Source organism: Girardinichthys multiradiatus, chromosome 14 (genome assembly GCF_021462225.1).
Source record: "Girardinichthys multiradiatus isolate DD_20200921_A chromosome 14, DD_fGirMul_XY1, whole genome shotgun sequence".
Lineage (NCBI taxonomy): Eukaryota > Metazoa > Chordata > Actinopteri > Cyprinodontiformes > Goodeidae > Girardinichthys > Girardinichthys multiradiatus.
In genome coordinates, this window is record NC_061807.1 from 20765843 (window position 1) to 20830506 (window position 64664).

General features: G+C 39.4%; 1 protein-coding gene across 1 annotated transcript; it reads left to right on the forward strand.

Annotated features, from left to right (window-relative positions):
• The first annotated feature begins 1568 nt into the window (after nucleotides 1-1568).
• LOC124880310 (B-cell scaffold protein with ankyrin repeats-like) lies at nucleotides 1569-20836 on the forward strand. Its single transcript, XM_047385356.1, has 15 exons — nucleotides 1569-1581; nucleotides 1778-2215; nucleotides 3836-3972; nucleotides 4068-4206; nucleotides 4296-4441; nucleotides 5626-5740; nucleotides 8356-8552; nucleotides 13525-13579; nucleotides 14328-14510; nucleotides 15959-16021; nucleotides 17669-17829; nucleotides 19102-19159; nucleotides 19275-19304; nucleotides 19555-19634; nucleotides 19768-20836. Exons 1-15 carry the CDS (start codon nucleotides 1569-1571, stop codon nucleotides 19783-19785), a joined length of 1833 nt encoding a protein of 610 aa, XP_047241312.1. The 3' UTR covers nucleotides 19786-20836.
• Nucleotides 20837-64664: the final 43828 nt, after the last annotated feature.

Sequence of the window (64664 nt, forward strand, 5' to 3'; positions counted from 1 at the left end):
TTCCCTCTCTGCATATGCTCCCGCCCTTTCTGTCTTCACAATAATATAACAAGCAGAGCTGTGGCCTGTGAAAAGTTTTTTTTTTTTTTTTTTTGCTGCTGCTGGTGGATTTTATTACATTATTTAAATTAGGTGAGGTCAGAAAAAATATTTTACAACAAAAGTTCCTTTTTTAAAAAGTAAAACGATTGAACACACTACAGTTCTTTTCATTCAACTGTACCACTCCATCAGTTGGTTATGATTATGTGGTTGTTACCTTCTTATTACTTGGGAATATATGACTCCACATTTATAGCTTTAACAAATATGCTGACAGTAAAATTGAACTTTTCATGCTTTAAAACTGCAGGTTTGCCTTTTTATTCATATGCACACTTATTCAACTGAAGTATCCCTAACCATTAACCTTTTGCCACATTTTCTTTCATGTGACAACAAGGGTTAATTTATTTTGTTTGGATTTTATATGATAGACCAACACAAAGATGTGTAAAGTGGAAACTAAGATGATGCATCATAAAAGTTTGATGGCGATTTATATTCAGCCCTCATTAGTCAATATTTTTGGAGATCCACCTTTGGCTGCAGTTATAGCTGCAGATTTTTTTTTGAGTGCGTCCAACAGAACAGACCAACAGATGGGCATTTTTGCCCATTCTTCTTAGCAAAATAGCTAAAGCTCAGTTGGACTGGAAGAAAAGCATCTGCGAACTTTAGTTTTTAAGTCTCGCCACAGATTTTCAATTGTATGTATACTTGGACTTTGACTGGGATGTTCTAACACATGAATAATTTTTTATTTAAGCCCCTCCATTGTAGCCCTGGCTGTGTGTTTGGATTCATTGACTAGCTAGAAGGTGAACATCCGCCTCATTCTTAAGTCTTCTGCAGCCTGTAACCAGTTTTCTTTCAAGATTGCATAGTTTTTAGCTCCATACATCTTTCTATCAACTCTGACCATGAACACCATCTTTTCCACACTATGATCCTGCCACCACCATGTTTCACAGTCATAGCTCCATAACTCTCTCCCTGACGTGTCTGCTGTGGTCCTGTGTCTTCAAGTTGCTGTTTGCTCTCTAATATTATCCAGCAAACCTCCTTCACAGAACATTATTACAAATAATTTCGAAACTGGGCTGTTTTCTAGTTAGGTGTCTTCTGAAGGCATTTGGTTGCAATTGGTTTTATTTAGGGATTTCAGAGAAACAATGGAGCTGAATATTAATGTACGCCTAACTTTTTCCAATTTGTACATGGAAAACCATGTATCATTTTCCTTGACTTCACATTCATTTGCTACTTTGTGCTGGTCTATCACATACATTTTTTTATGTACCTATGTTAAGCTAACAAATCAATGTGAAAGGATATAAAGTGTTAAAACCTGTCCTGACTGTGAACAGGGCAGGGATCAGAATCCATGTTGTTTAAAAAAAAAAAAAAACCATCTGATTCCTTTTAACATAGCAGGAAACACCTTATCTGAACTGCTCCGGACAATAGCCCTTCTGTTTTTATGTTACTGTGAGGTGAGACCTGCCAACAGGAGCAGCACTGTAGATATGAGCCGCACAGGTAAGGGACCTTTCAAATGAACAGTTTATCATCTAATTACACCACGTAATAATTAATGAAGATGATTAATGCTTTAATATGTCGGTAGCCTCAAAGCATATTTGCCTAAGTCATATTATTATTTAGGCAATTATGCTATAAGGCTAATGATGTGAGTCTTGATAGTTTACATCATGAGTTAGTACAGAATAATTAGGGTTGTGTGGCTTATATGAAGGGAAACTATCATGCATTCCCTCAGAAAAACTGCTCATAATCTATGAGACGGAGGCAAAGCAGTGGGCAACCTATCTTCAGTCAGCCTTCCTTGAGCAAATCCCAGAGGATGGGATCTGCTGCTATGATGTTACCACAGTGTCCAGCCAAAAGGATGACTTCCTCAGGCTGTCCGGCTACGCCTGCAAGCTGTTGATCCTTTCCAAGGGAATGCTGGAGGGTCTTAACCAGATGAGGCGCTTCTTCCTTTCCAGGGTGCTGAGTCCAGCAGCCTGTGTAGTGTTGCTGCTGTGTGGGGTGGAGAGTATAACCCCGCTGCTGGACCTAGTGCCCATTAATGGTGATGAGTGCCTGCAGATCTCCTGTGAGCAAGAGGCTCCTGAGTATGTGTGCAATGTGATGGATATTATACAAAAAGGTAGGGCTCCAAAATCAGTCAATGCAATGATCACATTTTCTCTCATTTGGTGGTAAGCACAGCTTGAGGTTTTCAGATTAAGAGCAGAGGGAAGGTTTAATATCTCAAGTAAGTGAAGACTGCATTTTAGAATCCAGACAAGTAAGATTACATCAGACATTTTCTGCTTCAAATCAAATCTCACATTAAATCAGTTCAGGTTTACCTTTACATAACATTTAAAACTACTAGGGCTCATCAAGCATGTGCAAAATAAACATAGTAACAAGAACAAATGAAAGAATGGGCAAACACATTACAAACTATCACCTTGTAACACAAGTTCCTGAACTAAAGTTGTGATAGAAAAATGAAAAATGCAGATAAAACCTAATAAAATCTCCATCTGTGTTTCGAGAGAGATGATAGATTTCATTAACAAAGGAAGGATGAAATGTATAGTTTTCAAATGGCTGTTATCATGGTTATAGATGTTTAAAGTAAAGGCGAAGATGTTTTGAAACATGTTTTTTATTTAAATTTCAGGAATCTAATAACTGTGTTCTGTCAAATGATCCATAAAAAATATGCCATTTAGGCTTAGAAACGTTATTTACAAGAAAAAAGGAAATAAAAATGCCCTTTACCTTACAGTTTATTTCAGTTTTAGATTATAGGTTCAGGTTGCATTGGGATCCATTTCTGAGATGGACTAAAAGTGTAATAACATCTCTTGGTGTTTTAATTGGTTGTAAACCAAATAACATCAAACATAAATTAATGAGAAAGTGGTGCTTGTTGATCATCTATTTTTCGTATGGGGGTGAACACTGTCAATTGAAGCCACAATGAAACATTTGTCAAAATCTTTTATTTTTTATACTAAAAAAACAATATTTTAAAAGCTTTTTCATGAAAATGAGGCAATGTTGTGGTTGTAAGACTGTATCTGTTCCTTGTTCCCATCTGCTCCATATGTCCCTCCATCCTCATTCTTCCAAAGTGCACAATTTGTTTAAATACAGAGGAGTGAGCTTGTGTTTAAACAGGAGTGTTAGGAGGAACATTCAATGCAAATTTGGCCTTCACTGATTACTCATTGCGAGATATGCAAATTCAATAGCACTCCAGATCACTCCAATGCAGTGATACAGCGCAGTGTTTCAGGAGAGGCGCCCACGAACAGTTATATTTTAACTCAGTAGTTCTGCCTTTGACACAAATGGATGTTAATTTTTAATTATTACATGTAAATGACAAGGATGTTTTTTATGGTCTATGTCTAAAAACTAGTTAAGTAAAACATAATAAAAATGGGCACAATATAAAAATAGGAACTGAAACTCACTGATCAATTGTTCAGGTTTTATTGAATAAACATGGGGTCAAAATGTTACTGTTCATAAGAAAAGCTCAAAAATTGATCACTGAATTCCATTCTTCCTATATATTTTAGTACTTGTGACAACACGTTTGATTGCTGATATATGGTTGTTCCTGGACTAAAATATCTGATGATAACAACTGACACAGTATTATCCATGAGGGAGAAAAGCCTATATGACAGAAATGATCCAAACTGACTGCAGGTATCAAAATACAGTTTGCAGATGCGTAACATTCTCCACCCATCCTTCACAGGTGCATCAGCAATAGCAGCAAATGTGAACCCCATGGCACATAGACCATCTGGATTTGAGCTTAGGGGTGTGCAGTCATCTGGAACTAACAGGGTCAAATCCAGCATCGTTATCATTCCCTCAAGGGTTCCCTGTGGGGTGAGAGACACTTCTCTGGCAACACACCCGTTTATTCAGAAAAGAGCCATAACACCAACTAACACAGCTATCCTCCATACTAACTTGTCTGGCAGAGTTCCTCGGAGGTGTTTGTACTCCTGAAAAACAATTTGGCTGCCGGCGACTGTGAGGTTGAGTTCAAGGCCGAGAAGCAGATAGTGAGAGTGAAGCCTGTGTGCTGGAGTGAACAGATCCTGTGTGTCAGCACACCAGGTAGACAACTACGCATGACTAATGTATGACTGAGCAAATACTTTTCTGTCGTTTTCTGCCTGTTTATTTCTCCGTGATGTTTTCTGCAGCTGACTTTCCTGCAGGAAATGTGAGGGTGACTGTCTACAGTGGTGGAAAATCACTGAGCAGCTCTAAATTGCAGTATTACACAAGAATTGAAGAACTCGCCAGTCTTCTGTCAAGTGTGGCAGACCCTGTAGAGTTCATGTTTCAGGTAAAGCCTTCAGTGGCCTTTTATTTAATGAAAACATACATAAGATGTACACGTCTCATATCAGCCCATTGCTTAGACAATGGGATGATATGAGAGTCTTAAAGCAAAACCTTCAGTAAAATTAATCTCTGCCATGTATTGTTTTTGATATATAGAGTTAAGATTCACCCTGAGATGCTGAAAGCTTTGGACATAGTTGGGCTTTTTTTTCACAAAACGCTTGTGACCATGCCCCTTAAGGCATTTTGTGGGGAATGCTGTGACAATATAGACTACTTGGGTGGTTTTTGGGCAATCGCGTCCTTGTATATCCAAGGCCAGAGCTCTGTCCACAATCCTTGCACAGGTCTATGCTTAATCAAGACTTAAAATGTGATTTTTCTTTTTGTTTTGTTTCCACAAAAGTTAATTTATTAGGTTTTTACTAACAGTTTCCTGATCGTCCGTGATAAAAAGATCCACATTTAAGGGAATTGAGAGCTGGGAATAAAATACACTTTGGAAATTTGTGTAGTTTATAGTAGTTATGGAAAATAAAGTAATTCTTGTTTGCATTGAGTAAATAACTCCAAAAAATATTCAAATACCTGTAGTAAATAATTAGCTTGGTTATGCAGAAGGTGTCTTGAATGCAGCTTTCATATCCTCTGCTACTTTTGCAAGACACTTTTACAAACTTTATAAGTTAATCTTGCAGGGGAAGCTATTCCATCACTGACTTGTAGCTGATTTATTTCCATTGGGAATGTACAAATAACAAAAACAAACACATAAACAAAAGAAAAAAACAAAACCGAATTGAATCAAAATATGTCCAATATTTAGATGAAGTGCTAGTATCTTTCTGGTCTCTTGAAATAAAGGGAGAGGAGGTTTCAGCCGTCTTTCAGTGATGAACACGTAATTTGATTAGGTCAGTTTTGCTGAAACAGCAAACTTAAGCAATGACAGAGAAAGAATTTACAGACAAAAGTTAGGCCGGAGATTGATTCTGGTATGGTGAAATTAAACGTGGCATTTTTATTGTGTCTCTAAATTGATTTCCAATATCACTACCACTGTTTTCTGAGTTGGTGCATCTAATTCAAGATTTATTATGGGAGTTTTACCATCTGCCGTTTGTAGAAAAGTTTCTTTTCGCTTTCATAACATAATGGACATTGTAAACTTTGTCTGCATTGTAGGCTCTTCAGGTTTGCTCTGTGGATAAGCTGGATCAGAAGTTGTCCTCCATGCTGCTGGAGCTCATGCCCACAGGAGGCTTTCAGGGCCTGCAAATTGAAAACACACATGAAAGAGGTACAGCAACACCGCTGGTTAGTAGGTTTAATGTGAGAAAAGCCACACACAAGTAGGACTGAGTATAAATTTCATTCCGACTTTGAACATGAAATGAATCTGCACGACAGTTTGACAGTTCAGTTTCTTTGGATTTAACCATGGATTTAACCAGGGAATTATCATTTAGAGCCTCCTATTAGTGCTTATTATCTTACAGGTGAGAAGAAGTTATTAATGCAGTCACTTATTCTTTAGACAGCCATCACATGTGGATTACATAACAATATAAGGATTTATCTGAGAAGAAGTGGGTCAGGGAACATGAATCAATATTTTTCCACATCCGGTAGTGTGCTAAAATTTAAAACTACCTCTATTTATTATCTTGGACTTTGCTTAGTTTTTTATTTTATGACCAATTAATTTGGGTTTTAGCTGTCGTATTGAACACTACTATTGGAAATACAAGCTACAGTAAGAAGTACATTCTACTGTTTACAATACAAACTACTGTTAGCAATACAAGCTATTGTTAGCAATGTAGGCTACTTTTAGCAATAGAAGTTACTGCTTGCAAATGGGCTAGTATTTGTAATACAGTCTACTATTACCAATAGGCGCCACAAATAAATAGCATTACAAGCTTCTGTTAGCAGGATGGGCAACAGTTACTAGCAATATAGGCCACAGTTTGTAGTACAACCTACTACAATGTATTTCCTCCCATTCTACAGATGTTAACACTAAATGAGCATGTTCTCTGACAGCATGTGGTTTGATAGAAAAAGTCCAAAGTGCAAACAATGGGTTTATTCCTTTAACTCTAACAGTTGCACACAGCTGTATTGGACATTGACACCAGGGTATCCTGAGTTTCCAATTTTGAATTCTTCAGCTGGCATTTACTTTGATTCTTATATTTGAGTCCAAATAAAACGCCAATATTGTACAGTGTTTCCTTATAAATGAGGTGAATGAAGTGATGACAAAGGAGGAAATTTAGGGCCTACAAAAAAACCTTAATAACCAACTTAAAGTCCTTAAGGAGATGATTGGAGATCTCAAGAGAAACAGAAATAGGTCAAACACTATTTCCATCATGGGAGAAGAAGTGGATGTGTAGAGGAGTATAAATACCTCGGTGTTCACCTGGACAACAGACTAGAGTGGGGACGCAACAGTGAAGCCATCTACAAGAAGGGGAAAGAGCAGACTGTACTTTCTGAGGAAGCTTTGGTCCTTTTGTGTTTGCAGCAAGATGCTGCATTTCTACTAGAAATTGGTTGTGGAGAGTGTGATCTCTTCTGCCATCATCTGCTGGGGTAGCATCATCAAAGCCAGGGACTTAAAAAAGCTCAATATGTTAATAAAGAAGGTTGTTCTGGACACTCCTCTGGAACCTCTGGAGATCATTGTGCAAAGAAGGATTCTTTGTAACATGAAGAACATTACAGACAGCCCTGACATCCTCTTCATGAGACTGCAGTACAACAACAGACTGTCTGCAGTCTTCTGCACGTCTGCTGTAAGACAGACTGCTACAAAAGTTTATTTTTGCCCAAAGCCATCGCCATCTACAATAACTCTTCGAATAAACCTGTATAATATGAGTTACAACATTGAATTTCTCATTGGGATTAATAAAATATTTCAAATTGAATTGAATTTTAGGATTAGGTGATAATCTCATTTGATTTTTGCCAAATATTTGTGTTGACTCAAAACTTGTTCATCCTATTTTATGCCTAAATAATTTACAGAACAGTACCTAAAAATAGTCAGGTGCCAGACTTAATTTTTTTTATAAACAAAAGCAACCAAACCCAAATAAAAACATCCTTAGACCCTCAAACCTACGGCAAAAGCAAAATGAAAAGAAGTTCAGGGATGACTCTAGACCTTTGCACAAAACTATAGAATGGACAATAGAGTTTATATTGAATCATATTTGAGAACCTTTATCATAGCTGCAACAGGTCTTGCACATTTTTGTTAGTTGCCACAACTAATGTACACTACACCTCAATTTTAAGGTGATCTAACAACCTTTGGTACCTTCAGATTTTTCCTGAAGACAAAAGACAAAGTCATACTTTAATGTGACAAAACGTTTTTACTACTAAATGTACTATTTAGGCTATTATAGAACTGAATGCCACAGAGGTGCCTCAATGCAACGTTGTAAGCCCAATTAAATTGAGGAAATAATGATGCAGAACACAGTGGGAACACATTCTTCTAATGTGATGAACATTATCCACAACAAGGGAGAACAAAAAAAGGCTGTCCATTATTTCTCAGCTCATTATGTGGCAGACTGATGGCTTCATCAGCTTGTGGGATTGATCTTTTACTCTGTTAAAAAGGGCAGAGGGAGATGTTGCCATGACAAACAGGTCAATAAAGTGCCTCCAAGCTGTCTTTCTTTGATTCTCCTCAATGTGTCAAATTGACCACATTGCTTTACATCACCCTACAAGTTCAAGTTCCCTCCAAAGAGACAAGGCATAATTTAAAAAAACAAGTTAAAAGCAGAACAGAATTATGTGTGTAAATGTGGAGATGCTCATTTCTAGGCTTTACTTGACTAATTGAAAGGGTTTTTTTCACATCTGTTTAACTGTTCACAACAGAGGTCCACCATGGGGACGTGCCCTCGCTCCTCCACTTCGCCGCTCGGTATGGATTCAGGAGTGTCTCGGGCCTGCTTCTGCAGTGTCCGGGCGCTGAACAAGCTCTCTGCATTGCCAATCGACACGGACAGACTCCTGCAGAGATCGCCAAAAGCCACGGCCATAAAGAGCTTCACATCATGCTGAAGGAGACGTTGGTAACTCCTTCAAGACTTATCCTCCTGTCTCTCACTGTATATTTCTATTTAACTTAAATGTATAGTTCTGCTACCTTTGCTCTGATACTATCTAAAAGAAATTTAGTGCAAAAAGTTGCCTTCAGATGTATGAACCCATCTTTTGATGGCAATTGCCTGCAGAGAAATGCACCATATATGTCCAAATTCAGGGGCTGCATCCTTCGAAGGACGTGCCCCTACATGAACTGGTTTCTTTGAAGGATTCAGCCCCTGAAATGGACACAGCTATGTCACAAAGTTCAGATCACCTCAAACTGGTTTCTTAACCATGATAATCAGTTCACTGTACTCCAATGAACTTCACAGTCAGTACAATAGAGTTCCTTTGGGATGTGGTGGAACCTTGTTGAATCTATAGCTTGACTTTAAGGCAGTTTTGGAAGCAAAGTGGCACTAGCACCATGTACCTACTAAAAGCAGTCTGTAAGTATTTAGCAGTTTCTTAATGACCATTTAAATGTCAGTCAGTCATTTTCTACCACTTATTCCATAGTGGGTGACAGGGGAGCTGGTGCCTATCTCCAGCAGTCTATGGGCGAGAGGCGGGGTACACCCTGGACAGGTCGCCAGTCCATCGCAGGGCAACACACAAGCAACCATGCACACACCTAAGGGCAATTTAGAGAGACCAATTAACCTAACAGACATGTCTTTGGACTGTGGGAGGAAGCTGGAGTACCTGGTGAGAACCCACACATGCACGGGGAGAACATGCAAACTCCATGCAGAAAGACCCCCAGACGGGAATTGAACCCAGGACCTTCTTGCTGCAAGGCAACAGTGCTACCAACTGCGCCACCGTGCATTCCACCATTTAAATGTAGCTTTCAAAATCTATTTTCAGCCGTCAACAATAGTATGCCACATCAGCTCATTAAACATAAAAAACTGCTCTCATCACTCATTTCTTTTAGTCTTACCAGCAGCAACTTTTGACTTTCTCTCATGCCTCAAGTCAACATATGGAGAATTTGGCCTCAAGGGAAATTTAGACACCCTAACAGCTGTTGCGATGTACTTATCATCCCAGCAGCAGGCTAATTGAGAGTGACTGCAGACTGAGCATGATTTGATCAGAATGCTGCAGTGAAAGCTTGCTGTAAGCCTGGAAAGAGCTGCCAGGGGAGCATTGGAGTCAAACACAGGTCTCTCCACAGGGACCTCAACAAGTCTTTAGCTGTAACACAACAGATTCAACATGCACAAGCATGCATATTCTTTTAGGGTGATTAAAATTCATCACAACAGCCAAAACTTTACGCAAAGTCCATGCTTGTATATTGTATGTATAGTGGAAGAAGCACTGGCTTTGAGCTGAGCCTCTGCAATTTCATTTACCAGTCTGCTACATCTCCTCCAACCTCCAATTAATCAGCCCTTGATGTGTCAGTGATTTGCACGCTAGCAGAGCAGCACTCTGTCAATAAATCCAAGATGGATCAGTCCCCTGCCTCGTTCATAGGCTGAATCACTCATGGGCCCAGCGTCACATCCACTAGCTGGCCATGGCTTCACACTTCCTTGTTAATTAGCAGTGAACTGCTCTGGCGGGATGGGGTAGGGGGGAGCTGAATTATTCAGGGAGAACAGAGCTTAAATATAAATATGAAGTATGCATTGATCTTACTCATAATGTTTGTGTCCTCGTTTTGCAATATCATGCTTGGTGAACTACAGGCATAAATGCACATTATGTTGTAAATTTATGAGTTCCGTTTAAATGGGGTTAGAGTTTCCCTGTGTACTGTTAATAAATACAAATTAGCTTCCAACTGTAAGCTTCTCAGGGAGAACAAGCATCCATTTATGTGCAGTACACACTCCAGTGTTTGTGCGATGTATACTCCTATCCAAATCCAGGGAAGCCAAATGAGGAGTCATAATACTGCTCTTTTCTCTTGGATTTGTTGAGTCCACTGACTATGCTTTGCATATTGTGTTTGAATTGTCATTTGCTGCACAGTTCGGACAGGCAAACTCCAAAGATTTGTTTATTATTTGAATGACACTGTCATTACTCTCACACTATTTAAGGAAACTGTTTCCATCACTCAAATTTTACCGCAACTACAGAGTGGATGATTCAGCAAACTCGCAACATTAAAGGAAAATTAATGAGGACTTGAAAGCTTGTGCCACATATACTATTGAAGCTGATCTGTATGCATTTGATTGTCATGGCAACTCAGTCAACGTTAGTATGCTAATGCACCTAATTGCAAACACTTAACTAAGGAATTTATTCAGAGCTCCAAGGCACATAATCAAATTGAATGGTTGTTGAAATCCGATGTCCACAATCCAACTTTATTTCCTCATAAAATATGGCTGCCGTGTTTAAGAGTAATTTTCAAAGTTAGTAAATAATCATTTTATGTCCACTCTGAAGGTTTAGATTAAATCAGAGGCACACACAGTACTGTCTACTTTTCTCATCTTCAAGCACATACTGCACAATGTTAGTAAAACATTTTTGTAGTTTTCTTTTTCTAACAGTAGACTATTGAGAATAGTAGCCTGTACTGCAAATAGTAACTTTATTTTCTTTATAGTAACTTCCATTGCTACTATTCAAAAATACTTTATTAATCCCTATTGTAATGCTAATAGCAGCTTATATTGCTAATAGTACCTGTTCTTGCTTACATTACCTTATTTTGTTAATAGTAATTTGGCTTGCTAGCTGTAACTTGTATTGCTAACAGAAGCTTATATTGGTAATATGAGCCTGAATTGCTAATGGCAGCTTGTACTGCAAATTTCAACTGTCTCATGTTTATAGTAGCTTGCATTGTGGTTTGTATTGCTAATAGTACATTTTCTGCCGTACATTCGCCTACATTACTAGTAATAGCTTGTGTTACTTGTGGGAGCTTGTATTGCTACTAGCAGCTTGTACCACTAGTAGTAGCATGCACTGCTACCTTTCTGCGTTTCATTAGCATATTTTTTGTCAGTAGCTTGCATTGCTGACAGTAGCTTATATGGCTAATATGGGCCTGATTTGCCCAAACTAATTTGAATTGTTAAAATTTATTTCCGCCAAAACAATTAAGACCCACTGGTTTTCCAATTTGTTGCTACAGCAAGTTTATTTCTATTCTGTTTTCAGTTTCAGATCTAACTGATAAACTTCCTAGACAAATTGGAAGCTGGATAAAATTGTCACTGTCAGCTATAAGGATCTGAGAGATAAAGTAAAGCAGCCAAAGAACACCTTAAAAAATAATATAACAATACATCTAAAGAGAATTTTGATTAGTTAATTAATATGCACAGTAGTATAGGCCACATGCAAGTTTATTCTGTTAAAAAATGTTTGCCCTTAGGCTTGAATTGGTGTGTGTTTGGTTGTTTGTCCTGTGTGCCTCTGTGTTGCTCCGCAATGGACCAGTCAACCTGACCAGGTTGTATCCCGCCTCTTGCGCGTAGTCCGCTGGAGATAAGAAACCAGCTCCCCTGCGACCCTGTATGGAAGAAGCGGGTATAGAAATGGATGGATGGATTATAATATTATCTGCCTGCAAAATAACAGATTTTCTGTGTTTGGGTAAAGAGTTCAGCGTCACTCTCCACATTCTGTCATAATTCAAACATATGCTCATACTAACACTATTGTGAAAATACACAAACAGCAGGCTGCCACTGTTTTTTAGTTTTCTTTTAAACTAACCAGATTTACACTCCTTCCCCTGTCGCTGCTAGAAAAGATTTCTTGTCCATTCTAAAAAAAATCCATGCCTCCAGCTTTGTCTGCTCGCATTGCAGCAATGAAACTAGATTTGACCGTATTGGCCAAGGCTCCATAGTTCTCAGACATCTGTAAGATGATTTTGCAATTGTGGTTAGTAAATAAATACCTCCACTGTTCTTTTTAAAATGCCACGCTGTTCTGAGGCAAATTATTAAAATTCAGTTGGTAAATGCCCCCCCACGCTCCTTCAACCTTCAACCTGTTGGGTCTCCAAAGAATCTAAACTGTCAATTAATGCATTCATGGTAGCCAATAGTTCATTTGCAATTCTAGGAACAGCTCGGCGTTGTAATGGAGTCATGATTGGCTGTGTTGCTTGGAAACTGCAGACAGATCTCAGCATGCTGGATGGTGATATTTTGATCCAAGTGAGCGATGTCTCATACATTTTGCAGATCTTTAAAGCCATTTGTTATTGAACAGAGAATGTATAAATTAGCAAAAGACTTTGACTCTAGAAATGCAGTTTTTATTTTGCCTAACTAAGCATGATTTAAAAGGAAGTTTTTGGGGTTTTTTTGCTGTCAGTGATGGAACTCTTCACAGCTTCATGTCCATGCCAGAAGCTGGAAAAAAGCAGCTAATTATTACCCATAATAATCTGGTTTTAATTTTTGGTGCAGTCTGAACCTGTAGTTCTCAAGCTGTTTCCTAAATGATATGTTTGAACTGAAAGGGGAAGATTGTCGGATTTCATAATTACCCTGATCATAGTCCTGTCTGTCTCTCAGCATGCAATTAGCAAATAGCAAATAGGCCGACTCTGGAGCAGCTCTGTTGTTAAAGGGTGGAAAAAAACATGCTTTCTGTGAGCCAAGGGGCAGCGTTACAGAACACCCCCTGAACATCATGTTACAGCCTTGAAATTACAAGTCCTGCAAGGAAGTGAGAATCCTTAATTATTAATGTCACAACGGTTATGACAACACTGAATATTTCATCACTGTGAGGATGCACGGCTGGCTTGGTGGACAGGGAGATGCTGCAGCAAACTGACATTTCTCTTACAAATTATGACCCTGCAGTGTAATCTTACAAAAAGAATTCTGAGCTACAACAAAAGAGATGAACAGCAGCTTTGTGTAAAATTTAAATTATTACAAACTGCCAAGCTTGAACCGTTTCTTTTGTTACTTGTAAGAGGCATTTAGTTTTTTTCCTGCTTTTTTGTTGCAGAAGATGCTTGGCTCAGGGGAGGACCATGGTGTGTACGAAATGATGTGCAATGCAAGTGAGTAAGGACTTATTTTCTCCCACCAGCGTTTCTGGTGGTTCTTACCAGGTTCTACAATTGTTTGAAGCTAATCTCCAGAGTACAAAACCACACAAAAGATGCAATAGTTTCATCACTGATGAGCCAAAATGGAAATGCTGTCTATGAAAAATTAAGCATATCAATGATTTAGCAGGTGATAGAGCTTCAGTAGTTGTTTTCTGAATGACTCTACCATAGTACTAGTTTCAAACATTCTGTTGTAAATTTGCTGCTGGGTTTAGGATCATCACCTGTTGATGATCCTGTTTGGATTGATTGTCAGCTTAGACAGATGGCCTCACATTTGACTAAAGTATACTTTGGTGTACAGATGAATCGATGGTTGACTCATTGACTGCAAGGTACCAAAAGTGGGACTGTTTCCTATTACCAAACAACTCTACTTCTGTCTCAACCGTCAAAATGACATTGGTCCAGAAGTGTTGTGGTTCATTCAGGTGCACCTTTGGAGACTATAGCTTTGCTTCTGTATTCTATGCAGAAAGAAAGAGACTTCCTTCTAGTGGATTTTTAAAACAAACCAGAGTTGTTCAGTGTTTTTCATGCTAACATGCTAACTGCTAACTTTCCAATGACTGTGTTTCCAACCACTAAAAATGTCATTTCCTGTCACTGATGGGGGAATCATATAGCAATGCTACCTATCAGCAACTGGTTCAGGAAACATTTTGTGCATCACAGACTCTCTCCATCATGGTTGTAGGCAAACAGCAAGAATGTGAGGGGGAGGATGAGGATCTCTACACGCCACTCGGGACGAATGATGACTTGAATTCCAACTTGAAGTCTAAAAAGGTCGTGGACCTTGCCAACCGCCCGCCAGCACCCACACCCAGGCCTGAGTGCATGCAGCTGAAAGAGGGTAGAACCCCATACATCGTACAAGGTAACATCCTTTGTGAGATGATTCCTCTGCTTATAGATGCAATTAGATATACTTTGTGAGTACAAACAAGCCTGAAATATGTGTGAAGAGGAGTTAATGCAGGAATAAAGGAAGTGCCTGGAATGTGCACCACCATTGTCATTGGAGTGCTGCCGAACAGGGCAAGTAGCCTTTTGTGCGTAGTTTGTTTTGATTTCATAAACCACATGAGCGTGGTCGCTCCCTATTGCAAAACAAACAAGAGCGAGATTACACAAAGACATATTTGCCTGCGTCAAGAGCCCACATGTTCCCTAACTGTTCAATTTCAGATGCGTGAATATTTGATGAAGTCGAAGGATCCAGAAGTGACTGGTATTATTAAGGCTTATGAATCATTAAATTAGCTCCGGTGTGCTTTGCAGATCCAAACACATGCAGAAATCAATTGTTATTCCCTCGAACAACATTACACTTGCCCCTCACCTTCACCTGCATGCAGAAGCCATAAGTAAAGATTGTAATTGCTTAGTGGACAACCTCTGATTTTTATGAAACCTCTTTTTGTTTTTACTGAGATTGCATGCATTTGCTGAACCACTTCTGTTCCCAATGGGGCTTACAAAGCAAAACACGAAATTGAATGTTTGGAAGGATTCTCTGTCTCCAAACCATCCTCCCAGTAATAGAGAGAGAGAGAAAGACCAGGGCTACCACCATCTGCAACCAATCTTGGACGGGCTGAGTCATTACACATGTTTTCCACCGTCCTCTCCTGTCCCCAGAGCGTACAAGAGAATAGGAGAGGTTTCCATCTATTGAGACAGTGCAGCTTCAAACCACATGAGAATTCAGTCGAGAGATGGGAGAGGAGAGATGAGGCTTGTGCAGGATTAGGCGAGGAGCCAGTTACTGGATGCACGAGTGGAGCCTACGTCTACTGATATTTGAAGTCTAATATGGAAAATTAGGCATACAATGTATACAATGTTTTCTTAAATGAAAAAAGGACTTCTCTTTTTCTGCCTTTGCCTTTAAAAGAAGCCCTTCTTTGTGGGCTGCCATGATGTCAGATCATCTTCCAGGGTGCGGATGTGGAACCATTATCAAACATTGGTCACACAGTCTCAAATTCATCGCATGTAACAGCTGAACAGTGAAGTCTTTTATTCTGAGCAAACCAAAAGCATAATTTAATGATGAGAAATTCAAACCAGAAGTGTACAAGTTTTACACTAGGTGAAACAATGTAGCTGCTCATCGGTACACGCCTGCCTATACAGACCAATACAGAGCAAATGCAAATATGTTTGGAAATTTAATTCACGTGTAGGTTTTTCCTCAGTGACCGCAGACATTTAATATGTAGTTTGTGACTCCATCTTGTGGTTGAAAAGCGTAATTAAAGGAGCAGAAAGAAGATGTGTTCTATGATGCTTTCGTACAGCTTCTGTGTTTTTTTTCTACAGTTTTTAAAAAGAAGAAAATACCCAAGGGGAATGCTGATGTGTATTCAATTACGTCTAAACAGGGTGAGTGATGGGTTGCCCAGCATGGGTCTAATAGTCATCTGCAACCACCTGTACAAGTCGCGTTTCACAAATTCTATGTTTGTGGGGTTTTTTTTGGGGTGTTTTGAGTGATTTTCACACTGATGTCTTTCATTTGATATTTTTACATTTATCTATACAATAATCCATTCATTAATCAATCCATCATTCATCTATTATCAATCATCTTTAATCCAATTGTCCATCCATCCATCCATCCATCCATCCATCCATCCATCCATCCATCCATCCATCCATCCATGACATTCTTTCGGTCGTCACCACTGATCTTACTGAACTGTTTTAATTACTCTGTCTCAACTTCAAGCACATAGTGGAACTTCGTTCGTTCGTTCGTTCGTCGTCTTCCGCTTATCCAGGACCGGGTCGCGGGGGCAGCAGACTCAGCAGAGACGCCCAGACGTCCCTCTCTCCAGACACCTCCTCCAGCTCCTCCAGGGGGAGCCCAAGGCGTTCCCAGGCCAGCCGAGAGACATAGTCCCTCCAGCGTGTCCTGGGCCGTCCCCTGGGCCTCCTCCCGGTGGGACGTGCCTGGAACACCTCCCGAGGAAGGCGTCCAGGAGGCATCCGGTATAGATGCCCGAGCCACCTCAACTGGCTCCTCTCGATGTGGAGGAGCAGCGGCTCTACTCCGAGCTCCTCCCGGATGGCCGAGCTCCTCACCCTATCTCTAAGGGAGTGCCCGGCCACCCTACGGAGGAAGCTCATTTCAGCCGCTTGTATCCGTGATCTCGTTCTTTCGGTCATGACCCAAAGTTCATGGCCATAGGTGATGGTAGGAACGTAGACCGACCAGTAAATTGAGAGCTTTGCTTTTCGGCTCAGCTCTCTCTTCACCACAATGGACCGGCACAGCGCCCCCATTACTGTGGCAGCTGCACCGATCCGTCTGTCGATCTCCCGCTCCCTTCTTACCTCACTCGTGAACAAGACCCCGAGATACTTAAACTCCTCCACTTGAGGCAGGAACTCCCCTCCAACCTGAAGAGGACAAGCCACCCTTTTCCGGTCGAGTACCATGGCCTCGGACTTGGAGGAGCTGATCCTCATCCCAGCCGCTTCACACTCGGCTGCGAACCGCCACAGCGCATGCTGTAGGTCTTGGCTAGAGGAGGCCAGCAGGACCACGTCATCTGCAAAAAGAAGAGACGAAATCCACTGGTCCCCAAACCAGACCCCCTCCGGCCCTTGGCTGCGTCTAGAAATCCTGTCCATAAAAGTTATGAACGGAACCGGTGACAAAGGGCAGCCAACTGTTTCAATTTAAGCCAGAAAAAAAAACAAAAAAAAAAAACATAGTGGAACTTTTACAATCTTTTTCTTTCTGGCTTAAATTGAAACAGTTGTTGCAATTTGTTAAATTCAAATTGTAGGGAGAACTGTCAATTAATAAGTCATTTCAGAAGCTGGGGATAAAGGTATCATTAATTTAGAAAAAGAAATAAAAAATGCACTTTTATTAGCTATTGTATCTATCTACAAATTTCATTTGTGGGTGACATATGAAAGAACTAATTTGCAAACGTAACTTTACTTTGGTTTACCGAGAAATTGCTTACATTGTAGAAATTCTCTTATTATTAAAAGATGTTTGTTTGTTCATTGCAGCAGAAAGGCAAGAAGGCAGCGTCCCTGGCATCTATGATACCTTCACACCAAATCAGATGCAGCTTGAGCAGCTCATGGAGGTCCAGCAGAGGATAAAGACCGGTTCACTCACTGTGGGAAAGGCTTTTAATCACTTCAGCGACCAACAGAAGCAGCAACAGGTTAAAAAGGCTACAATTAACACGCAGGGGCCAAGATGGCGTTATACTCTGGGAGGATAAAACACCGACAGGGCAGCAGCAATGCATCTACAACTTTGTCTAGCTTTTACTGTGGAACCACTGGTATTGTTGGAAAATGATGTTGTTGCAGATTTGTTCTGTTAATCAGAGATTTTGTAACATCTAAAAGATTTTAGAATGTAGCTCACATCATTTTCATACCACAGAGTGATTAGTGCATGGATCTGTCACCATTCCAAGTCTGGAATCTGATTTTTTTTAAATCTGATTTTGGAATTTCTTAGGGCTGAACATGGGGCTGATACATTTTCTAAATCAGTCACTCAACGTTGCCCAAAGGTGTTTTAGGTGCTGCTATAATAATAATAATAATAATAATAATAATTTAATTATAATAATGTTCCATCATTTATTCTTATTTTGATTTCTATAAATAGACTTAAGCAAAACTATAGAATAAACATGTACTAAAATTAGTTGCGCTTAATTTACAGAATATTATCAATAACACTTATAAAAATCTGATATTAGCTGGTTAACTAGTCAGACGATCTGCCCTGATGGCTAATTTGCAGTCTGCTGCTTTACAGACAGGCTCCTACAGCTTGCCAACTGTAGTTTTAGAGCAGCATTACTTTGACAGAGCAGTGATTTGGAGCCCCTTTAGAATCCTCATTGTAACTATTTATGCTTCTCCAAACAGCTGAATTTGTCCTTCTTGTAAGCAGGGGATGTTACGTACTCTTTTTTTCAGCGTGCTGAACAGCAGTCCGCAGCAACAAGTGAGGGTGGAACAGAGCTGTGCTTCTCTATGCTACAAATAGCCAGAGAAAACTCTGATCAGGTTATCAGGTTAAGTGGAAATGCAACCCAGGTCCAAAGAAAGCCCAAATAACTCCTGATCAAGACCACTTTAAGAGGTTACAGGAAAGTCTGGCTGATTGGAAGGAAAATATAAAAACAACAGTTTGAGCTCAGGTAAGGCATTATTGAACATCACAATTAAAGTTAAACTGTTAAACAGTGGATACAAGTTAATTTACTAAATCAAAACCACTTCTATGAGCCTTTGACAGTTTGCAGGTATTAGTGCGGTTCTAAATGCAGCACTGAGCTAAACTTCTAAACGTTGGTCTTACCTGTCGTTTTGAGAATGTTGGTGCACCTAATGAAAGCATGTAAACATCACAGACATTTTAGGGGGTTATAAAAAGTGTATTACAAGTGAAGATGCTCCATTTGTCACTGCAGGAGAAGCTGAGCCACCTGAGAGCTGGCATCATCAACAACAGAGACGACTGTGTGTACGGTAAATATCCTGCCGTCCTGGATGTGCAGCTCAAACTTTGGTGTAAGCACAGAGACGGACGCTGCTGTAACATTCCAAACTGAAAGCAGTAAATATCTCTCTTCCCTCCCTGCAGATCAAATCAACAATGTTCATCATACATCAAGTGAGTGTTTAAAACCTTATCTCAGAGAACAGTGGAGAACAGCGTTTGCATGCCTTTGTAGTTGCCGCAGTCCCAGTTTCAGTGGTGGGGGATTTAACCCTCTGAGAAGGCCAGGGATTTGTTTAGTCAAATCTCCAGTGCCGTGTCTAGATGTAGTGAGTTTCATCAGTAATAATAGGGAGTATTTTATTTCCCACAATGAACAATTCTGTTTGCTATGCATGTTACAAAAAATGTTCCCACCTTTCAGATGTTCTGGTGAATGAGAGTTGCAGAGGAAACCAACCATCTGAACCTGAGTTTCACACTAAGCCACTAAAAGGGCAGCAGGTGAGTTTAACTAAAAACTTACATTAGCCAACAAAATTATTAATGTTTAATTTACAGGTCATTATATTGACTTCATTAGAAACAACTCATACATTTAAAATTTATTGATTTTGTTCCCGCTTTGTTTTTGCAGAACTTGCAGAAAAGCTGAGAAACTGAACTTACAGGTTAAGGTTATTTATGCAACATAAATCCAGTTTCCTGTCAACATCTTCTTTCCTGAAACGTTTAATTCTTCTTTTCTTTATGTGAATATTCAATGAAACCAATGTTATTTGTTATATTTTCAACATTATGGGTAGATTTCTGGGGTTTAAGGTACAGTCACATTAAAAAGAAAGCACACCACAATAAACTGAAGGGTTTGAAATATTATCCACATATCTAAGATTTTTGGGATGTATTTAGTTTTTCACAAACCCTTCCATTTTGGCTTAATGGTGGAATTAGCTATGTTTATTCTATGTTGTATGCTTTATGTTAGATTTAAATCATTTTAGAACTCAGTAGAGGGCATATTATGTATTTGTTAAAAACCCTATATTATGCAGAGGGTGTACTTTCTTTTTACCATGACTGTACACCATGGTATTAAAAGGTCACAGTTACTTAACTGAAAAGATTTGTGGTCATATTGTTCCTGCGGTTGAAACTGTTTTCAATGAAGTGAAGTACATTTGTGCTTCCTCTCCATCACTTGTTGCTGTGAGCTGTCAGTCAGTTGTGTAGTTGGGTGTTTGGAAAGGATTCTGGAAGTAAAACCACCCCAGAGGAGCACCACAACTCAGTCTTTTCTTTGCTTCTTCACCAAGAAGCTATCAAGGTTACCTTGTCTTTTGGTAAAATAAACAACCTTCTACAAGAACTAGTCAGAAATTCACGGCTCACACAGATAAAAATGTAATCACTGTTTATTGCACACAACCTAAAACTCTAAGCTTCATTCAGAGCTCCCAGCATGGACTTGTTCACATTTATTCATCATTTTTAATAGGATAAAGCCTGCAAAAGCTGTTAAATGTTAAAAGGTAACACCATGAGTACATTTGCATATTAGCTGCATAGTATTGTAGACTTTGCTACTGTGTCTCAGCCAGGTTTGTTTTTTATGTCCATATTTTATGTTTTACTGTTGTATTTTGTGTTCACATAAATCCTCTTGATTTGTCCAAATTTACATTAAAGCTGCTCTCATCCACAGATATTTCATCCAGATGTACCCCATGTCTTAAAAATAGTTGTTGTCCAGTATCATAAACCAGATCTATCACTGTTTTTGTTGGAAACTACATTTCTACTCAGCAAAACAATTGCTAGAAGATTAAGGCCAGACAGTCATGACGTTTATGCTTCTGATTATGTTGTTGAATCAATGATTAAAAGGGTTCTGTTCAAAATAATAGCAGTGTGGAGTTTAGTCAGGTAAGTCTCTCATTGTGCTTAATGGGTCGCTCCAGACGCTGTGGTGAAGACCGGTGTACTTTGATTAAAAAGTTGATTGCAACAGTTCACTATTTTCTCCAGTGCTCATAAGAGTGCTTCTAGAATAACTTTTGTTTTCACCCCCAAGCCAATGCTCCCCTCTGTTTCGTATGGCGGTGTAGGAGTTATCTCTATTTATGACCACAGCCCAATATTTTAATAGTTGCTCTTTTCCAAGAAACAACGTTCTTCCAAATCCTGGATGTTCAATCCACAATTACTTAGTGATCCCAAATTAATTTCATACTTTAATTCAGAAATCAGATGTTACTCCATCAATACTTTGTGAAATCTGTAAGGTTTACACTAGAGGCCTTATTATCTCCTATGTTACAAGTAAGAAATATAGATCTTTAGAAGCCTAAATAAATCTAGAAGGTAGACTTGCTGATTTGGAGAAGACGTACGCAAAATGTCCCTCTGATGTTAATATGAAGACAATGCTGGCCACAAGAGCATTTCTAAATTCTCTTCTTACTGAGCTGAGCAGAGTATTTAATTCACCAAACAAAGACTATATGAGTATGGCAATAAACCAAGTAAATATCTTGCAAGGCTGGTGAACAAGAGAACTGACTCTCAGATAATCTCATCCATTAAAGGCACAAATGGACATGGAAAATCTGATACGGTTAATATTTTAAGTTTTTTAGGGAATTTTATAGCCAGCTATATAACAGTGAAGAGCCCCCTGAGGCACATGTTCGGATTGTCTGATTTATATAAAAGATTAACAAAACTGACAGAGAAACAAAAACAGGCTAAACGAACCAATTATGGAGCAAGAGGTTCTGGAGGCTTGGCAAACCTTACAGTCGAGGTCTCCAGGACCAGACGGCCTTAGCAGTAATTTCAACAAAGAGTTTACATTTAAAAACTCACCCGGCCAGCGGCCAGCACTTGGGGTTGGCGTCCCCCACCCCACAACAACACAGACACACCACAGCACAGCCACTGAAACGATAGCCCAAGTAGAAGCATTATCCAGCTCAGCTCTACTGCTCAGGCGATCCAGATGCCGGTGAGCCCACATCCAAGAAGAGGACACAACCCCCTCAACCCACACGCTGCAGTCCCCCACGCCACCCCCTAGCCCGCCACCCTGATCCCCCCCTGGACACAACAGCCAGCAGAGCAGCACACCACCAAGTCCAGCCAACCATTCAGCCACCGTCAGCAGCCCCAGTCCATCAGTCCATGAGAGGGAAACATGCACCAGCCGGGTAACTGGGCCGGGCAGGCCAACCGCTCCAGGCCAAGCACATCTCATCAGCCTCCCCAGTGCGGGCACAATACATGCTCCACCGCCCCACCCACCTGACCGCCAACCATAGCCCTGCGCCCAACCAGGGGTAAGAGCCACAAAAGGAAGCATTGGAGGAAGGCCACCACAGCACGCCAAGGACCGAGTACCCCGCCAACACCACACCCAAACACCGGAGGAGCCCCAGGATGCCGGCCACCCACCCTCCCGCACCGCACACCCTACCACACCAAGCAAGCTGGCCAGCCCCTCCATCAAAGCGAAGCCCCATCTCAATCAACACTGCACACCTCCCGGCAGAGACCCCCTCGCTGGAGCCCGACGCCTCCCCAACCGATGGACCGGACACCGAAGCCAGGGACTGAGATCCAAGGCAATCCAAATGATCCCGAGAGGGCCAAAGAGCCAGCCCCAGCATCAGACAACCCCCAAGACCCGAACCTCAACCCCAGCAAAGATCCCGACCAGAAGGCCTGCTCCCTTTCCCGGCCTCCGACCCCAGATGGCAAACAGCAAACGACGGCGGGAAAAGACCCCAAGCCTACCTCCGCCTGCTCAAATGTGGTGTTGATGCGTGCTGTTGTAGCGTGCATTTAAAAAAGAAAAATGGGTGGGGAAGAGGGTCTGCAATGCCCCCCACAGAGGAGGACAGAATGCAGCAATGAGCACCCAAAGCAGAACCCATGCACAAAGCCCACACCATGCAAGTGCGCCCCCACCAGCCCTTCAATAACAAAACCCCTTGCAAAAGGGCACCCATGTGAGAAGAAGACCCATAGCATCCAGGTCCAAGAACATGCCCGACCCCCATGCCCCTGCCTGAAGTAGCCCCGCGAGAAAACCTACACTGCGAGAAAACCCACACTGCGAAAAAACCCACACTGCGAAAAAACCCACACTGCGAGAAAACCCACACCGAACATGGGTGCACGTATGACTTGCACCCATGTCGAGGAGAACTGGGGGAAAATTGTTAGTAAACCTAAAGTTGCCCAGCATGATCCTCGTGTTCTGCTTCTTGGCGTGCCCAATTGTCATCAAAGAAGGTTGCTCAGTATTTTCGCATTTGCCTAGATGGATTGATTCTGCTCCACCTACAATTAAGGGTTCGGCACAAAGTAATCTTTGATTTGCTACCAATAGAATGTCTAACATACAGAGTAAAATGTAAGACGGATGACTTTTGTAGGATCTGGACCGTGAGGTTGGACATGTTTTTTCTATTAACCGTCCCACCCCCTTTTTTTTTTTTTTTAAAGGGGCATAGCTTGCTGCTTTCTTTGCTGAAATGAATGCACTGCATCGCTGTCAATAGTAATGGGACTGAGCTTCAAAATTGAAACCCAAGCCAGAAAGATGTGGAAGAAAACAGAAAGCTATCATTCCATTGAATCAAAGAACAGCAAAAATGACAAAGACTGATCCAATGATCAGCCACAGGGTGGCCACAGAAGGCAGTTTATCATAATTCAAGCCATGGTACGCTGTGAAGCATGGTGACTTCATGGTATGAGGATGTTTCTCATGTTCTGCTGTCAGGCCTATTTATCACACATCAGGGATCGTGGATCAGTTTGAATACATCAAAATACTTGATGAGGACCTTATGCTGTGGAAGAAATGTCTTTTAAATGGATGTTGCACCAAGACAGCGAAGTAGGTGAGCAGCAGGTGACCAACAAGATTAACATTATACAGGAGCCAGCCCAATCCCCAGACTGTCGTCCATTGGACTATTTTTCAACTTTAACCCTAAAGGCACACTGCCCTGCATGTTTTAGATGTTTATTTCCTTTAACACACATGATTCAGGAGAATGCAGTTGAGCAAAAGTCTGGTAATTAGTTGTCAACATGCAGTTTCTGAGGTAAAACCAAGAAATGCAGATAGAATAGAATAGAAAATAAATATAATTTATTGTCCAACAGAGAGAAAATTCAGGTGTGTCAGCAGCAAAATAAAAGTGAAAGGCAAATGGAAGCATGCATATACTCACAAATGTAAAAAAAAAAACCTGTAATAATCAAAAAGTAACAGTACACTGTACAGGAAGGGAAAGATTTACAACATAAGAAAAATAAATACAGTACAGTTATTAGGAATGGCATTCTTAGATTCAATTAAATGTGCAACTGAGTTGGATGCTTTTGAAAATGTACAAAAACTGCTTGTATAATTGTGCATGAAAAAAACAATAGACTAGTTACAAAAAAACAATTAAGTCAAAATTCGGACAGCTCTGTTCTGTGTGAAGCAGCTAAAATGTGTCTGAAAACTCTTCCTGTGTTACCGCAGGCATTCACTCCTAAACAGAAAGCCTCACTGAGCCACGCTGAGTTCAAGTTTCTTGATCGAAAATGAGTTTGACCTCATTAAGGTCAAAGTTCTCAGAAATATTAACAGGCCCAGATCAGCGTTCTCAGTTAAATGCATTCCTGCAAGGCTCTGTAGCAGGGCAGATAATGCAGCTCATGACAGAATCTCTGCAAGTTAAATATTAGAAATTGTTTTTAGGCATTTTAGGAACATTATCATTTAATTTTGAGACCTGCATAAACTTTGAGAAGTTGGCCTAATAACTTTATGGAATACTTACTAACACTTAAAAATATAAGTTTAAGTGGATAAAGTTAAACATTTTAAGCTCTCGCATTCAAGCCTGTTGGTTTTAAACCCGGATTTCCAGACTGCAATGTCTTCTCACACAATAACCACACACGTTTTCGAAAACTAATGATATTCCTGTTCTCAAGCCAAACCTCATTAAATATCCAGTCCCTCATAACAAATGACCTGGTAGCAGATGAGATGACAATTTTTTATTTATTTTTATAAGTCAGTTCCTGGAGTTTCAAGATATACAGAAGAGGCTGCCCTGCATAATGAGCCTTATAATTTGGTCACAGCTTAGTATGGTCTTAATTCCTCAGACAGTGCAAAACACCGAAAGTATGAAGGATAAAAAAAAAAGTAGATGGAAATGGTAGACATTTCCATCTACTCAGCTCAGTCAGAGCCGCTAAATTAAATCTAGGACCTGAAATGGAAGACCCTGCAGGAGCCCTGTAACGAACCAGCAAATATCAACTTGTGAGGCATTTGAATGTACAAAAACTGACAGGAAGCATATAATATTCTGAGCAATAAACATGTTTAGCGCTACGGCCAACTCTAGTTGTTGTTGAATCTTTTCGTAAAGGTCTTCTTCTGTTTTTAATTTCTAAATTTGTGACTGGATAAGAATTTTAATAATAATAATCAATATTATCACAACATATTACCTCTAGTTAAATAATAAGACACACAAGTGTCTTATTATTTAAGACCCTTTTTACAATAAGAGTTGTATTACCCCTTTACAGAGTTTTTTCTGTTTTTGCCTTTTTGTAACATTTCAATTTTTTAGATCATCAAATAATTTTACAAAGATAACCTAAGAAAATACAAAAGAGCCTCACTTTATTTGAAAAAATAATTCCCCCTTAAAGTTCTTTTTAGTTCAGTTTACCTAGTCACAGCCATCGTGATTATTGCTTGATCTGTAGAAGCAAGTCATTTCTTACATAGGACTCGTCTGACGACATGAAGTAGGCTGAAAGATTTCAAAAAACCAACACATCATGCAACAATCTAAAAAAAAATCAAGAACAGACGAGAAACAAATTCATTGATGTCTCTCCGTCTGGAAAGGGTTATATAGCCATTTCCAAGGTTCTGGGACTCCAGTGAACCACAGTGAGCAATTATCCACACATGGAGAAAACATAGAATAGTGGTGAACCTTCCCAGGAGTGGCAGGCCTACCACAATAATCCAAAAGTACAGCAACGACTTTTAGAGGAAGTCCCAAAAACCCAGAAAAACATCTAAAGCACTGCAGGCCTCACTTTCCTATGTTAAGGTCAGTTTTTAATCAATCAACTTTCAAGACTGGACAACAATAATTATGGTAGAGGTTCATGGCCAAAACCACTGCTAACCAAAAACAACACAAATTCGCGTCCCACATCCAGCCCCCCACACCAAAACATCTTAAAGACTTTCAGGAAAATATTCTGTGGACTAAGATGACAAAAGTGTAACATTATAAAATGTTCAAATTAACACAGTATTTTAGAAAAACTAAATCAAACAACAGTAAACATGGATTTGGTGGTAGTATGAGGTTCTGGGCTGCTTTGCAGCTTCAGGACCTGGACGACTTGCAGTAATTGATGGGTCCATGAATTCTGATCTCTTGCAAAAAATCCAGAAAGAAATTGTTCACCAATCAAACGTGACGTACGTAATGCACTTGGATTTTGCAGCAGGGCAATAATCCAAAATACACCAGCAAGTCCATTTCTAAATGACTCACAAAACTAAACAAAGGTTTTTGACTGACCTAATCAAAGTTCAGACGGAAATCTGATTGAGATCCCTTGGTATGACCTTAAGCATGCCGTTCATGCTTAGAAACCCTCCAATGTGGCCCTTAATGAATTACTAATTAGTTCAGAAATGCCTTTTGGATGAGGCTGTAAGGTGGCGCAGTTGGTAGAACTGTTACGGTACATATGTTAGAGTTCGAATCCGGCCTGCAGTCTTTCTGTATGGAGTTTGCTTGTTTGTGCATACGTGGGTTCGCTCCAGGTACTTCGGCTTCCTCCCACACTCCAAAAAACATAACTGTTTGGTTAAAAGGGTGTCTCTACATTGCCCTTAGGTATGAGTGTGTGTATGTGTTTGTGTGCATGGTTATTTGTCCTGTGCGTGTCTGTGTTACCCTGTGATGTACTGGTGACCTCTCGCCCAATGACTGCTGGAGGCAGACACCAGCTCCTCCGCCCTGCGATCCTGCGAGGACAAGCGGGTATTGACAATGGTTTTTGTTCTGGTTAACCTTGCAGGATATTAACATTAGTTTGTTGATCTGAAACATTTAAGTCTGAAAAAAGCAAAAACATTAGAAATCTGTTAAAAACTACTTTTTCACAGCACGTGTTTTCAGAATATTTCATTATTTTAGAAGCAACATAATAGCAGTGGTATTCTTGTAAATCAGGTGAATATACAGATTTTCTTTTCAAAATAAAACCATAGATTTTTTTGTTTAATTTCCATCAGTCAACAATGGTATCAGTAAATTAGTAATTATTTTGACTTCAGAATGCATTTTAATTAAGTTTATCAACACGAATATAAATTCTGGCACACGAGTATCATTTCAATTTAAAACGTGAAGGCATTTAATGATTTTCTTACATTATAATTCATTTTATTTATGATTTTGTGAAATTCCAGATGCTTATTCATCATTTTTGGAAGTAAAAACTACCTAAATAAATCCTATGTGTTCAACTACAGATAAATTATTGTTTTAAAACTGGAATTTAAGAAGTAGTTCAGCATCGGGAAATTTACTGCCTTGGTAAACTACACATTTTCCCCAGTAGAGGGAGCCATATCTCCAAACATTCCTGAACAATGACACCCTGAGACAAACAAACCATCTGGTGGGCGCAGGAGTACCTGCTGACCTCCTGTTGGCTAAGAGGCAAGATATGGAAAAATATATCCATGTTTATGAATGTAAACAGCTACAGAAAGAAACACTCATGTGGAGAGTGAGAAGATCAGGGAACAGCTTCTTGCTGTGTCTGGCTGTAAACAGAAGGCATGGGTTCAGCTTCGCTTTGGATGGAGCTAACACGTGTCAAAATGAATCCGTGGATCAAATGAAAAATGTAGAAATGCATTTGATTGCTGTTATGAATTTAAAAAATTGCTCACAGTGGGGCTGTCGTAAAGGTCAAAGGCTTCATTTTGTGTTAAGCTCCCACAAGGACAGCACCTGGATCATTTAAACACACAGAGGCCTTTTTGTGCAGCATCCACTGACCCTAATGTATATAGATGTTAAAAATCCAAGGTTGCTGTCATTTCTCAAACTAATTTCTCCCACACACACAGACAGCAGTTTGTTGGTAGCGCCCTGACTGTGGCTGAATGAATGAAGGAGCTGCATGGGGAATTCGGTGAATGTGTGGCTAAATCCGAGCCTGGTCTTGAAACCCAAACAGAGGCTAAACCCTGTGCCAACAAAGCAGCTGGGTACACGGCGGGCACATTTTTCTTTTCAGCCATGCTCTTTGTGAATAATATGTATTAACGCCGTCCCCGCTCAGACCTGCCAGTTAGCCTTTGGAAATGATCTGGCTTCAGCACCCCGTGGCATCTCAGGCATATGTTTGCCCGTGGCCTGCTGAGCATATCTCAGCATCAGAAGCAGTAGAGCAAAACAGAGAGAGAGAGAGCAAGGCCTCGGATCGAAGCGTATGCAAATATCCGAGCCCCACCATGAGGGACGGTCGCCCAGCTGCAGAGCGAACTTCAGCTGGCACGCGTGGCCCATGATGAACGTGTTCCTGGATGTGGGCAGCGTTGCTTCAAAGGCAATCGGATCAAACGCAGTGCCAGGATGTCAGAACCCCGTACTCTATTTGCACTTTGAACCTAATATATCAGCATATTATCTGATCTATGTACTTCACATAGTTGTTTTTATTTCATGTGGTTTATTGAATTATTCTAGAAATTAATTGTTGTTTTAATAGCTAAAATGCAACTCTGACCACATATTCTGCTTATTTTAAATAACCTTTTTTATGTTCTCTGATTTTATTATTTTATTAACAACCCTTAAAATTGTTAACTGTGAAATGTATAATTAAATCCCACAAGATTTTCTAATTTACAATTTTTACAATTGTGTTATTGGAAATTTTGAAATTAGACTATAATTTCTTGGATTTTTGCCAGAATATAACAAGTCAAGATGCAAAAGATAAAGGCATATAATCATTTTAATGTACATTTCTTTCCATTTGGAGTCCCACACACACACATACCCCTAAGGATGATTTAAAGTGGCCACATAGCTTAACATGCATGTTTTTGGATGGAGAAACCAGAGTATTATGAGAATGCCCTCGTATGCATGTGGAGAGCCTCCAAGCTGAAAATTTAACTAAAGAAAAAGAAGTAAATGTACTCCAAAAAATTATCTCTCAGGTATATACAATAAATCAATTAAAATAAGCAAGAAGATCAACGTGAATGCCCTTGATTTATTATTACTACCTGCTAAATACATGAATTTAGGATGTGTAACGTGTAAAAGTTTCACTTTGTTATATATCAGAAAGCGTTCCTCATATAACTAGAATATTAGTTATAGTTCACAGGTTGCAGGGTCAATTCCCCAATTCGTCGCCGCCTTCTTCCCCTTTAAATCCACAAACAAACCATCTTAAACATTGTGTTTGAATTTCTCTTTTTTAGTTAAGTATTTTAATGAAGATACGAAATTAAGAAAAATTTTCAGTCATAAACCAGGAGGCATTTTTTGTCTTTTACTTTGGCAGTCATTTAAATATCAACCATTTAAATGAAATCAAAATGTTTTGTATGACTTCCCCTTATCTTTCTGCTCTTCTTCCTGTCAAGCTACTAATGGTTCCACTCCACCACGAAAAAAAATAAAACACACACACAATACATACATATATGTATATATATATATATATATACTTTAGGATAAGAATTATGTCTGCTATTGATAAATTAAATACTTTAAAAAGTACATTTTCCAAACAATTTCCTCATATAAATAAAGGGGGGAGATTTCAACACCTTTCACTCTTTGAAGGACAACTACTTCCTCTTACTTCTAGCTAGAAAAGCTATTTGGATCTTAAACAGGGCACAAGATTAGGCTCTTACAAAATGCTGACCAGTTTTGGTCTCACCTGACCAGTGCACCTGCTGAACATACTTGCTGTGTCCATTGTATGGTTTGTGGCAAACAACAACAAAAAAGTCTTATGGCTGTTTTTTTAAACAATGCTGTTCTTCTTGCCACTCTGCTATAAAGTCCACATATGGGGAGTGTAGAACCAATAATCATCTTGTTGACAGGTTCTTCCACCTAAGCTATGGATTTTTGAAGCTCCTCCAAAGCTACCATGGGCCTGTTGCCTGCTTCTTCTGATTTATGCTCTTGTTGCTCATCCTGCCAGTTGAGGTGGATGGCCATGTCTTAGTATTTTCCTTAGGTTTGTGGTTAAAATAAGACAAAATTGAAGTATTACACATTTTTTAAAACACTTTAAAAGCTATATTTTTATCTGGGATCATGGAGGACTTGAGGTACATTTGGAAGCTAGATGAAAGTTGGGCTTACTGTCATGCAACATGAACAGAAATTAAAAAAATAAATATGTCCAATTCCTCAATTTGTTTTCATCTATCTCTATTTTCCACCGTCAGGCTTGGTTAGGTGGATGGACAGAATTAAACAGTTAATGCATCAATAATAATGTTATGACACATCTGTTAAGTGGTGATGGTCTTTATCAGCTGAAATATAAAAAGCAAAAGTTATCGCCAAACTCATATCCCGAACCTGTTCTATGCAGCTGAAAAAGCACTAGGATAACTTATCAGGAATGAGTAGTCTGCTGAAGAAGCATGCATTACCACAACCCTTTACTGCCGCTGTTCTATACACCTTTGCAGGCACATGACACGAGCTCCCTCACCCAGTCCCGTCTCCAGCCTTGAGATTAGGTCAGACGATTGTGCACAGCTGCTCCCTCAACATCCCAGATAAAAATCAGGCAATTTCACAGTCGGTGGCATTCTTTCATCCCCTAATCCACAAGCAGCTCACAGTTCAAGATGAACCTCGCTGGGATGGGAGCAAGCTTTTGGAGTTGACCTCTACAGACAGTATGGGTACAGTGGTAGAAATGTTGTTGGGTACAAGACTTTAAAAAAAGCGAGTGCAAACTGTCCTCATTGCTAGGATTTGTTTCATTAGCATTGCGAGGAAAAGATAATTTTTTAAATAAAATGTAAAACAATAATTGTTTGTAATATTTTACCAGTAGGTTGGACTGGTCAGTCAAGTACGATCATACAACCCAGAGGTAGAATTAATTGAAATGACAACTGATAAGGCTGAATAGCTCTCCACTGCAGGAATAAAATCACTGTCCCACAAATTTAGCTTCTTGAATGTTCATATTTACGGACCGACTGAAGACAAGAGCACAAGGATCAACAGCGTCATTTAACAAATAATGAAGTAGATTCTGAAGCGTTTTCATCTTCTCATTTTGACACCTCCGCTGAGGAATACAACTTGGATGAAGAAGATACAATAAAGATTGGACAAAGGGTTTTAAAGCTACTTTTTAAGACGGAGTTTGACTTCAGTGATGCCTGAGCTTCGATCGGGCAGTAAAGTGGAAGTAAATGGCGAAAAGGAAAATGACCATTTTCAGAACTTAAACTGCATAAAAATTTATTTATTTACCTGTTTGAATTGTCCCATCTGACTGGTTTTCCTACATGCTTAGAATTAAACCTGGAAAGACTCACAAAGAGAAGACAGGGATGCAATTAGAAAAGTTTATTAGTGAATGTTTATATCTTTGGTGCTTGGACCCCAGTGGAAGACGTGAATGCTGAGAATGACATGCGCTTGAATGAACATCTTAGGGTTAGATTTGAAGATGTCTTCCCCCCTGGGATCCGATCCTGGTGGTGTAGTGGAGGCCTGAGGAGATTTGGAAAGAGTTTGGAAGCCAAATGGTGGATATGGGGTGGAGGAGGGTCAAAGTTCAGCTGCAGAACGGAGGGTTCCATGGATGAAGATATTTTAAAGCGGAGTTTTGAAGGATGATTGGCCGAGGAGAAATGCAGACTTGACGTTTATTGGTGGAGCAGAGCCCCATGCAGGAGTAATTAGATGAAGCTTGAGGTGATGGTGAGTTTTCCATGTTGAATTTTCGTTTAAACTCCATCTTCCAAATATCATATTCTCCTTGCATGCTTCAACTACAGTAGTTTCATGATATCCCATTATGGCAAATGATAAAAATCACTTTGTGCCTTATGGGGAATTAAATTCTGGTTAATTTTGAACTAAAACCAGTTAAGCTACAAAGGCTCCCGAATATTTTTTCATGTCCAAGTTACATATTTTCCTAAATTCTAAGATTCCAGTTTTCAGAGTTCTTTTTTAGCTGTTCTAAAGTTCGCCATGAATTTAGGCAGTGGGCAGGCTTTATATGTGGAAGAATATGGATGGACAGATGGATGGACAATGGATGACCAATAGATGGTTTTATTAATGGGTGGATGGTTGATAGACAGATTCATGAACGGATTTACAGATGGATGGATGAATGGACTTAAAAGTCGAGGCGCGTAGTGGTAGAGGACGCGACCCATATACGACGGCTTTACAAGTTGAGCTGTGCCTTATGTGACATCAGCAGAGAGGCATCGATGTTTAAAAGTGCATTCCTCTAAGGCTAGATTTTAAACAATGATTTATGCTAAAATAGTAAAACAAACAGAAATACTGACCATGGCATGTTGTTGTATGGTTTAGATACCACATTTGATCATATTTCACAGAAAACTCCGGCAAGTATCTTTAAAAGCCCATTACAATAAATCCATGAATTTAGAAGTTTAAACTACTTCCTGTTTACTCCTATACGGCTGATTTCCTGTGAAAGGAAGAGGCCAACATGTACAGACTTTAATGTACAGACTTTAATTAAATGTTCTTTACTGCCGTTGCATCGCCCCTTTCTTCACAGATCCCCCCTCCTTCTGACGTCATCCAGTGCACCCCTTTTCTCTGACCCTAACTTCCATTTGCAGAGCAATTCTTCACTCAAGTTCAAACAGGGGACAAGAAGGTACTTCACGGAGGAAAAAAGGCGCATGAATCAAAAGGCACGGAAATGGAATTCACTGTACAAACGCCGGGGGAATTTCAATGTCCGCCGAGGCACACTGGAGCTCTGTTCGGTCTGTTCGCGGGCCCAGGGGTGAAAGGAGCAGCGGCCACAGCAGGGCACATCCATCCTGACAAGTCCTTATACACACTCTGAAAAAGGCCTGAGCAAGGTTTGTTTGTTTAAGAAGAAATGGACCCAGCTGAAGCTTTAACAAAACAACAGGGCCGTTTTATGGTTTTGTTTCAGTGTGTCTATTTGACAGATATAAGACCAAATATAAAATGCTTCCTGCTTGCATTGCATACTAACAAATCAGGAAATTTCATTTTTGACTTTAATTTTTTATGCCACATCTTTATTGACTGGTATTTAACTGGGAATATGCCCAAACTGCATATGAAAAAGTTCATCCTGTCAGTGACAAAATCCAACGTTTTAACCAAGACCTTGCTTATAAATTAGACAGCCATGGTATTTTACTTACTTTTTAACTGTGATTTATGCAGAGTTTACAGTTTCTCATAAAGAGGGCAACCCTCTCATGTTTTAGACACCGACGCTTTTGGGCATATAGTAAACTACTTTAAAACGCCTTATGGTTACAGATATTGTCATTTGTCTTCATCATAGTTTTGAAGATATTCTAACCTCCTCCACAAAAGCTGATACTGGAATTAAAGCTCTGTACCCTTGAGAGTTTACATACATAAAAAAAATAAACATAACCTTTTTAAACATTTCCTGTTTTAGGTCAGTTATGATTGTTTTTATTGGCTAACTCCCAGAATAATTATAGATTTTTCTGTACTATAATTATTATGTTTTAATACACTATTAACTACAATTTGGGAAAGGCTCTGTTAGCTTTCAAAGCTAACTTTATCAAATTCATAGCATTTAGGTTAATTGGAGGCCTACCTGTGGATGTATTGTACTACTTCCTTCTGTGACAACATTTAAAAATAATAAAATGAAATAAAAAATCTAAGATTTCAGGAAAAGAAATGTGGAGCTCCACAAGTCTTGTTCATCAGTATTATTAAAGGGTAGCAACTTTACAAATTATTCATTGTGGTTCCAGTTTGTAAAAAAAAAAAAAAAACCTGGAAAATTAACGGGTGTCATGTCATGTGGGTATGGTGTAGAACATGATTTTTTAAATACTGAATGAGAACTTACAGGACGGTACAAGGGACACAGGGAGAATCACAGGCACGAGGAAGGGAAATGTAATGGCAGGATCCGTTGAAGGACAAGGTGAGTAAATGAGCTTAAATACTGGGAGATGAGGAGAAGGACATTGAATGCAGGTGTGAGTAATCAGGAGAATGTGTGGATCAGCTGGGGCTGAAGGAAAGCAAAGGGGCTGGGAAGGGAGAGTAATAGAGCTCACCTGGGACACAAAGAGATGATAAAGAGAGATGTAAGAATAAATACTAAGACTACATCAATAATGAACTAAGCACCAAGGAATAACTAATATTGCAAGAATATACAGCATAATGAACAGGGAAATGAAGAACACAGATGCCAGCAGGGATGCGTATGCTTTTGTGAACCATTGTGAATACTTTGTCAAGCAAATTTTTCTGCTTTGTGTGCATTTTTCAATGAAAGTAGATATTTTTCATCCCTTCATACACTTGTCCATCTTACTTTCCTTCCTCCTTATCAGTTGGTTTTTGCCAGTTCCATATTTAAACCCAGATCACTGTAGACATGTTTGCCATGAATTCCTGGTAAAGGTTTATAATTACGCAAAAGTACTTTGTGTCTTGAAAAATATGGAATTTTAACTAGAAGTATGAGCAGAAAACCAGATGGATTGATGGACAGAAACACAAAAGAATTACACAAAGCCTGCAGGCATTTACCATCATTTCAAGACTCCAGCGGGCAGGCTTATTTTCTTGCTACTTGTGTATCAACAGATCAGATTCATTACAGAACGTTTCCCAATGTAGATTTTAATTAAACACACAGTGAAGGATGAAAGCAGCCAGAGCACACAGGTTCTCTGATTACTTTCCGACCCCTCCTTTTTGATCGAGAAACAGCAGCTAAATCCTGAGTGATGTGAAGGCCATGAACACCAGGAATGATCCTCTGACCTCATCCCAGCCTAGCATCTGCTAAAGGGCATAGTTACTCCATCCTGCGCCCCTCTATGACCCCTGCCCATTTGATTGCTGGTCAAAACTGACCGAACAGAGCCTTCCAAGGACCCCTATCTGTGGGCCCCGGGCACCAGGCTCAGGGGCCCTCACTGGGCTCTTTGCTTTTTGAGGCTTGGGGAAGATTAATAGGCCTTCTCTGCAGAGCGCCTTTGTGAGGCAGCGCCCAGTTGTGTTCAAGCTGTCGGGTTTGCCGGAGACGAAAGGAGCAGCGGCTAATTCCACTGTAGGTTAGTTTGTCTGTTGCTGCTCTGCATGCAACAGAAATGCAATGGCTCAGAAAGGTCACATCCGGGCTAGGAAAAAAAAAACTCAGAGCAAAGTAGTAAACCCCACATTTCAGAAGATCTTGCGTCAGCCTTTATCTGTGTGGTGATCGTAACCCAAAATCCCCAGCTGAACAAATCAAACACACAATGCTGTCTGCTCCCAGTTCAGTTTGGTTTATGGATTAATGCTCAAATCAATGACGACAAGCTTGCAAATGTACATATCATATTTGCACAGCCGGTTTTGGATTAGGTGCTAATCATACACAAACATTATTTGTTATTTTTGCAAAGCAGATTCATCAGTCTCATTTAAACACACAGTGCTGTCAAAAAAGCGTTGCTCCATTATAGATTCCTCCTGATTTTGCTTGTTTCTCATACCTAGGTGTTTCAGAACAACAAACAAAAGGTAATATTAGACAAATATAACCTGAGTAAATACAAAACATAGTTTTCAAATGATGTTTCATTTATTATAGAAAAACAAGCTATCCAAAGCAACCTGGCCTCGTGGGAAAATAATTGCTGCCTTCTTAAATCATGAATTAACTGTGATTACCCACATTTTTTGGAAAGTTGAGCTCCATACAACTTGCAACAACATGACTGAATACTGCCAGACCTCAGAAATTACTTAAATAGAACCTCTCTGTCAACATGAAGCAGGCTAAAAGATCTACAAACCAACACATTATGCCCTATCTATCTAAATAAATTTAAGAACAGATGAAGAACTATGTCATTGACTTCTGTCAGTCTGGAAGGAGTTACAAAGCCATTTCTAAGGCTTTGGGATTGCAGCGAACCACACTGAGATGCACAAAGGTGGAGAAAAGTAAACTGTAGTGAGCCTTCTCTGGAGTGGCCAGCCAACCAAAATTACTCCAAGAGGGTATCGACAACCCAACTAGGAGGACTTAAAAGAACCCAAAAGGACATCTAAAAAGACCTGCAGGCCTCACTTGCCTCAGTTAACGTTGGATTTTCTGATTTAGCAAGAGATTTTGCAAAACTGGGAGTCATGGGAGAGTTCCAAGAACAAAATTACTGCTGACCAAAAAGAACACAAGGTCTCTTATTTGCGAAAATAAGCCCTAATCTTGATGATCCGAGAAGATATTCTGTGAACTGAAGGTGTGCGTCCTTTTACATATGGTATAAAACTATCACAGCATTTCAGAAAAGAACATCATACCATATGTTACACATGATGGTGGCAATGTGATGGTCTGGTTCTGCTTTACTTTACTTGGAGTGGCCTAGTACAGGTGTGGACTGATCAGAATGCTGTTCTGTGACCTTCAACAAGCCATAATGCTTGAAAACCCTCCAATGTGGCTGAATTCAAACAATTCTGCAAAGAAAAGCGGGCCAAGACTCCTCCACAGCGATGTATATAAACTCATTGCCCTTTGTCACAATCATGATGGCACGTTTTGCCGCCAAGGACGGTTTTACCCAATTATAAATTTTGGGGCTCAATTACTTTTTCACATAGGGCCAGGATCCTTTGGATGAATTGTTTCCCTGGATAAATGAAATGATCATTTAAAAATTGTGTTTTGTATTTAATCAGGTTATCTTTGTCTGACTTTAGATATGCTCGATTAATTGAACCACTTAAGTGTACCCAAAAGAGGCAAAAACAAAAGAAATCTGTTAGGGGGCAAATACTATTTAACTGCACTATTTTCTTCACACTTGTACAAAAACCAAAACCAAGCAGTTTCTTTAAACCTACTTTGAATGTTGAACTGAAAATGTTTTAGTAAACTGATTTTTTCTGGATTTTATGCAAAAAGCTTTTGGCCTGAAACCATTTTAATGATTTTTCTTCGCACTTGGTTGCAGGTGAGGGGCTTTTGATTCCCGTCATGTCACGCCTCCAGTAGTGCAGCCACCAATAAAAGCCTCTTTTACCCTCTCTCTTCCCCCACCTTCACACCAATACACACACACACACACACACACACACACACACACACACACACACACTTACAGTATACACACAGACAGTCTTCTAGCTGCTCCAGGTGCCAGGGTGTGAAGAGATCAGCCAATCCCAGGCCTCATCTGAATCTGGATGGTGGCCATCGTGTTATTAAAAGCTACGGGTGAGCTTTGCTGCTCGCCTTTTCCTCTGCGCTCCAAACGATTTATGGGAGGAAAAAAAATGACTTATGAAACAAAACAGCGTTGAGAAGTGGGTACACTTCCCAGAGGGGAGAAAATAAATTTGAGTTTTCTGTTGGTTGTCTGATAAACAACGCACTGAATCACTGCTACCATCCATTTTCATGAGCTGATAAGGAACCAACTTATGGGTCATGATGGCATGATTGATGTCTCCATCTCGCTGCTCTTTGTGTCCAACGATAATTTCCAGTGATATTATTTCCATAAACATCATTAGGAGACAGTCGTTCCATCTCCTCAATCAGGACTACTGGGAAAGCTGGAGTGCCTTTGATGAGATGAGATCACGTTTTAGAGGGAGCCGCTTTTCTCCTCGCCTGTAGCCAAAAACAGCCCTAATTGTGTTTTGTCCCATATGTGAATTATTATTAACGGCGATTCATTTACTACACTTCCTTTGCCAATTTCCTAAATTAAAAAAATAGCATGTTGAGATTTACCGCGCCTCACCCCCTTTGCACCCTCATTTCCAGCACCAGCTCCCAGCGTAGCTATGGCAACTTTCAATCATCAAGGATGGTAGAGCCTGCTGGCCGTGTGCTTGGCGCGAGGCTCTGAGAGGCGCAGGTGGAGCACATATGGAACAATGGCCTAGTGGAGAAAAAAAAAAAAAAAGCACCCTACCCATCTGAATGTGCCAGCAGTGCCCATTTTAATCCCACCGTTACCTTCTAGTGCTCTCTGATGGAGATGTTCGACTGCAATCACAGCCTCCGACCAGTACTGGGCCTGTGCCAAACTTCACTTCACAAAGGCAGAAAAGTCTCAGAAAGTTGTGCATTCACTTTCTGTTGGATTATTTACTGTTACCAAAGCAGTGCTGGCTCTTCCAGATTCAGATTTAGTAGACTTATCTGGACTAAAGTTCCATCAAGAAATCCCTCTGCTTTCTTCTATGCCTTACAGTTCGTTGGTACATTTGTGAACATACTCAACGTATGTATACATTGAGTATTAATGACACTGGTAGTCCATATAGCTTGTAATTGGAGCAGTAATTTTATGGAAATTACCAGCATGTATGGTAAATAAATCAATCACCCAAGAAGCCTTATCTATCACTGCACATTTTAGCAGTCAGCTCCATGTAGGTTAATTAAAGCACAATGGCCGAGGAGAGGACCTGGCACCCGTCCTGCTTATGTTTAAACCTTCTCAAGGCCTGCTGAGCTGAAGCTTTCTATAGCCAGATGAAATTTGCCCATCTATCCTCCCCCATCCCTCGCTGAGTGCATAAATCATCTGTAAGGGCCTCACCATCGACCCTAAATTCCACAAACAATGTTATTTGCTCAGAAACAACACACAACTGCTGGGCAGACATCAAAGTAGATGCTGTATTTCTTTGTGCTTTATGTGGGGGTACTGTAGCAAAGACCTTTCTTTAAGTCAATTCATCTGGTTTTGGAACAAATCCATTAAGTTTTAATATGATTATTTGGTAATGTGTGCCACTACTAATTAGATTTTTACTTTGGTGTGAGCTCTGAGATAAGTACACATTTCTGTCTAATTCTGTGATGGAAATTTAAAGTATTAATGAATTAATAATTGCAATAAGTAAAAGTTCTCATTTCTTCACTTAAAAAAGGCAAGAAAAGACAAAAAAATATATATTAGAAACTCATGTGGCCTTAGCCAGTGTTTTTCCTATACCTATGATATACAACTGCGCTCACATGAACAGATATCTTCAATGATGTGGTCAATTAAGACTGATTTGTTTATATTTAATATTTCTGCCCATAAAAAATGGGTAGACCATTTTGTTTTTCCGTAATTAATTTTAAATGGATGTGATTTTCAAGGCCTAAATCCTCAGAGAGGCGCTGGATTTTTTCACAGTGGGTTTGAGCTTTGCTGATGTTAGCTTAGCTCTGCTTAGCAAACTATGGGTCAGAGCTGTTAACATGAGCTTTGGTAACATTAACTTAGCTCTGCTTAGCAAAACATTGAATCAAAACTTTTGAATAAAAACCTTCCTGCCTCCTTGTCTCACCTGTTCTTAGTTCTTTTGATTACTTGCCTTTGTCTCTCTCTGTATATTAGTTGTTTTTGTTTCATTATGCTTTGTTGGTTTCTCGCGTTCACTACCCTGTGCACTACCTGCATCCTTGCCTTGAGTACCTGCAGTACTTATGTAAGTTTGGATCTGACTCTGGTTTATACCTGCAGTGTTTTTGTTAAGTTTTTTTTTTTTTGTTGATATTTTGAATAAACCTGAAGACTGCTTTGAAATGCTGCTTCCAAGCTCTTGTCTGCGCTTTGGTCCAACCCCAAACCACACTGTGACACTTTTATAGAACAGTTGATAAAATTCAACCTAAATTTCCTGTCACATCATTTTTCAGGAATCTTTCACAGGCTAACACAATCTACCAGAGTTGGTTTGTACTAAAAAGCAATTGAAAAAAACCTTTCAGTTGGACATCAGCATCGTCCCAATCTCATCTCCCTCACTGGCAAGTTTAGAGTGGAGGCACTCGGCCGATATGACTTCTTGTGGCCCTTGGCTGACAGTGATAACAACTGTATCTCATTATCCCCTGTGTGTCGGGGCCACGAAGGTACTGGCAACCGTAAACAACCATCCTCCTATCCCACCACAAAGGCCCATACACCGACAAAAGGCACTCTCTGAGCCTTGAACCCAAGCCAATTTCTCTGTTCTTGTTGCCATGCACAGCAGATGTCTGAGAGAGTCTATGGAAGGTTACAAAGGTTCTTTTAAACCTAGTAAACATAGAGCTGGTGTCTTAATGCATCTTTAATCTGAGGAAAGTAGGGGTATTTTGTTTTTCACTATGATTCTCAGTTTGTTTAGTTCATATCTTTTTAAGCAGGAGTCAAAGTAAGTTAAACAATTACAAAATGGAGTATGCGCAGCAAGATTTGTGAAGTTTGTTTTGTACTGCATGCTTTTTGAGGCACAAACCAATATACATATTAATCAGTTAATTGATGTTTAAAGCACATTACTTGACAAATAGTTCCAATGTTTAAGTGAAAATATAAGTGAATATGATGTAACATTTCATTAAAATACATAATGCAATTAAAATACAAAATGTATTTTTCAGGATGTTTGACAAATAATTTCTTTAAAAGAATATTTAGGAAAAGAATGTCCTGCATTTGTCTATTTTCTGTAGAATGATTGTAGAAATAGGGCCTTTAGTCCTAAATCTTTATTTCTAAAACTAACTTCTTTCATCCCCTTGTTTTTAATTCCTCCTGCTGCTACATGACACTCATTTTGAGATTTGACTTGATCCGTTTAGAAATTTCCTGATATTTAAAGATTTAAACAGTTCGGAAACAGCCAAGCTTCCAATAAGTGCCTGAAAATAACCTTAGTAAAAATATTTTTCTTTGCTTGAATTTTCCCGTTTATGATTATAGAGTAGTGAAATACAACCAAGCTTGCAAACATCTATATTGTCCTTTCAGTTTTACATCTAATATTTTAATTTAGCTTTCACTTACCTTATCTGCAAAAAGCAAATCTGAGCAAACAAGCATGAAAATAATTTTATGTGAAGGATGACTAAACTGTAATCAGAACACAGAATATTTTTTTTATCAACTCGTGTCACAACAGATAGTGGTACCTTTGCTTTTATTAGAAAATCATATAGATTAAATGTTAATCATTGCTAACTTCATACCAGCGGGTTTCTGCCAAGATACCAGATGGAGCATTAATGAGAATAGCACAAGGATCTTAGTCTATACACGGATATGGAGATGCAACAGCAAGTATAACACCACACTTGGCTTCCAAAAACTGTTATTTATTTAGACAAAAATAGTAAGAAACGATCATTGCGCACATGCACGTTTCTTTTTTCTTTCCCGAAGTCAAAGAGTATGTGCTAAAAATGTGTGCAATCTCTGCGATTTTGGATGAAAGCCTGTTTTTGGATGTTTTCACAGAGTAGGCTGCCACAAGAGACTTGGAGAAATTGGAGGTAACACCTGTCACACACATTCAGCATCAGATATTAACATCCGTCTCTTTTACTGGTCTGCAAGCAAAGAATAATTGCCCTTGTTTAAAAACGTGCCTATTAGCACTAACCAGGTTATACTGGACATCTGTCTGAGAGAGTCCACAGGCATAATTGACTTCCATCATATCCTGCTCCTCTGATCGGAAAAGCGTGTTGGCACAACAAGCATTGCATCGGTTCACTTTGGCTTTGTCACGTGGAATTGTATGAGATGAAAGTTGTACTGAAAACAGCACACATATGCCCGAGTGTGGAGCTCAGTGGCATGTTATTGGCACGGTGTTTTCATCAGGTCTGATAACATATGTTTGGAACTCAGGAGGCTCTGGGCAGGGGGGAATAGCGCTGTGTTTGAAGTCAAACCGTCGCATTAAGCAGAGAGAAGCGGCACAGTTGTGTGGAGATGCTCTCTTGTTCAAAGGGATGGAAAAGGAACAGCTCCGGGGAGCGTCCAACATCAAGAGCTGACCCCGGCACCGTTTCCTTGCTACCTTCTGCCTCACATCCCACAGCCGTATGCTGTGATTCCCAAAGACCGGCAGGCCCGTGCCATCTGGCCTCACATCGGATTCCCCGGACACATATTGGGAATCCAAAGTATGCCACCTCCCTGCCTTTCCCTTCCCTCTGTGCTCTCTCCCTCTGGGTCGTCTCTGCACCTCCACTTCATCCCTGCTTGAGTGCTGGCTCGAGTGGAAGGGGTCGGCTCTCCAAGCAATCCCAGTTGCCCTTTTCCTTTATAATCCTCTCGTGATGGGATCCAGGAGGAGCCCTTTAAATTCGGAGGGAAACGGTCAATACTTTTAAAGATGAAGGAAAATCCCCAGAGTGTTATCCACTAAGGTCTTAAAGTTGATTTTAGCTTAACCACAACTCATTAAACTGCATTCAGTTTCCTAAGCATTCTTTTCTTAAAAAGTCAAGATTTTAAATTACAGTGTAGCATGAAGCAACCCTTAAACTTTGACTTTAAATCTACAAACACTTTTTACTCTACTGCCCACTTTAGTGGCCTGCTAAATTGTATTTTGCTAGCTAAATAAACCCTTACTTCAGCCAAAGAAAGGCATAACGCTAGTGTCCTAAACAAATTATGTTTCCGGACATTTCAAACTGTTGTATCTTTCTGTTTATATAAAATCCATCTGCAGCTGCATTGGACTCTTTGATGAAAGGAAAAAAATATAAAGGTTAGCCACTCTATTTTAATTAAAATAATTCAGAACTTATTTAGAATAATCCATTGCAAGGTTTATTCCTGAGTGTTTATTATGTACTAATTCTAAATGCGAAGCTGCTTGTATTCTGTGAAATGACTAAGGCCCTCTTTATGTGACAACAATACATTGAAAACAGGATTTTTTTCCTGTTTCTGTTAACACGTCTACATGATAACGTTGTAATTATGATCTCCGTACATACTGCACCAGTAGAAACGTGAAAACGGTGTAATTCCCATCCACGCCACTGGTAGGTGGTATGTTCTTTGAAACAGTATGTTTTGAAAACAACATGTGCAAACACATCCTGCTTAAACAAATAGGTTGACAGTTGGCACTTTGTTGGAGAGCTGCTGTTAGATTCAAGAGTCAGCAGAACAAGCAAGTGCTCTGCAAGCTGCCGTTGTTATTATCGATATCTTTGCCTCTTGTGGGTTTTGAACTAGTCAGCAGCCTTTATGCTGTGCATAGCGGATTAATTTCTACTGACTTCAGTCTGGGCATGATCTAGGGCTTTCCCATAAGAAAGATTCAATTTTTCACGTCTACATGACAGCAGGGAATGGGACGTTTTCAAACTGGTACACTCTGGAACCCATTTTAAAATCGTGCCACTTTCAGAGAAAACGTGTGCCGTGCTGTAAATAGAACCTAAAATGCCTTAAATGTGCTGAACGTTTTAGAAGAAAAATAAAATATTATTGATAAAGTGACACATCTGTGAGGCTCTTGGATGTCACAGAGGAAATTTTCTCTCTGACTTGCTAACATTAAACTCCCTTTAGCTCAATGTCTGTATGATGTCGTATAAACCTTATGTGACATAAAAATCAATTGGCAGGCCCCCAACATGGATCTGTTATGTGCTAAATTTAGTTTTCTAAGTTTGATACGAATATTATATGCATCCAACCAACAAACAGAATCAACAGTATCAATAAGACCTGGCCCGTCAGTGGAGCTGTCGTTGCAATAACTGTTTGTTGTGAATCATGCACTACGCTAAGTTCTTTACTTTAGAGTAAACTGGGTTTTATTTCTCATTCCTCTTTGATGTGGGTGGTGTTTCCATTCAGTAGCCACTTCACTTCAGAAGTCCCTTTGCATTGATTACCTACTTCCAAATCCAAAGTAAAGAACCACCAGTTATCCTGCCTGAAAGTGACCACCTTTCGACAAAAACAGTGGTGTCTAGATATGTCTCTAAAATCAAGATATCTGCAAAGAAGCAGCCAGTCCTCTGGACAATTGATAATACAGTATGTGGCCCAATAGCCAACACCTTCCCCCTCTTGTTTTGAGCCGCTGCATTATTGTTAGGCTCAAAAAACCTGGTTAGAATGAACCAAAAACATTTTCTTGATATCCGAGTACTTACTCAGCTTTAATTATTGAAGAAAAAATTACTTCAGTTCCACTTTAACTCTCAGTTAACAAGACATGTTTAGCTTAGAAGGATTAATTGTCTTAAAGGTCGTAATTTTTGCATGACATAATTTCTGTCACTTAGTTCAACAATGGTGGGTACACAGTGACTAAAATTGGATGTGATAACAAATATCAATTGATATGAAAAATATTTATTTAAAAGAAATGTTATCTCCCTTGAGGAGTGCAGTTTAGAGTAAAACGTCATTTGAAAGATGTAATATAAATAATAAAATGTATTAAAATAATATTTTTATCATTTTATTTATAAGCTAAAGGATTCAGTAATGCTCTTAGTCCATGTATCAGATCTACTTTTGTGAAACTGCCCACCCACAGTGAGGCATCAATTTATTATTACAGCCCTCCCTTTGTGAAACAGCCTTCTTGATTACCTGAGTACTGAAGCATTCACTGATGTGTTCCAAAGCAAATTTAATGTTTTAGGTTTGGGTTCTAACTGAATTTTAGTAATTAAGATAATTAATTCATAATTTCTCCTTAAATTAATTGCATCTTTAGTTTTATTGCACTTTTAGTTGGCTACATTCATTTTAATTAATTTTGTGCACTATACTTATTTTTCATTATTAATATTTAATTACTGGACATTTGTCTTTGAATCAAATATTGATTTTAGTTCACTTCCATTTTATTTCTTCTTTTTTTTTTTTTATATTCTTTCTATTATTTGTACTCCTCACCGGGATTTTAGAATCTATGCTTCTTTGAATTTTTATATAGTGTCTCTCCTCCCTATCATTATGACCACAACTTCGTCTCCTGTGTCTTTCAAACCAATATCACCTCTGTTAGCTGCATATCTCTGTAACTTTTTTTTCCACTTCTTTCCCATTTGTTTTGTTTGTTTTGAAATTGTTAGTCTAATTTTTGTTCTTTTATTTTACATGAAACCATTTCTGTTTCCCTTGTGAATGTAAAGTGCTCTACAAATAATGATCTGAGTTTTGATAATCAGTGAGATTGGTTGAGTTATGCACATTAAAGTCACTTACAGTGGCTGATGGTGTGATATGACAGTTTAACATTGTTATAGTACTCATTGGCTTTTTCAGAACAATTCTCAATGGGCTGACTTCCTTTCAGAGCGCTGGTCGCGGTGAAAAAGTGTTGACAGACACACTAACAAAGGAAGAAGAGGCTCCAGGAAGAGAGCAGTGGTGGGCTGTGCAGCATGTTCAGTAGCTCTGCCACAAATTTCACACTCCTTTTGTGCGTCTCTTTCTCTTCCTCTCCTCTGGGCGTCGCCGCAGTGGGGAATTCAATTCCCTAATAACTGGGGAATCAAAGTTGGACAGCACCACTGCTGAGACTCATAAAGGAAGCAGTGGAGTGGTCGGCCATTCATTCATCCAGTCCCATTACAACGTGCACCAGATGGACACTGCACGTCACCATGTGACATCTCAAGACAGCCGCAGCCGCCTGCCTGCCCGGTATGGAGCAGATGAAAGTTGCGACGAGGACGGGAGGCAGGTTGTGTCAAGCAGAGACGGATCTGATCAACAACTGCACAGAGACGAAATCAAAGTGGTCGAACCATGTGGCGTGAGGCATCTGGTATTCTAGCAAGCAGAAGCTAGCGTGGTGTGCCAATAGATTTTGTGGGGAAGAGCTTCCTTCTTCCATTCAGTGGCCTCAAGCAAGTGGAGATGCTTCTCGCTTGTGCTTTAAATCCACGAGGTGTGTTTTTTCATTACCCTGAGATCATTGTTAAGAGGGAAAAGGGGTAAAGCTAAGCAGTAAGTGTGTTTTTGTGGTTGAATGAAACTCAAAGCAGAGATGTGACAAAAATGCTGGGTAAATTTTGATCCGAAAAGTTTCCATGAGAACTTCCTATCACTCTACATCAGGGTCTGGTCGCCACTGTGAATTGTTAATTTAAATATTTTACTTGTTTACGAGTTTTGTCTAAATTTATTTGATTGTAGGACTCTTGACACAAGGCAAGGTTTGATGGCCTTGACAGGGCTGTTTACAGGTTGGTGTTGGTGTGTGTGTGTGTGTGTGTGTGTGTGTGTGTGTGTCTACCTCCTCTGATTGCAGGGTGTGACCAGCAGGTGCGTCCTCACAGCTGGAGCTCGTCAAGCCCCATCAGTGGGGCTTAAAAAGGGGCGGATTCCCTGAGACAGACGCCAAATTGCTCTGCTCACGAGTTGTAATCAAGCCTACTACTTCTTAGTTTCTGCATTCCTCGACATTCCTGTGCTTACCTTTTTGTTGTCCTTCTTTCAGGAAACCGGTTTTCAAGTTCACACTTTGTTACTGGATTCCAGAGCTCTGTCTCCTCGCTCTCAGAGTGTGTTGGAAAACTCACTTCAAGACTCCCTCCATGAATCTCATCACTGCACCTCTGGCTGTTCCCCTGGTTCTTGCTGTCTGGAACCCTCAACAACAATCCACCATAACTCACCTGTATGTCCACCCGTATGATACACCGCCTCTCGCGTCTCCTCCTGGAAGACAGAATAAGGAAATCATTACCAACAAGCACCCCTCACCACCACCTGCCAATCTCAGCCTCTGTGGGTATACTCACCTTTCCTCATTGGAACTCCACCACCTCTCGAACAGTAAGCCAACTGTCTTATCCATAATTTTCATCATATCCCAAACATATCCTACATCTCACGATAAAACTTTACCTCTTCTCTTCAGTGTCATCCTGTATTTCCCCTGTGAACCCGGAAGAACTACTCAGTCATTTACTTGTATCAATATACTGTTAAACGTCTCATTAGTGTTTGTAATTGTTGTCTGCACAAGGGTCTCAAACCAAACCAACAAGACATCCACAGTGTCACAATATCACGGTATTAACATAAAATTTGAAAAATAAAATGATTGACATGGGGCAACAAGGCATGGGCTGGTAGCAGAATCTCATGGTCTAATAACCTCAAGTAAAACTATATAATAAAATAAATGAAAAGCAAGGATGTATATCATGATCTGATAGGCTATTTTTAAACAAAAAAGTAGCAATTATTCCTTCTGTTTCTAAAATAATATGAAAGATATAATACTGGTATTTATAATATTTATTACTTTGATTTTGATGAATAGACTTACATAAAAATATAAACAAAAAGCCAACCAAATGTAGTATTTGGACATTCAGGTTTTTTCCAAATAGATGTGCTTCTCGTACTTTGCCAACTGCAGTTTTAAAACAGTGTTATTTTATTAAGATTGGCCCTCCTTTAATTTCCACTCCACACCGGTCCATGATTTTTGCAACCGTGATTATTTCCAAACAACCACATTTGTCTGTCTTTTAAGCAAAGAATAGGCATAGCCTTCTTTCAGCCTGCTGATTGGCAGTGTGCATCAACACATGGAGGAGTTAATGCCATTTTGGTGTATTTGAAACCATAACTCTTTAACATTGGTAATACTTTAACATTAGTAACCCGCCTGCAGCTACTTGGCGCAGGGGTAGGCAGATGATTTTTCAATGTAAATTTATTTAAGGTAGGTTAAGACTGCAGCAACACTTGAAGTACTGGGAAGCAACTGTTTTAGCAGACTAACACGTTTCAGCTTGTGGCCTTCAGCAGGGTCTCTTGTAAACACCAAACAGTTTTTGTTTGAATAATAAAGTACAATACGGACAATTTTCAAATTAACTAATCACCAAGTGGTTCAGCCCGGTTGACTGGTCAACCTGTGGACACGTGACTGGTTTATTTACATTTTTCTGTATTCTACTTTGGGCTGCACGGTGGCGCAGTTGGTAGGACTGTTGCCTTGCAGCAAGAAGGTCCTGGGTTTGATTCTGGGCCTGGGGTCTTTCTGCAAGGAGTTTGCATGTTCTCCCCGTGCATGCGTGGGTTCTCACCGGGTACTCCGGCTTCCTCCCACAGTCCAAAGACATGCCTGTTAGGTTAATCGGTCTCTCCAAATTGCCCTTAGGTGTATGAATGAGTGTGTGCATGGTTGTTTGTGTGTTGCCCTGCGATGGACTGGCGACCTGTCCAGAGTGTACCCTGCCTCTTGCCCATAGACTGCTGGAGATAGGCACCAGCTCCCCCGCGACCCACTATGGAATAAGCGATAGAAAATGAACGACTGTATTCTACTTTATTATTTAAACATGAACTGTTTTCTAATAACCCCGATGAAGGCCACAAGTCAAACGCTTTCATCTGCTCATAAAGCTGCCTCCTTAATCTTCAAGTGTTGTTAGAAACTTCACCTCACTAGATTTTTGACCCTTTCCACATACCGTGGGAGTTGGTGAAGTTGTGCCAAATACTTTTGGATCTTAATTTATTTTAGGTACACAGAATATATGTATTATGTCCTCTGTAATCTTCCTTCTCAAAAATGCCCAGACTACTATGACAGAAAGACTAGATAAAACCACAAGTATGCCTGGAAATAGATTAGGCCATGCAAGCAGAATGAGAACTGAATCAAGCCACTGCGAAGACCACAGCTGGCTGAAATGTGGCGGTCTTCACTGAAAGTGTACCTCATTATGACTATAACTTCACTCATACAGCTTGAAGTGGAGAGTCTTAAAATGAGTACAATGCAGGTTAAAAATAAAAATAATAACTAAAAACATAATTTTGCCCTAAATGTTAGAAGAAATTAAAAACAGCAGTGATAAGTTGACAAACAGTGACCATTTTTGAGTTTGTTTGCCTTACAATTGTTGTAATGTTTAATTGCCGTATCGTATTAGTGGTTTTTTGCTCACTTCATAGTCTAACTTGTAGGTCTTTGGTATGTTTGTAACACAGTATTTTATTTAGAATAACTACAGAATAACAAAAAATGTGAAATATGTAACCTTCAAAAAGATGCCAGTGTTTTACTTCAAATCTTCAACTACTTTTATAAGCTACAGAGCGACCTGTTTTGCCGCGTTTGGCTTCAGCAAATATTTAACTTTCATCCCAGATATGGGATTCTTCCAAAAACGAAATTACAACCCTCAACAAATTAAACAAAAAATGGATGTGATGTGGGTTTATGTGCTGTGTAATGTATGACACATCTGTGTACATCTGCACATGAAGTGTAAAAAGGACCTGTCAAGCCCTCCTGGCATTGATTTTCACATTTTATACTACTTCCTGCGTGGAGCACTGTGAGCATCTGATCCCCTAATCTCAGAATGCCAGCTTTCACTCAATGTCATCTGCCAATGAGCTGCAACCAGACGCCCATCCTGCCTCTGGCACCAAAACTGCACCCATCCAGCTTGTGAGCGCTAATACCAGCCGTTGCCAGGCTACGGCGAGAGGAATCAAATTTTAGGTGGCTTCCACAGCTGCGCTGTACTGTTGTGCACCGAGGGACATACATGGCAGCGTTCCCGCTATGCACCTGGATGGGATGAAAAAGGAAGAAGTGGAGGAGTCTCAACTATTAGCTACAGTAGAGGCAGGCTAAATAGAAGGTGTGTGTATGGAAACAAAAGCATATCACATTTTAGGTTCTGGATTTTGTTTGTGTTTTCTGGTGTCGTAAAAACTTGAGTAGCTGTATTTTATCTGGAATTTTGTAAGCTCCTGTCTTTTTGTAAACACCACCTTAAATGAAACCAGTTTCATCAAAAGCTGGGAGAATCTTGTGATAAAAGCCATCAAAAACACTCCCGCAAATCCAAGCAATGTCCGCTTCACCAGTTTATTGCATCCCTGACTGCTCTCAGTTGCTCTGATCTGTGAGACAACAGCGTTTCAAACAATTGCCTGCAAACAGCCTCTTCAACATGCTTCCCTGCCCCGAAAAAAAAAAATGAAAAGAAAAAAACACGAAGGGCTTCTCCACAGCTGACTTCCTACATCTTACTCTCAATGCAAGCAGTGAGCTGTGCTGCTCAGACAATGTTAATTTCACAGGGTCCACACAACTGTAACAACATCTTAACAATCAGCTTCAAAAGAGATGCTTCCCAAAGGCTGAATTATTAGACCACATGACCTGGACAACATGACAGGGTGGAAGTAAAATGATATAAATAAATAAAAAAAAGAACAAAAAACTCAAATTACAAAAGCAATGCAAAACTTGCAGGAGAAGTTTGGCAATTTTTGCTTTTGTGTTGAGCAATGCTAAATCCTGAAAATATAGTCAGTTACATCAAATAAAGGCTGACCTGTTGAGATTGGCATTTACTGAATAACGCTCACAAAATAAACTTATACCAACTGAATGCTAGACATGGTGATTAGTGAGCCATATGTTTATAATTTTCTTTATTTTTGTGGAGAGCAACATTAAATGCTAAATAAAATCTAATTAGTTGTTTAAGACTTAAATGTTGGGACAAACAGCCAGACAGAGCAACAAATAGAGTTTTCACTGACATTTAAGTAGCAAAATATTTACCCACAGTCACCTCTTGGTGGTTAAAGGAATCCAAAATTGCCATTGTACTTTTATGAGTATAGTATGTTTTTAAAGCCATACATGACTAACTATCTGTTAAAAACTGCTAAGTAGTGAGCTGTAAAGACTTGCTCTTCCTTTTAAATTAAATAATTGAGTAGTATTTTACTTTGGCATCCTAAATGCTAAATACAAGCTATTCAGTTAACGTCTGTTAAATCACTGAAAACTTTGAGAAACAGTCAACCAGAGCCACAAACAAAAGGCTACGCTAATTAGAGACGTGTAAAGGGTTTCATAGATGCATGAGTTAACTTTGGGCAAGACTCACCCTGCTTAAACTCCAAATTACACTACAAAAGTTTTAAATGCTAACCATGCTAATTAGTGAGCCTTAAACTAAACTAAAATACTTAGCAAATATTAAAGTCGTATATCGTCTTTGTAGAAAGCAACACTGAATGCTAAACTAGCTAGACAGTTTTACATAAAGACTAAAAAGCAAACTATGTGGCAAAATAACCCTAAGTCATCTTGGTACACCCCACAATTTTATTTTTATTTTTAATATATCTGTTTAAGATTGGATTTGTTGAAAATGTCACACAGTGCATTCTAAGACTAAGTTAATCATAAATGCTAATTAGTGAGCCATAAAGACTTTGTTAGATTATGCTTATTTTAGATTGGGCAAAACCAAATTGATCTCTTTGTCAAACTAAAATAATACGATAGATCATAGTCAGCAAATGTAATGGGATGTCTGTTATTAAATAGACCAACATTAAAAACTAAATAAAAAGCTACTAAGTTAGTTTCACATAGACTGAAAATAAGGTTAAACAGCCACTTCGTGCTACAAATAGAGGTTTGACAGGGATTTATGGGCCAAAGTATTTTTGTATAGTGTCATCTGGGTTGCTTAAAAATCAGTTACATTTTTTGATCTTTTTCGGTTCTGTATTTATAAAAACACAAAACATGCTAATGCAAATTAGATAATGAGCATGCTCATCAGTGGGCTATATAGAACTTTGTAGATGTAAATTTGGTTTGGGCAAAACTCTACATCTTATTATGAAGTTGACAAATAGAGTGTTGATTATTTTATATACTTTTATTGAAATGTAGAAGTTTTGTTTGTTGGCACTAAAATATAAAAGAAGGTGTGTTAATAGATTTTATGATTTACAGCTATACGTAAATACCTAGTTTTTGATTATCTTATTTTTTATTACTGAAATATCTCTAGTCCGAATGAATTACATTTTCATTTAACCTCTTCTTTGGCATGGACTGAAAATCTTTCTATGTGTGACTTCAAAGCTTGACTTAACCAGGGGGAGGAGAGCCATCGCTTAACATAGGCTGCCAATGCGCACTAATAAATGCATAAATACACTTTCATTTGAAAACAGGCCAAGTTTCTGGACTCTCGGATCCTTCCCCCTCTTGAATAGTCTTCGTCCTCTGCTTCATTTTGCTCACCCACGCACTCCTCCAACTAAGCAAACACCTCATCCTTGATCTGTTTCTGCAGAAGCAAACAAAGGGGCTCTTAGCCCCGCCATCATCTCAGCGAGACGTTAGGATCCATTAGAGATTGAACGTTTCACTGAGATTTCTTTCGGCTGATCCTGTGAGAGCAAAAGATTAAATCCATTCCCTCCTCCAGCTCCTCCTCACCGCCATGAACCCAGAGACAGATGCTGATGCCTCTGTGTTGCCAACATGATAGGAGCTGCCAAAATATATTTAGTCTTTTTTTTAGTAGCCATTTTCAAATATACACTCTCAAGGAAAAAATCTACTACTCACTATGTAAAATTAAGTTAACATGGACATAAAAAAGAAAATTTTTTAAAACCAAACGAAGCCCTTAACAAGTATTTAAATTATTTTCACCAACTTCCCTTTATTGCAGAACTGATCATGGCCTGAGGAACAAAGAGGTATTTACAAACCCTAAGCGTGACCTTCCCTCGCTGCAGCACTTTTTGTGGGAGTGGGTTGTTTTTTGTGAGTTTTAAATAACGAAAGCCTGCCACATAGAGGGGGAGGATGCTGCATGTTCATCTGAAGTCTGACAAAAATTTGAGCGGTTTTATAGACTAGTATTGTAGAAACAGTAAAAAAGGAGCAAAAACAGTGCAGAGCAAACCATTCTGTAACCATTACTATCAAAATAAAAAACAAGAAAATACATTTAGATGATGAACAAAGAGAAAGCAGCTGTGGGAACAAAAGAAGGCCTTAAGGTTTAAAATCTACCATAGCTTGGAAATCTTCACAGAAAAGCGTGAAACCACTGGCTGAAAACCAGCTACTTTGACAAACTATGATGTTAAGCGTTTTGTCCTAATAGTTACAATTCTCAGATTACATCAGAATTTTGTATACCCGCTTCTAAGAGAAATCATATTGCTTTTCAGCTTTATAGTGCGCTGTTAAGCAGGAGCAAAACAAATACAAAATATCAAATTATTAACTTCTCAGTTGTGTCAAGATAATTCACTGTGAAGCTGATTCATGTGATTGTGTCAACAATGTCTGAATAGATAGTATTACTATTTAAAAGCCAATGATTAACTCATATGAAAGTGAACGTGTTGCTTTAAAACCAGTGGATTGCAGCAATAATCAGTGGTGACATGCCGGCAATTACATTCTTTAGATAAAGCGGTTGCTATTTAATTAATTGGATTGTTTTCCAACTTAGTGCAGTTTTGAATACATATGCGAGTTGCTCTGATGGATTGATAATAAAGGTTCATTAGCTGATTTGTGGAGAAATAACTTTCAGCAGTAATTTGCTTGTTGAAGACGGTAAAGAACTGCCACCCACAGATGCCAACCACAGAAAACCTGGTAAATTTAGTGAACATAAGGTGAAGTGTTATTCTTACCCATAATCATTATAAACATCAGGGCTGGAATAGGCATGAAGCCATGTTAAAAATATCATAAGTAAGAAAAAAAACTTCCATCCTTACCTATCTTTATTTAAGGCTCTTGAAACAAATAAAAAAAACTATCTTAAAATATAGATCCCTTAATACACATTCAAAAACAACCATCAACCATCTAGCATTGCTTTGTTCTGCACTATTTGCAATGGAAACTGCAACTAAGTTTAATGGTTTTGGATCTAGTTTTTTGCTGACTTCACAAGCAATCACAAGCAAAAAAATGTGATTAAAACAGAAATAATTATTGTATTGTAGCATTTTAGCAACAGTAGGATGAATTTTTGCTTTTTTGTCTAAGGCCTATCATAAAGCGAAACTGTGGTATTTCTGATCAAGGTTATGATCTAGGTTCATGCCTAGTTGCCACATAAAAACGACCAAAATATACAGCAAGAAAAAGATCCACAGGAATCCTCAAAAATCTGAAATGATTGTTCTTGTGCATAAATAGTAACAAGATAACTTTCACTTCTAGCTGTATTTTCTATATATACACAGCCAACACTATAACACTCTTCCCTCCTTCTTGTGCAACCATTGAGTTACATTGCTTTATCCCGCAGCTGAGGAATGCATCAGCTCACCCATCTTTTAATGCTTGAGGTTCATTTTTCCACAAACTAAATAGATGATGTTCCAGTGCTGCACTCAGAGGTGATTCTTGCATGGATTGTGCCTTGGGCAAGACCCTCCTCCTATGCTCCCCTGCTACACTCCCCAGCCAGCATACACACAACCAAAAGCACATCCACACTATCAACAAAAACCTACCCCTAAAAAATCCAAGAACATTTTACTATGTTACTTTTTAAATGCTAGGTAAAAATCACCAGAAATTCACCTTATAAAATTTATTTGTTTGTGTAGAATAATCCAGATCAGGTTTCAAGAATTTCAGATTTTTAACTAAAGAAGATGAAACAAAAACACAAACTGATTATAGGGCTGCGCTCTGTTATTTCTGCCAGCTATGCACAGCACTACGAGGTACACCAGCAGGGTAAACTGAAAGCATGTCTGATTTTGGAAGCCTATGCACTGTCTAATACAGATACAGAGGGAGTGCTTATTGCAAAATGTTTCATAGACTTCTTAAAACAGCTACAAAGTAACACTTCTGAGCCCAGACTTTGTAGTTAAGAATTGTGTTTTGAATGCAATACCTCCATAGATCCTTCTTCAGCAACCAAATGTATTGAAAGCAATGACATCCATTGTTTAAAATAGGAACTGGTGTTAATGTTGTGTGTGCCTTAAATAGGTATAAGTCAGAATTCTCATGCATTTAAAGGTATATTCGCAACTTTAGCCAGCTGCTAATATTTTACGCTACGCACAAGGGTTAGAGGGTGATGCCGCCGGAGTGACAACTGACAGATTACTCTTTTATATTTTTTATACTCATGGTGCCCCTTCAGCCTTGCCACCCTGGGTGGTGGGCCATATGTCACCTCTGCATTTAACATTCACGGAACATTTTTCTTCACCTTATTAGGAAACAACCTCAATTTAATTGTTACTGACCCCGTGAGTCTCTTGTTACAGACACATCTGTCGGCTTACGTTGCAGTCTTCGTCTACACATACCTGACCCCTGGTTTCAGGTTAAAGCAGTTCCTTTTCATTTGAGCACATTTTGTAACCAGCTGAGACATTGTGTACTGTAAAGAATTATAAGCACAACCTGACACCAGCTCAACTTTCACTTTAAGGCTGCACGATGAGACTTGCTTGTGTCAATAAAGAGCTGAAATCAAAATAAAAACTCATGATTTGTTTGGTTTTAGGAACATTTCTAGTGAAAAATATGAACATTACTAACATTGGAAGCAGTTTAAGGACTTTATAATGTAAAGCTGAAAGTTGGATTAATAAAGTAAATAAAATCAGGCTGATTGTGTTTGCTTTAAACATACAGAGACCATAGGCCTATGAAACCAAATATCCAATAATGCCTGTGGGAACTGCCATATCTGCAGACTTACAAGCTTTTCTTTCTCGCGCACACACACACATGCACACACACACGCACACTGAGTCTCATGCCCCATGTGAACACTCATCTTTAACGAGGGGAGAGCTGAAACCATGCGTGATTGTTTTAGAGAGGCTGCCCTAAAGGCACGTTATCGCTCAATGTAGGACCGCTCCTCTCAGTCATACATCCCCCCTCCTTCTTGTTGATTGTGCAGCACAGATCAGCAGCAACAAAGGCATCATTAGTGGGGCTTTGGTCCCCACCAGGCCTGGGCTAATTATGAATAGGGGGGCCCCGGTAATAATTCAAGGGCCCATCGGTGCAGCTTGAAACTGAAGTGAGAACTTCACAGATTTCGGCGGTGGCGTACACTCGGCCCATCTGCCTCCATTTCCCAGCCACCTGCCTGAAGATCCGACTCACGTCAGCCGCAAAGACTAGAGCACCATCACACACAAGAGGAAAGACATATGGGATTTATGCACAGTTTTAATGAATGATCTGCATCGGTCATTAAAGCTCCGGACAATTATCTGCTTGGAGCATAAAGCTCCCTTTTAAACTAACAATTGTTTGCTTTTAATTCTGGATTCAAAGTTAATTTATTTCCTACCCTTTCCCTTATCTCATATTCTCATAAAAATTATCCCATGCAGACACATGCAGATGCAATCAAAGCCTTTTGGGAAACCAAACTGTTATAGAGGATAGGGAAGAGATGATTCTCTCTACTAGTCTGTTATGTGAAAAAGCTCAAATCAAGATTTACATCCTGTTTAGCTGGACATCAGTGATTCTGAACTGTACTTTACTGATGAATGCTGTAGTAGTTTTACATTTACATGGAGAGGTGATCATTGTTTGTGCCAGAAGAGGGCAGTATACATTTTCTTAATCACATCTCAAGTGATTCCCCCCCTTCCACCTCGGGCCAAAGCAAGCACAAACACAGCTCTAATTCCAAACCCACAAAAGAGGGAATTTGAAAGTAAACAAATGAGCCCGATGGGATGATCAGTGATCTCAGATTTGCAGCATAAACTCTTTTCCCATGGAGCTGGCTCGTAATTTCAGCACCAGGCTTAGATTTATGCTCCTCTCTCAGCTTCCTATTCCTTTTGGTGACTAGGCTCTGATTCACAGCGTCTTTTTTTTATTTATTTTACGCATCTGAAGAGCAGCCAGGGTGACATTAGGCTGCAATTAATAAAGCAGATTTTCTGTCTTGTCAGATGCTTTAAAGCAAATTTGAAATGCGTAAATATAGTGAACAAAACAGCATATAGAGAACTGTTTCTCCTCATGTTTGACTTGAGTGCCTTGCAAACATCCTCATATTCTGTCAGATTTTCTTCATTTTGTTACATTATAGCCACAAACTTCACTGTATTTTAACAGGACTTTATGTGTTAGACCAACGGAAGGTGGTCCATAGTTGTGAAGTGGAAGGTAAATGAAACATGAATTTTTAAAGTCAATGAAAACCATTAAAAATCTGAATTTTGTTGTGCATTTGTAGTCAACCCTAAGGCTAGCCAGTTTTTTTTTCCCTGGGGAAGAGAAACATTCACACAGCATAATGCTGCCACAAGGAGAGCATTAAACCCAGAATCAGCCAAGAAGCTTATGGTAACTCTGGAGGAGCCACTTGTATTTGCAGCTCAGGTGGGAATATCTGTTGACAGAACAACTATTAGTTGTACAATCCACAAATCTGGTCTTTATGTAAGTGTGATGAGATTGCTGAATTGCTGGAAGAAGAATTTCCCATTTACAGTTTGCCTCGAGCCATGTCTGGGACACAGAAAACATGTTGAAGAAGGTTACATGAGACCTTCTTTATCATTTTTGGTTGACATTCAAAATGCAGTGAGTGGCAGAAAATTATTACTGCACTGCACGTTTAGCTGTGACACCATCTAGGAGGAGAGCGTCAGCTAAGCTCCTGCTGCCAACAACTAAATGCTCTTCTACAGATGATACTCTTGGCCATGCCTTTTAGTGTTTAACACTGTCTCTCTTCTATACGTAGCTATTAGCTGAGCTTCTACTAACTGTATGTGCTCTGTTTTCATAGTCTTGACTTTCTCCTAGATGAAGCCAATTAAGGAGCTACTACTGCATTTAATGTTTTACATTTGTTTCACGTAGAAAGTACTCCTGTGTTCTTTTTGTGTCTCCGCTCTGTTCTCTCAACCCCCCAGTCAGTCGTAGCAGATGGCCGCTCACACTGAGCTCGGTTCTGCTGGAGGACTGTTTCTGTTAATGGGTAGTTTTCCTCTCCACTGTCGCTACATGCATGCTCAGTATGAAGGATTCCTGAGAGGTCAACAACACAATGCAAGCGAATGCCCACTGTCTCTACATTCTCATCCAGGAGGTGTGAAGGCTTCTAGGCACTGACTTGATGCAATCTGCTGGGTTTCCTTACATAGAAAAACTTTTTTACCAATCTGAATAATAAACTGAATTTAACTGCATTGTTTGATAATTATGAATGTATGTACCTGACTTGAAATCTGTATGATTTGACTAAACTGACTTTGTAAAAGGCCTTTAGATGACATGTGTTCTGAATTGCAGCTATATAAATAAACTGAATTGAATTGAAACACCCTTAACACAGCATTCCCACGGTAAAACATGGTGTTGGCAGCATTATGCTGTGGGTAGGCTTTTTTCAAATGGCTACAATTAAATGGATTTAATCAGAGCATAACAGAATTGCTCAGTTAAAGTCCCGACCTGAATCCTTCTGAGAATAACCCGAGAAGACCTGAAAATATGTCCACAGAAGCTCTCTATCCAGTTTGACTGAGCTTGAGATATTTTGGCTCTTCTACGGAGTATGGCTGACACACAAAATGCATGCCACAGCTTTCAGATTTTTTAGACAGAAAATGTTTAAGACCTTTCATTATCTTTTTTCAGTGTCATAATTATGCATTCATTTATGTTGCTGTATCACATAAAATCCCAATAAAATACAATAAAGTATCTGGTTGTAATGTTACAAAATGTGAAAAATTTTAAGTGGGTGTAAATACTATTGTGAAGGACTAACCAGAGCACCGAAGGCTTTCTACCTAACAAGCAAAGATTCTCGCATTTGATAATAATCTCAAATGACATCCATCTTTTGTCAGGTGTGACACCACTGTTGGGATCCACAGCCATGGATTACAACATCAACATGTGGTACGGACTTTTCTGGAACTTTCAAAATAAATAGCATTTGACCGACGTCCAGCACCTTAGGAAAGGTGGGTAACAGCGGACTTCCCATGATGCCACTGGCTGTATAAAACCCCCACCTTTCCAATGGATCAATTTCTTCTACACGGGTTCCTCCAAGGGGTCCGGACAGAGAGACCCTAAACATTATTTTGCTAGACTTGATAACTAAGTAACACAATTGAGCACCATTTCTCCAGAAAGATTTGGCTCTTTTCCAAAATATTTCCTTGAATATTTTACCACTTCTTTAATAATATTTCTTTAAATATTATTTTAATAAATAAAGGCAGCTAATTAGACACCATTGAGAAATGGTCATCCAGAAGGTTGGTTTTATTCAGCAGATCATTATTTAAAACATTATTTTATTAAAATAATATTTTATCTGATTTATTTGAAAAAATATTAAAGTATTAATATTAAATATTAAATAATATATTCTGATTCATAGTCACAACACCACCCTGTGGATTATTCACACAAGTTTGTATAGAAGGATTCCTCACTGATGGCTTCAAATCCATGTAAAAGAACGCTGCCTTGGGACATGAATTTCTTTCGCTCTCGTTTTTTTGTTGTTTTTTTGTTATACCCCTCATAAAATATTCCCACGATGAACAACAAAGTGCCCCACTTTCCAAAACTGTGAACAAAATGTAAGAACTAATTCTGGTCTATGAAACTCTGCCTTCAAAAAGTATTTATGCCCCTAAACTTTCTAACATTTTTTTTTACGTTTAAAACCATCAGATTTAATGTCTTTTATTGAGGATTTTAGGTGGGAGATCAACATACAGCTGTGTGTATTTTTGAAGGTTAGGAAAAATACTTCATGGTTTTCAAGATTTTTCGTAAATATAAATCTGAAAAGCGAGCAAAGCATATATTTAGACCCCTTTATTCGGTTACCCCTAAATACAATAAACAAAACCCTAAACACATCATTTCCATGCTGAAAATGGAGGTGGAAGCATCATAAAAATCTAAAAAAATCCCATTTAAAGTTCACCACTAGTATAACAGGGAACACAGCAATCGTGGGAGAAGGCACTCTGGGAGACCAAAGTACAACTTAGAAGGCAAACTTAGAATTTATTTCTGAGACTTCTACCCCTTTAAGAATGTTATTACTTTCCTCAGAAATCTGTTGAGGTTGATACATTTAAACATTTCATTTAATCCTTGGAAAAAACAATTATCAATAGTCATGATACAAATAAACAAATTTTGGCCAAAAGCATCCCAAAAACGATTCAATTTTTATGAAACAATCTGACAATCATTTCTTACATTAGGCATTAAGGAGTAAATGTAGTATAATTATCTTGGGAAAACAACATTTAATACTTGGATAGTTTAGTATATATTTTTGCATTATCTGGCCCCTTCAGATCTCTGAAAACTTAATACTTGTTGGGGGCTGCAGAAGACTGGGGGTAGAGGCTCACCTTCCAGCAGGACAACCACCCTAAACATGCAGCTTTTACTGGAGATTTAATCAGAGATTTCTTCCTGTATCGGATTCAGGAGAAGTGAGGAACAGACTGATCAGAGTAAAGAAAAAGGGGAAGGAATAAATAAAACGGAGGCTGCTTTTGGTCTGGATGCAGTGGCCTGGAACAACTGGCCTCTAAAGAGCTCTTGTGTCAAATGGTATCTGTGACAGAGAACAGTGAAGGGGGACAAACATGCTGCATTTAACATGTGGGCACACCACTTCCTCCTGACACCATCTGGGGGGGAAACACATGAAAATACTAAAAGAAAGATTTTGCCGATTCTGAAGTTTGATATCAGAAAGAGTCGATTAAATCAACAGTACAAACACCAAAATGTTCAGTTTTCACAAAAGGCAGTTACAACAGAGACAAGCCTCTCCTTTTGAATCGTCCTCAGCTTTCTAACGCGTTTGCAGGCAGGTCAAAAGGTCCTTCCAACCCAAAGGCCTCACCTTCTTCTTAATGAATTCCCAGGATCCATCAACCTGCAGGCGCTCCCATACACGCTAACCAATGATTACACCTTGAAGGGGAGATAGGGGGTTGGAGGGGTTGGTGGAGAGTGAGCATCCCCTGCACACACATGCACTCAAACACACAACCTCGCTCTCTTAGCTACCACTACCACCATCAGCCCCCCACCCCCAGATTGGAGGCAGGTGCAGCAGCAAATCAAGCCTCATTAGCTGCACCTTCTGCTGCCGTACACCGAGGACAGATGGAAGCTCGCACTCACATGTTACCTCACATCAGATGGCAGTTGGAGGAGGCTGGCTAGGGGGTAACAGGGAGAAACGCTTGCCCCCTTTCTGCCCATGCTGCTTCCTCCGGGCCACAAGATGCCCTGAGCGCAGATCCAGCACCAGAATGCTCCCTAACCTTTTTTTTCTCTCCTGCAGAGTTTTTGGACAATATCTAACACCGCATCAGCTGTAACCTTCTCCCCTTTGCTCCATGTCACCTTTGACCCGGGTGAGAGAGGTTCATTCCACGGCCCCAGGCCTGCATTTCAGCCCGATTTTTGTTAAAAGAGCCAAAGGTTTGTTTGTGTAAAGGCCCTTGATATGGCGAGACAGTACGGGACCCCACAGGTAAATGACGGAAGCTCAGCTGCAGCATATCACTTCCCCCCTCTCATATCCTCCGTGGCTCTGACACAAGATCTGAGCAGCTAATTAAGGCAACAGCGTATTTCACTGGTATCGACGCTTGCAGTGAATTTATGGCCGCTCCTCTCATAGGGGCAAAGGCAAATGTGTCAAAGGGTGGGCAGTGTGCAAATTGATGCTGTCACTATGATAAGAAATATTGATAATAGCTCCTTTTCCACCAAAAGCCACAGGATTTAAAGACCCAAAATTTGTTTTACCCGGGTAAATGGAATCCCAGGGAATTTACATTTATTTAAATCAGCCTATTGACGCATGGGGAAGTTGTGAAGAAAACTGCAACAAAATGCAATTTTCATTTCAACATTCAACATTTACGAACAAAACATAACATGACACACATCAAGTTGACAGAAAGAACACAGAAAGAAATACTAAGAAAAAAATAACAACTTGCTTGTACTATAAACATAAAATGCCAGGGGTTTCAAAACTTTCAAACACATCAAATTAAAGAAAATTTAAATGTTAAAAAAAGGTTTTCAAGGTTATTTTATTCTCGCTGTCCATTACTGATAAATATAATGCTTTATATACAAAAGTAATTAACTGAAACTGGGTTTACAACTGAAGAACTTGGATTCAGAATTTGGACAGTGAAGTTAGCAGGTTTATAGCATAAACATGAGCATTTAGTTTACTGTCAATATCTGTGTAACCAAACAAGACATTCTTCCAGTATAAGAGAAAATTAGGGTAAATGTGACCAGATATAAAACATTAAAATCGGCTCTAAAGATGTTTTGTAAACAAGCAAAACCAGAATAAATAAACTATTGTTTACCAGTCGGCTTCACAAAAGTAGGAAATATACATTAATAAAGTCTCTGAAGGTAGTGGTTAGTTGGATGGAACCTAAGAAGCAATTTTTAATAGTTTTCCTGTCAACAGATTCCCCCACCAGAGCTGTGGAGCTCCTCCAGAGTCACCATGGACCTCTGTGCTGATTTTCTGAAAAATACTCTGCTTGCTCAGCCCGACCATGTTTGGTAGGTTTGCTGTTGAGCTACCCGCTTCACATTTTGACATGATGGATTGAACAGTCCTCTGTGAGATATTCAAATCTTGAGATATTTTTTTATAATCTAACTATGCTTTACATTCTCAATTTTCTTCTTGATCCGTTTGCTCTGTTCCTTGGTCTTCATGATGCTGTTTGTTCACTAATGTTCTCTAACAAACCTCTAAAGCCTTATACTGACACACTAATTAGGTGGTATATGAAAGCAATCAGCTGCACTGGACTTCCTTTGGGGTATCATATTAAACGGGGCAAAATATAAATGCACACCATAGATAAGAGAAGATTATTTGTAAAAAAAACATTTTAATAAATACTATGTCTTATTTTCCTTCCACTTCACTGATATTCACTTCTTGGTGTTGGTCTGTTATATGAAATCCCCATAAAATACATTAAAGTTTGTGGCTGTAATGTGACAAAAGGTGATAAAGTTCGAGGGTTTTGTATACTTTTACAAGATACTTTAACATCTGATTCCTTTCACATACTGACTCCAAGTTTCTGCTTTAAAAAACTGTAGGTTCAGAAATCTATGGAGCAAAAAATTAATCTGATAATGAGGTCATGCACAGGTTTATGACTCAGATAAGTGGAGTGAAGTCGCCAAGTCAAGATGTCTGATTAATAAAAAAAAAAAAAAAAGAGTTTATAGGATTACTTAAAAAAATTAATCAGTTTAAGTTTAAGCTGGAGGAAGTCCTGAAGGGGAGTAGTGGGAAGAATGAGGGCACGGGTACAATGGGTACTTTGTTAGACCAAATAGAAGGAGGGGCTTCTCTGCTGTGGGAATAGACCTGCAGCATTAATGGACTGAACCTAAGTAGTTCAGAATCAGAATCAGACATAGAGGAAAGAGAGTGCAGTAGAGGGGGTAGGGAGGTGCAGGGTAGGTGGTAGGGTAGGAGATGTTGTCTGAAGAGCTGGGTCTTCAAAGGTTTCTTAAAGATAGACACTACCCTGTTGTGGTAGTGCTTAGTAGGTTGCTTATGTAAGTTGGAAGATTTACCAGACTGTCTACGTATACTCTCACCATGGTCATGAAATATGGATTGTGACCAAAAGAAGAATAACCTTCCTTTGTAAGGTGGAAGCCTTAGAGATTCGTCATTAGGGGGGGAGCTTGGTGTAGAGTCGCTGCTCTTATGCATTAAAAGCAGTCAATTGAGGCAGTTTGGGCATCTGGTCCGGATTCAGGAGGTCTCCCAGACAAATCTGAGTAGAGACCCCAGGGCAAACCATGTACCTCCTGGAGGGAGCATATAGTGTATACATATCCCTAACATATCACTACCTGTTGATTTTGTATAAGTAGGAAATTACATTTAAGAATCTGTTCATTAAACTTTTTTCCATTACACTTAGCTGCTTTAGAAAATAGTAAAGTACCTGTCCACTAATTTTATAGGTTCCACTCAATATATGGTACTAATTTGTCACATACATATAGGCTAAACACATGTTGTCCACCAGAGTGTCATGAAAATGGTAATAAAATGCGTGTTTTGTAAAAAAAATAAAAAAACAAAATATAGCCTTCAAAATATTATTCTGGCTGAGATTTGTGTAATCCCTGCATGAAGGGGTTAAAGAGGAAAGTAGAAAAGTCAAGGACGAAAAAAGTCATAACCCGGCAAAGACCTGATATAAGACCTAAGAATTAATCATCGACCACATGATAAATGTTTTCAGCCAACAGCTCTTTAGAAATCCCTGTGTTGGTGCTAAAATACAATTTTCTGTCTTTCAAACTGTTAACTTCAGTACTTTTATTGATTCATCAAAAAAAGGAACAAATTGGGTCCTTCTAACAGTGCTGGTAACAAAGAGCCTAAAGATCCAGTTCTTTGCTAAGAAAGACACTGGTTCATCCCTTGAATTCAAGCGGTTTGCCAAGCAAGAAAATGCTCATTGAAGAAAGGTCAGATATTTGACTG

What these genes read in the sequence shown, in the direction of transcription:
- LOC124880310 (XM_047385356.1), top strand. An exon ending in CTGTAGAGTTCATGTTTCAG is followed by an intron (nt 4,442 to 5,625) that starts GTAAAGCCTTCA and finishes TCTGCATTGTAG; the next exon opens with GCTCTTCAGGTTTGCTCTGT. An exon ending in CGAAATGATGTGCAATGCAA is followed by an intron (nt 13,580 to 14,327) that starts GTGAGTAAGGAC and finishes TCATGGTTGTAG; the next exon opens with GCAAACAGCAAGAATGTGAG.